General features: G+C 40.4%; 9 protein-coding genes across 15 annotated transcripts; 3 read left to right on the top strand and 6 right to left on the bottom strand.

Moving 5' to 3' along the window:
• Positions 1–1,550: 1,550 nt before the first annotated feature.
• On the top strand, positions 1,551–6,279 carry RB195_006004 (uncharacterized protein; the record flags this gene model as incomplete). Of its 2 annotated transcripts, XM_064178851.1 has the most annotated exons (8): positions 1,551–1,584; positions 1,680–1,821; positions 1,872–1,968; positions 2,090–2,254; positions 3,849–3,950; positions 4,122–4,189; positions 4,333–4,498; positions 6,136–6,279. In XM_064178851.1, 8 exons carry the CDS (start codon positions 1,551–1,553, stop codon positions 6,277–6,279), a joined length of 918 nt encoding a protein of 305 aa, XP_064035856.1. The 2 variants fall into 2 exon arrangements, with proteins under 2 accessions (XP_064035856.1, XP_064035857.1); XM_064178852.1 differs by lacking the exon at positions 1,551–1,584 and having other exon boundaries at positions 1,709–1,821.
• A 67-nt stretch (positions 6,280–6,346) lies between these two features.
• On the bottom strand, positions 6,347–10,206 carry RB195_006003 (uncharacterized protein; the record flags this gene model as incomplete). Of its 3 annotated transcripts, XM_064178850.1 has the most annotated exons (7): positions 6,347–6,448; positions 6,732–6,910; positions 8,131–8,215; positions 8,284–8,386; positions 8,761–8,864; positions 9,232–9,720; positions 9,862–10,206. In XM_064178850.1, the coding sequence occupies 7 exons, from the start codon at positions 10,204–10,206 to the stop codon at positions 6,347–6,349; spliced, it is 1,407 nt and encodes a 468-aa protein (XP_064035853.1). The 3 variants fall into 3 exon arrangements, with proteins under 3 accessions (XP_064035853.1, XP_064035854.1, XP_064035855.1); XM_064178849.1 differs by lacking the exon at positions 6,732–6,910 and having other exon boundaries at positions 6,402–6,448; XM_064178848.1 differs by lacking the exons at positions 6,347–6,448; positions 6,732–6,910 and having other exon boundaries at positions 8,105–8,215.
• Positions 10,207–10,562: 356 nt separating this feature from the next.
• On the bottom strand, positions 10,563–11,951 carry RB195_006002 (uncharacterized protein; the record flags this gene model as incomplete). Its single annotated transcript, XM_064178846.1, has 1 exon — positions 10,563–11,951. The coding sequence occupies one exon, from the start codon at positions 11,949–11,951 to the stop codon at positions 10,563–10,565; it is 1,389 nt and encodes a 462-aa protein (XP_064035852.1).
• A 67-nt stretch (positions 11,952–12,018) lies between these two features.
• On the bottom strand, positions 12,019–14,813 carry RB195_006001 (uncharacterized protein; the record flags this gene model as incomplete). Of its 3 annotated transcripts, none has more annotated exons than XM_064178844.1 (6): positions 12,019–12,157; positions 12,220–12,299; positions 12,371–12,466; positions 12,541–12,605; positions 12,657–12,747; positions 14,703–14,813. In XM_064178844.1, 6 exons carry the CDS (start codon positions 14,811–14,813, stop codon positions 12,019–12,021), a joined length of 582 nt encoding a protein of 193 aa, XP_064035850.1. The 3 variants fall into 3 exon arrangements, with proteins under 3 accessions (XP_064035850.1, XP_064035851.1, XP_013295854.2); XM_064178845.1 differs by lacking the exon at positions 12,019–12,157 and adding an exon at positions 14,097–14,171 and having other exon boundaries at positions 12,216–12,299; XM_013440400.2 differs by lacking the exon at positions 12,019–12,157 and having other exon boundaries at positions 12,216–12,299.
• Positions 14,814–33,540: 18,727 nt separating this feature from the next.
• On the top strand, positions 33,541–34,531 carry RB195_006000 (uncharacterized protein; the record flags this gene model as incomplete). Its single annotated transcript, XM_064178843.1, has 3 exons — positions 33,541–33,696; positions 34,138–34,236; positions 34,373–34,531. The coding sequence occupies 3 exons, from the start codon at positions 33,541–33,543 to the stop codon at positions 34,529–34,531; spliced, it is 414 nt and encodes a 137-aa protein (XP_064035849.1).
• A 1,114-nt stretch (positions 34,532–35,645) lies between these two features.
• Positions 35,646–41,391, bottom strand: RB195_005999 (uncharacterized protein; the record flags this gene model as incomplete). 2 transcript variants are annotated; one of them, XM_064178842.1, is made up of 10 exons in its annotated part: positions 35,646–35,910; positions 36,757–36,941; positions 37,815–37,964; positions 38,189–38,299; positions 38,368–38,399; positions 38,472–38,521; positions 38,580–38,762; positions 38,899–38,989; positions 39,079–39,200; positions 41,288–41,391. In XM_064178842.1, 10 exons carry the CDS (start codon positions 41,389–41,391, stop codon positions 35,646–35,648), a joined length of 1,293 nt encoding a protein of 430 aa, XP_064035848.1. The 2 variants fall into 2 exon arrangements, with proteins under 2 accessions (XP_064035848.1, XP_064035847.1); XM_064178841.1 differs by having other exon boundaries at positions 38,368–38,521.
• Positions 41,392–44,647: 3,256 nt separating this feature from the next.
• Positions 44,648–44,929, bottom strand: RB195_005998 (uncharacterized protein; the record flags this gene model as incomplete). The annotated part of the gene is made up of 1 exon (XM_064178840.1): positions 44,648–44,929. The coding sequence occupies one exon, from the start codon at positions 44,927–44,929 to the stop codon at positions 44,648–44,650; it is 282 nt and encodes a 93-aa protein (XP_064035846.1).
• Positions 44,930–47,915: 2,986 nt separating this feature from the next.
• RB195_005997 (uncharacterized protein) lies at positions 47,916–48,735 on the bottom strand (the record flags this gene model as incomplete). The annotated part of the gene is made up of 3 exons (XM_064178839.1): positions 47,916–48,089; positions 48,472–48,551; positions 48,630–48,735. The coding sequence occupies 3 exons, from the start codon at positions 48,733–48,735 to the stop codon at positions 47,916–47,918; spliced, it is 360 nt and encodes a 119-aa protein (XP_064035845.1).
• Positions 48,736–48,998: 263 nt separating this feature from the next.
• On the top strand, positions 48,999–50,290 carry RB195_005996 (uncharacterized protein; the record flags this gene model as incomplete). Its single annotated transcript, XM_064178838.1, has 3 exons — positions 48,999–49,129; positions 50,076–50,165; positions 50,218–50,290. The coding sequence occupies 3 exons, from the start codon at positions 48,999–49,001 to the stop codon at positions 50,288–50,290; spliced, it is 294 nt and encodes a 97-aa protein (XP_064035844.1).
• Positions 50,291–61,285: the final 10,995 nt, after the last annotated feature.

Genomic DNA, 61,285 nt, shown 5'->3' with positions numbered 1-61,285 from the left:
GCCCCTTTACAGAAACAATTTGTCACCTGGAGATTCCTGAAAATTGAGAGGAAAGGGACAGAGGGAAGACGAGCGTTGTACTCCGATCCCCTCCTCATTCACTGTTTTCAACCGGAAGTCCTGCTAGGCTCTTTATTTGAACTACTGACAAAACAGCAAGTTTTAACTATCCATTTTCTCAAATAGTAATCTACCAATGAAAAATTTACAATACTGTAAACTAGTTGTTATCTTTCACAATTTTTTGACTTTTATACCGTCATTTTTGAGTCTGACACAGCAGAAACAACAACGAAGAAGAACAAATAAATTTCACGAATTCTAATTGCTAACGTAACAAGCAAACTAATGACGAACTTTCACGAAAATAGGGACTCACCATTGGGAGAGATATCTGCATTTACCAATGATTATGTGTTTACAAATGGTAGTTTCATTTCATCGACCGATTTTTCCTGAATTCCCACTCACTAGTTTGCAGAAACTTGCATTTACAATTGCAGAAAGTAGACTACAAAAATATGTAAGTGCTAAAGATTGACACTTTGAACACTAACGAGATTGGTGTTAATTGCAATTTGTATTCATTGCAACTAGATTAAAAAAGTCATTTTATAATGAAAGTTGCCGCAAGAATATGGCGAAACCGCGTAGTTATACTTTTATAATTATACTCTTACCATATTTTTATTATATTTTTGCATTCTTCTGCATATTCAGTCTGGCATTACCTTACTCAGGCATTACCTCAGCATTACATGAAATCTCGTGAAATCTTCCTAATAAATTGCAACGTTGTTGTGTTACAGTCGCGTGATTGCGTATGAGTACTAGTAGCTTATGAGTATGTAGTTGGGTTCGCGAATGTTTCCATGTTCTTACGCTGCCGTTTCGTCATCAAGTAAACAACCCGCTGAGGTCGCCTCGATATTTATATCCACTCGTGTAAAGGATTAGGACTAATTCATCGTGTCATATAAGCGAGAGGAAAGCTGTGATCCTATTGTCTCGTAGTAATGTGGTCGTGATATATCTTTGGTAATACTTCCGAATTCGGAAGTCTCAAAATAAAGAATGATCAATCCATGGGGGTTTATCAATGCGAACCTTGGCTGATATGATAAGGAAATAGTTTTGACGTAAATGCTTGGTAAACGCCAATTCGTTTCATTTTCTTTGTGCAACAAACATAAAAAGCAAAGGATAAAGTCACTGGCGTATCAATCTGGGAACCGCCAACGGGTTTTACTGCAATTCGTAATTTGGGTTTTTTGGGATGCGTGCTGAAATATACAAGGACTTTCGGGGGCTAGCCGCGTCAAGTCAGTGTTTTTATGCTACCAGACAAGTTTGGTGTCAATTGTCGACACCGGGGGGATACTACTTATTTACTTACCGACTGCGTTACACCCGTCCTAACAAACACATTGATTACAAGATTTATCTCATAAAAAGGGAGCGTCCGGTGCACCAATCCGTTTGGATCTGCCCGCGCGTTCGAATTCAGTTCAGTACCGTTTGGGGTTTATAGAAGCATGTTAGGCTAACCAATGGGTTGTGGGAAACGCCACTGTATCAAGTTAAGTCAGTCTCTTCTTTCTGGTCTCTCCTCATCATTCCGCCTTATTTTGATCAGCACCACCGTCTCAGTTCGGTATTCTTACGTGAACGAATTTAAGATTTGACGAAAGCGAGAAGAATCCAGATAATGCTCAACTTCATAACTTATTTGAGATTAGCTTTATATTTAACGGGCAACTTGACTTCTATTCCAACTCTGGCAATTCTACTTCGTAGCCAACTACTTCATCGAAATTTCCGGTGAGTACTTGACACATAAGTGAGGCAAAAATTGTCGATGATTCTTGCAGGCTTGTTCTTATTATTATTATCTTGTCAGGTTATTTCATCTCGTTTGTGACGTATCTTAATTTTGCAGTAATTATTCTGGATATCTCTAATAAAGAGGTGAAACTTCCTTTATTTCGAGTAGAGTGACTGGCGATTCACTTCAAGAAATAGTTTGTGCTTTGGGACAATTATATCGTCCTTAAAAAATGAACGAAATGGACTTTTCTTTTATATGAAGGAGATCATGAACAAAGCTAGGATAATCTTTTACTGCGGAGCTGCGTTGTTTGTTTATGGGAATCTATGTCTAACTATAGAGAGATACCTGGCAGTATGTTTTGTCACCACATATGAAAAATACTCGTCGTCTAAAGCCTCTGCAGCGCTCACTATCATCTGTGTGGTGAGTTTTCAGCTTTGCTACATATCAGACCACGAATCATTCCCCTAGAAGTCAATGTAGATACATGAGTAAAGGGACTATCACGAATTGACGATGTCGGGGTCAATGTGGACAAACGTAGAGTTAGAGGTGTGGATTACGAGTATGAGCACGTTCACGCTCAATTTTCGTATGAATCCTGAAAGTAGGCGTGGGAAATGACTGCTCGCTACTTCTTTCCTACGAGGCGCCTTGCAACGCCGCACGCTCGCACACGTGCCGCACATGCCTGTGCTCCTACTCGGCACCACAAACGTTGAGAATCCACCATCGTAAATTCCGTGATACGCTGCCTCATTTATTCCTTATTGCCGTAAAAAAGGACCCGGAAGATGCGGAGCGTGCACATGGGTGGCACGCTCCAATGAAAATTCGAGCGTTCCGAGACGCTGTTTTCTACGATCTTCTATTCTGCCTTCTATTGCACGCGCCGCATCTTCCGGGCCGTTTTTACGGCGATTAGGAAGAGATGAGCGTTATCCCACAGTTTCTGCAATCTACGGCCCTGTATAGCCTCTAGCTCGGAAACCCATACCACATCAGATTCGTGGGCGATGCCTTTAACACATGTGTTGCCTTTAAAGCGTGCTTACCATGATTGTAGTCCCACAACCGCAAGTTCTCAACGCTTCGCCAATTTTCAAAAGTAGAAGAAGAGAAGATAAGACGCATCTCTGTTCCCGTGTACGGATTATTGTTGAAGGAGTGATTACCAAAAACAATGTCAAATAATAAAAACTGGATTCAGCAGATTTTGCAATAGCGAAGCAACCAAGTAATGTGCTAAAGAGACGAAAAAGCAAGGAAATGATTTTTTTCCTAACGTTTCCGAGCTTGAGCGATCATCTGCAAGCTATACGCAACTATTTTCAGGTCATTAACAAAAAAAACTTTGGTGTTAGTAATAATGCAGAAAGCACAAATGGAAAATTTTTGAAACTGAATTATTTGCTTACTACCTTAATCGACTTTTTTCGAGTATTTTTGAGACAAATACTTTGAAATAAATTAAGCTTAGTCATGTAAAAACAGTTTCCCTTAACTAGAGGACGGTTTCATGAGTTGAGAACCAACCTCGCGAATAAACAAAAATCACAAGAGTTCAAGTATTTCTATGCAACCAAACTTTCACCGTTCACCTTCGTAATGTTTCATTCCGTTAGTCATTCTACAGTTCAATCTTCATTGTTTTAATTCCAAAATGGCTAAGAAAAAAATCTGAGCTGAGAAAATCGGAAAGAACATGGGAGAAAATAGAAGAGAATGTGCTTGATCAACCCTTCTCTAGTGCATATCCCGAGTTTCACTGCGAGCGATGCAGCCCTTCAGTTCCACACTCAGTTAATTCTAAGGTTCACTCAAGGATGCTTCGCATTATCAACGACATCTACTATTGAAAAAAATGACAAAGAGATCCCTTCCTTCCCCTTACCTTTATACTTTTACAATGGCGCTTTCTGCGTGACTTTTCCCTGAGCCCACCTCTGATATTCAAAAATAAATGTTTGTATGCATGTAGAGTTTTAATTTAGTACTAATGTTTGTTGTCTTTTAGACGCTTCCTGCTTTTGTGTTTGGCGGTACCACCTCCAAATTACCTCCAGATCACGTCCTGTTCATTTTGAGTTTCTCTGCATGTTCAGTTGCGAGTGTTGCTGTAAGATTATTTCAAGTGTTTTGGTAGAGCTCAACACTATCTTTATATTTGACTATTTTTACTTATTAGTATATATTATTATATACATTATTTATCATATATTATTCATTATTATAAATTGCATTATGTTACATCTATTATTTTCCAGGAAGAATTCCGTGAATGTTTCAGGTATCTGCTTATCTGAGATTTCACAAACCAACTCGAATGGTCGGTAGAATCTCTTCACTTTGCTCCAGGTAACTAACCAAAAATAAAACACTCTTCAAAACTCTCAAAAAGACGGTCTTTTCGAGACTTAGACACCAGCGGAACATAGCCTTTTAAAATGGTGAACAGTTGACTAAAAATGAGAGTTCACGTCTGACGAGAAATTTTTTAGATATCAGATTAAGGAGAACAACAAAACCATGGTCATTTATCTTTCACTATCTCTTAATGAACTGATAACAGCTATTATCATGTTGGTTTTGGTATATTTCATATATAAGAATTATGAAAGCTTCGAACTGGAAGAAGGAGGTTATGCCGCCAGTGGACTTGATTTGGTTAGTATCAAGAATATGTTCAAAATATTGCTCTGAAATATAAGCTATCCGACCCATCAGTTCTCAAACACTTTCAATTTCTATTCGCCCTGCGTAAAGGCAGCAAACAACAAAACTGGCATATAGACTTAGGGACGTAGATTACGAGTATTAGCGTGACCGTGCTCAATTCGCCCTAGTCGTGCTAAAAATGGCGTGAGAAACGTCTTTTCTATACTTTTTCCGTAGAGGTTCCTTATAATCTGCAGTTCCTGTACAGGTACTGCGTCCGCAAGCGAACGATAATCAGTTTTTCTACGTGGGCTGTTCAGGTAAAACCAATGGATCTGCAGTTGAGGGAACTGGGGCACTTACAGGGATGGCGTGATATGGGATACCTCGTAGGAACAAAAAAGTCCGCTTCTCGCACAAAAAGTTCGTTTACCACGCCATTTGTTAGAGAAGATCATGGGATTTAGGCGCGGTCACGTTTATACTCGTAATTTATAGCCCTAACCCTATCTTTTCCTAGCTCTTTGACGACAGCGCGGCTCAACGGTGAGCCGCACTTTTTTGGTCGCGTGGGACAATGCGGCTCAACGTTGAACCGCACGGTTTCCAATTTCTTAAATGTCCAACTTCCCAACTTCTTAAATGTTTTTTTGTACTTAATTGGTTTATTACCTTCGAATAATATCACACACAACATGGGCACGAAAAAAGGTTTATTTCTTTTGAAAACAAGAAACAAATTCAAGCGTTAGTTGAAAATCACACTTTTGTGCATTCTTTAGAAACATCCAATGCAAAATTTGCTTTTTCACTCACTACAAACAAACCAATAAAGTTTTTGATCTCAGCGGTATATGTGTCATTAAATCTAGGCCTTGCTCTGTTTACTCGTTTTTCTTCGACAATTATTTACAACACTTCCTTGTCCAAATATAGCTCGTAAAAAATCGATTCGTTTGTGACAGCTACGTGACTGATCATGTGGACCAAATTGATGAGGAAATTTCCAGTCATCATAAGTTTCTGCGTCGCTTAACCATTTGTCTGTTCGCTCTCACTACCTGACACCGACAATCTCTCATTACTTCTCGAATCTTACTCCTTATCCGCAAGCAGCACTAACGCAACATTAAAGATGGAATCATTTTTTGCAGTTTCGTCATCAGATTCATCGAGTAGTCCTTTAAAACTGTTCTCTAAATCATCTAACTCAGATTCGTCAATTTTTGGCTGCTAAAACTCACTTAACTGTATGTAAGCAGAATGAATGAAGGTAAAAAAGTCCTATAGCAACGCGAATAGCAACAAATACAAGATAAATTATGTAAAAAGACAAAAATTTGTACACACGAAAAAAAGTGGTAACCGTGGGGAAACTCGGCCCAAAGTTGAGCCGCGGCTGCGGGGTGCCCTAAAACGTTCCTATCCCACGTCCCTGACACGCAGAAACGTGTACTATCGTCAATGGGCTAGAGAAATCCAAACATCGTCAATGTAGTGTTATCCTGCCTTTAATCTATGGTAACGCTGTCGTACAAAGATCTGTACCCAAAGAACTTCACAAAAGAAACCCAGTAGTGATAGCGGTTTTTTTGATTCTGATAAATGAACCTAATTGACATCGAGTCCTCTGTTCTTCGCTTCAGGTTACATCTTACCGCATTGTTGCGATTCATTTGGCTTTGATGTATTATTGGTACAAGGAGAAACGAACACGAAGAACGGTAACCATCTGCACGAGTCAGACCGCTGAGGAGTACTACAAAACGATCAAAGAAATATGGAAATAGAAATAGAAAATACGAGAATAACAAGCAAGAAGTGAATAAATAGAAAACGAGTTGCTGATTCAACGTACTATCGTTGGGTTGCGTGCGTTGGTGGGATGGCATGAGATGTCCTAGGTACATTGTTAGTCAAAACCGATCTTGTCCAAGTTGTTCTGAGATTGCTCCCAGGCTGAAACTGGAAAGGCCTTTCGATCGAAAAAGAAAGTTTTGAATGGAGATGACAGAAGAAAATCTGAGGCTATTTGGCGTTGAGAAGCAGTTCAACCGAGCAGTAGCGCTTCGCATCTTGAAATAGCGATGGATAAATAGATCATACGCGATCTAGCTAAAGGTCGAACAGGAACAGGATTTGTCTAAGGACGACACATCCCGGGAAAGATATGGATTTCGCCGTTAGGATGTAGCACCTGCCCGCCGTTTAAGTTAAGTAAGTTAGGGCAAGTTAATACGACCTGGGACACGGTGGAGTTGCGTAAGCGCAATTCAGCTACTTGTTGGGATCGAACTGGTACCATTGCTGTTTCCACTCGGCCTGTGGCTGCTAGCGAGGGTTTCGCCAGGACCATAACCGTTGCGCTCCACTGTTCAGCTTTGGGTGCAGCCATCCACGCAACTACACCGAGCTTCAGGTCTGTTCCACGCGATTACATGCCAGATAACATGTCCCGGCGCGGTAAACGTGGGTTGACGAAGCATACATCAATGGGCTCGGGTGATGGCTCCATTCTCCTACATTTGTTATCGTGTGTCGCAAACACACTTGAGAAATTTGGAACTTGTACCAAAGATTCTAGAAGACCAAAAAACAACGGAAACATCCATGGGAAAACTGTTCCAGCTCTGGATCTGAAGTCAGGAGATCTTCCGGATTTTGTTTAGGGACCCTTTGTATCCCAACGAACACCCCAGAGCTGTTGCGTCTGGGGTATCGTTCGAACTAGTTGAGCCCTGGCCTCATTTCGGCTCAGTTTTGTCCGCACTAATCAATGCATCGTACATCTGAGTGATTTTTCCTCAACAACATGGGAAATCACAAGTTCTGCGGAATTCATATCGAAGGAAACCCATGTTCCTTCAAGTATGTCGACATCCTGGATTTACAGCATAACATCATTCATTGTATTGAAGACCAATCCTTTAAAATTAATCTTTTCAACGTGTAAAAGCATTTCGACAAAATGTTCATGCAAAATAAAAACGTTCACTTTCCACAGCAGTCCTTCAAACAATCTTCGAAATAATTATTATAAAAACATACATGACTTCGAGTGCAAATAATGTAGATGCTCAACAATTGTGAGATTAGAGACGACAACAAGGCAAATATTGTGTTGAATTAAAAAATTGAGCGAATGGAATGTTTCAATCTTTGTTAAATACGCACTATCCGCACGAAAGACTCAGGCGCTTAGGCGATTAAAAAATGACGTAATTAATATAAAGTAAGGTAAAACACGGTCCAATCAATAAAAGTTACAATAAGCAAGGAAAATCACGGCCAGTCAAGAAGATCTGAACGTTGCTGCAGTTGCGTAGGTGGCAACGAAGCGGAGCGGTGGCGCTAGCGGTTGGTATGTGGGACCTTCGTTGGCTCCGATTCATCTCTGCGGCACGAGGCAACCTCGATCGCAGCCGCTAGCTCTACCGGTTCGCTTCGAGTGAAGCGGCTTATGGAACTGCACCACGCTTCATCTGGATTTGACTAAGCTAGAGAGTTGAGTATAAATGAGCAAATAACTATTACAGGCCCATACTCGATAACGTAACCAGTACATTCACTTAATGTGGGAAACACTTATCCTGCCGGAAGAAAACTACATTATTGCTAACAGAGCGAGAAATCTGACCCACACTCAAGGTTTACAATTATTTTCTCAGCTGGAGGTTCAATAGTACGTCGCTCTTCTACCCATCCTGAACCTTCTTCGCGAGAATTCTGAACCGAAGGAAAAATTATACAGCAGCACAAACTCTTCCATAACAAGTAGGGTAGACGAATTTCACCTCAGTTGACGTTTTCGTCTCTTCGTCGTGGATGTCGTTACTATCCGAGGAATAATCCTCGTCAGAGATTCCAGAATCGGTTACAAACGAAGATGGAGAGTCCCTAGATTAAGGAATCGTGAATGTCGACGTACAGACGAATACGGAGGTGAATCGCTATGCCCAATAAAGGTTAAAGCCAGGATACCCCAAAATTGGTGGGTCTTTTCAGGAAAAAATAAGGTTAGGGGTGTAAATTACTTTATAACACTTTACACTTTATAACGCGCCACATCTGTACACCCGTTTGCGAGCGAACGATAATCGATGGTTGTTCTACAACTGAAATCAATGGAGATATTGCTGAGAAATCCGGCGCGTATACAGCTATGACGCGTCATAAGGTGAATCGTATGAATAAACGTACAGCAAGTCCGTTTTCTACGCCGTTTTTCAGGACGATTAAGGGGATTCAGTGTGGTCCTGACTATGACTTACTTACTTGACTCAATCGGCGGGCTGATGTCATCGCCTGACGCGATTACCCGTACCTTCGCTGAGGTGTGCCGTCCTTGAACACAGCTCACCCCAACCTTCTCGATCTTATGCGAGAGTTTGCACAGAATCAATCCATTCGTCGCTATTCCATATTCTGCGAAACCTTACGTCTCGTCCGAACTGCCTATCCACGCCGAGTGTTCTCAGGTCCTCTTTCACCGCCTCAGTCCAGAACTTCCGTTTTCGGCCAAGTGGCTCCTTCCAGCCCGAACCCGGCGAACTAAAGTAAATCGTCTTCGCTTCTTTGGTCATATATTAAGGCGATCTGCCGGTCTCCTTAATATATGATCAAAGAAGCGAAGGCGATTTACTTTAGCCAATTTCGATGGCGATGCAGGATGTTGATGTTTTCCACGTGTCATCCGCCGGTATATCACATCAATTTCTGCGTATTTCTTCATTGTGACATACCCTAGGCCAAAAGTAGCCAAGTAGCCGTCCAAGCAGCTTTCGTTCCGTGCGGTCAAGCCTCTTCATAACCGTTGATAGTGCTGTCCAAGTCTCCGATCCGTGCATCATGATGGGGCGAAGTGCGGATAGGTAGACTCGCAGCTTGACTTCGTTGGTGATGGGGGTCGACCACAGGCATTTCGTTAAGGAGTTAGATGCAGAAGTGGCCTTAGCGCATCTTTGCTGAACATCTCTGTCGCAGCTGCCATTGTTCTTCAGCGTACAGCCTAGGTAACATAACTCATCGACGAGTTCTATCGGTTGTCCGTCCACCCTGATTCCCGTTCGTGGTCTCGAAGAGATCCACATCTGCTCGCATTTATCAGGGCGTAGGCGTAGTCCATAGGCTGCAGCCAACTTCGATACAAGGTTGACAACATGTTGAAGTTTCGTACTGCTTTCCGCGAATATAACAACATCGTCGGCGTAGTCGAGGTCAGTCAAGGGGTGCTAAGGCAATCTCGGCAGGACACTGGTCGACTGTTCTTCGCATAATGTCGTCGATGGCGAAAATGAACAGGAAAGGTCCTGCCACTGCCCCTTGTCTTACTCCAGTTACCACTTCAAACGGTGTGGTACATAGATCCACACCGTTTGAAGTGGTAACTGGGGTAAGACATCTGGTGTTCGAATTGCAACAGTTGTTCGTTGATTCATGTCATCAAGCAAGCGAACGAACTTTCCAGGTACTCCATCTGCGCGGAGAGCGTTTAGAAGACGGCCTTGGTGAGGAGAGTCGAACGCGGCTTCAAAGTCCAGAAACGCTAGTTGCATTGGCTTCGAATACCGCTGCCAGATTTCGATCACTCTCTTGCCGATGAACACCTGGTCAATCGTAGATCGGCCAGGACGAAAGCCAGCTTGCTCGTCGCGCGTTGTTTCCTCGCGATGTTTAATGAGTCGGTCCAGGATAATGCGCTCCACTACCTTGTACATAACGCGCAGCAAGGAGATTCCTCGATAATTCCTGGGGTCCGTGACGGATAACTTCTTGTGGAGGGGAATTATGATAGCGTGTCTCCACGAATCAGGTATCCTTTCGTCTATTCATATTGAACAGATGATCTTTGTCATCTCACGAATCCCAGACGGAGGAAGATGTCTTAGCATTTCTGCGCTAATCCCGTCGTCTCCACCAGATTTTCCATTCTTCATTTTTTGAATACAGACTAGAACCTCCGCCTCGGTTGGTGGTTCCTCGTTAACCGCATATGTCGGCCTATCGACGTGCTTGAGTTTAGGAGCTGACGGTGCTAGCCGGTTCAGCAAGGTCTTGAAGTGTTCCTTCCAAATTAGAAGGGTTGCTTCACCAACATATTAGCAGTGTTGAGGACATGGGAACATCTTTTCATTTTGCCGCTATACTGTTTTAGTAGAGCGTAGGCTTTCCGCGGGTTCCTGTCCTCCCACGCCTTCTCAAACTCCATCGCTCTAGACGCCCACTCGTTATCGCGGTCTTGTTGCAGCTGACGACGCAGTTTCCTTCTAAGACGCTTTTCCTGATTGATGTCACCAGTGCTGCGCGCAACACATGCAGAATTGTATGTGGATTTTGTTTCCGCAGATGCAGAGGCAAACTTCTTCCGCGGCAATAGAACCGGGAGCGTTTCCCTTGCAGCGTCCTGGATGCACTTTGTGAAGGAATCCGCATCGCTAAGCTTCTTCCTGGTCCGTACTCCAACATGAATAGACACACGTTGGCGGAATTTTCTTCTACTTTCATCGTCTTTCAAACCTGCCATGTCGATTTTCGGTTGAAGAGGAACTCCTCGGTTTCTCTTGTGGAACCGTATCTTGAAGCTGAGAAGAACTGGACGGTGGTCAGAGTCGAACGCGACGTCCCAAACAGCTCTAGATTTTCGGATATCTGACTGAGGAATGTTCCTCACCAGAACGTAGTCGAGCTGAAGCTTAAGAGTCCTCATCTTCCGCTTGCTCTGCTCTTCAGGCGTTAAAAGGGTTGACCCCTGCCACGTGAGCTGATGGCGTCGATGATTCCTCTTAAACGTGGAAGCGATGATGAGGCCCGTCTGTTCGCACAAGTCGACCAGATGGTCACCGTTGTCCGACGTGCGCTCCGCTGGATAGTACCATTTTCCTAGCACATCGGATTGCTGTTGGAGTCCCATCTTCGCATTTGCGTCGATTCCGACAATGACCACCTGCTGGCTTGGTATTTTAGACATCAACGCATTGAGTTCATCATAGAAGGAGTCCTTACTGTTGTCCTCAGCAGTTTCCGTAGGTGCGTGAGCATTTACGATCCAGAGTTTACGTCCTCTGCGATCCCGCAGTCGTAGGAAGGCACATCTAGACGACGTTGAGCCAAATTCCTCCACCAGCTTCTTGTAATCGTTCCTCACAGCTATCGCGCAGCCACCTACTTTGTTCACATCGGCATCGCCGCAATATATGGCGTAATTTTTGATGCTGATGACGGGCCGATCTCTCATGCGTGTTTCCTGCAGTGCAGCAAAAGGCACACAGAGATATCGCAGAAGTCTGGATAGAGCGGCTTGTTGGAGTTCACTCGATAATGTTCGGTAGTTCAGCGTGACGAAACGAATGGTCGTTGCCAAAGATTCCATGTTCCCTTCAGGCAGTTGACCTTTCAGGTTATAGGCTCTGACGGTGTGCTGGACAACAGCACCTTTTTGCAATGTATGGGAAGCTTTCGCCATATAACAGTGCAGGTTATATAGCTCGTACGTTCCCAATGCGTACACTCGAGCGCCTTATTGCGTTTAGTTAAAGCAGGGCCACCACGTGCAGGTAGCAATCAGACTCGTATTCGCGGCCCCGGTCTTGACCATACAACTCGTAATCTACATATCTTTCTCTACCTTTTCCTAGAGAAATCTCAACACTCAGTTCCGTGGTATGCTGCCTATAAATTCGAGATTTCCAGGAAGAGACGTCCTCGAAGAATGAGGAGAAGGAAATTCTCACGTAGTTTCATGTCCTTCAGATGCTGATCTCTGTGCGCGCAACACTGAGCTGACCTTGTTCGATGCGACTTCTGATTCAGCCTAAACAACCGAATATGTTTTACAGAGACAGTCTTCTTAGTAAATATTCGTAGCAAAAGGATGTACTTAACCTGAAGCGGCGAAAGTTCTTGTTCAACGCCCTCATTTCCACCCGTCGAGGACATCATGTGCATGCCGGATAAAGGCAGTGCTGGCATCTCTGTGATCTTTAAGAAACAAACATTCCCAGATCCTTCTTGTCTCAATAGATATGTTCACATCACTAAAAGAAAGCACTTACAAGATTATTTTTTGGTTTCTTCTGGAACATCAGAGTGTTGAGCTGGAGAAAGTGATCCGGTACAGCTGAAATCACAGGTAAAAAAAGAGATTTTAAAAAAGGGAAGTGAAACGAACTGCTTGGATTCTTAAAATCCACCACTACACTCTCGTGTCGCTTGATTTTGTCTCGCATGGTAGGTAGAGTTTCTTTCTGTAGATAGGTATCCTGCAAAAAAAGCACTTCTTATCTGCCAAACGAACGAAAGAGAGATTTTGGACTAGCACACTTCCGCTCCGCAGTGGCTGACAAACTCCTAGGTCTAGGTGAATATGTATGTTTTCAATCGGACAATTGTCATTCGTTTCCGATGAGGTACGGTAGAGAAGGGAGCGCGAGACAAGCAGAGGATAAATGTATGCGTTGCGCCAGAAGTTCATCGTTCTCCCGGATAAACATATTTGCCGCCGACTACATATTTAACCGACACGAAAATAATGGCAATCAAGGGCAATGCTTGAGATGGATCTCACTTTCCTGCACAAGATACGAATTTTCCAATTTTTGCGAATTTTCCTGTTTTTATTCGACGTTTTCGTACACAGATCGAAGAGCGTTGTATATGAGGTCGATGCATGCGTTTGACGGTAACGTTCAGGCAGCTTTTTCACTTATGTTCTCTCAGAAGGACGAGGGCGGGGCTTGAAGTACCCGTCGAATATGGAAACATGTGCTGGGAGACACATGCATCAACCTAATCGAGTAATGAAAGGAGGTGACGTCCTCTTCTCATTCAAGCATTCAAATCCAGAGATGAGGTTCTAGACGGTGTCTGTCGCAACGGAGTTTTTTTTTTTGTTCCCAGACAACGATATGTTACAAATGAGAAAACACGACCAGATTTCACAAAGATTAGTGAATTTTATATAGTATAATAGTACTAGTAATACTGCTGATAGCTACCTACAGATTTATTCGTTGAAAATACAGGGAGTTATTTGTGGGCTTTACTCGCAATTTCTAGTACAGTCGCGGTTTCTCACTATCTTGCGACCGATTCTTCTATTTCATTCGCGCAAATACGCTAGAATTCCCGTAAACGAGCAGTGAAAAAATGAAGGTCAGCGGATCCACATATCCTAATGCATCGTAATTAGGATTGCACACTACGAGCTTCTTTTTGAAATTTGAAAAATTTTGTAGCCTCAAAATTCCACTTGATCCATGGTAAATCACACGAAGCTATCCAGCTAGGATGTCTCGTCAATAGTCCGTTCGAACGATTCCTTACCCAAATGAATTTCACAGGTTTTTGGATTTATCTATTTTCGTTTGTGACTAAATTAAATAAAAATTATGCAAAAACCATTATCTATCGCCATTTATTGCCTATTGTTTACTTCTATTATCATCTATTTATTATTTGACTTTCATCTGCCAAAACGACTGATTTGTTGAATTTCTACTTAATAACAGCTTCGACGGGGTGCTACAAGTGAGCTCTAGAAAATAGGAGAATTTTTATTCAAAATCCATAGCTCGAGGTAACAATGATATTTCTAAGTCTGGAGCTTCACATGATTTCTGTCGCGTTTAGTATCGACGATTACACCCAGATCTCCTGTATAACTGTCTTTGAATGTCTCTTTCTGCTGAAACGGAACGAAATGACAGCGAATTTATTTCGGTGCTTATTTGTACCGGAAATCTTCAAATTCCAAAGCAGTCGAGTTGGTTTGGAAATTTTCACGGTTTTAGGTGAATAACCAGCAGATAAATACTTCCAGAATAATGATGTTAATAAAACTAAAGTGAAAATTTCTGCTACACAGAACTCACGTGATCAGAAGTTCTTGGTTTCTCTAGAGATATCGCAAAAATTAATTTTAATGAAACTGAAGAAAACCAAACATTTCCGTGCAGCATTCGAGCCTATCGAACGATTATTCGAATAAAGTTGCTATGAATAAGTACGAGTAACAAGATATTAAAATCCTCATATCTTTGTATAGGGGTTAAATATATAGAATGGTAACTCTTACGTTCCAGGCGAGCGGATGGGAGTTCGATTACTACTAACGTTGATCACGATTTTTCTACGAATTTTGTGTTTACATACGTAAAATTGCGATGAAATCATGATTAAAACACAAAGTGTAGAATAAAAGTACAGAACATCTCACCTTTGCTAGCACAAACGCTAGTAGCCCTAACGCCACAATAGCCATAAGCATGGAGAAAAGTGCTAGAACAACATTTAGCGTGACAGCGGACAAGAAATCGGGCAGCCGCATTTTCCTACAACACTCACCACACATTAAACAGTAAGAGAAATTGCGTGTTTAAAAATAAAGGCACGGTCGAAAACAACAAGAACATTCCTAGATGACAGTAGAAAATAATGAATATCGACTGAGATCATCCAAGTTGAAGGTAAAGAAGGTTTACAGAACAAAAGCGCACTATGATCAGTCCCGTTGGAAATGCTCCAGACTGCTCGACTTCGATTCAGAATCGAGGCTCATGAACGCGCTTACTTCGTATACACGGTTACTTGGAGTCAATCCTTGTTTTACGTCAGTCCCTCTACACACCAATCTGGAAAAGTTTTATGGATGCCGGGGGAAAGAAAATCTTGGTTGGCTTTGGACGTCGTCGAACCCTGGCTGTACAGACGATGTAAGAACTTCCTAGCACTCCACAATGCCCGTCTCTTCTGCAAATTATTTAGCAGAAGAACACCAAAAAAGGTATGGCAGAGGTGTTAGATTTGTGAGTAATTCTTCTTTGTGAGTTAACAACCTTAACTGGCGTTACTCTGGAACAATCAGTGCTTCATCTCGCTCAACATAAGTAAAGTGCGACTAGAACGGTTCTTCCGAAAAAAAATTGCACTATACCTTAATCAAAATTAGACGAAGCAAACGTGGCGTAGGGGAACAGCTGTGGGGATCTCGTGCAGACAAAGTGCACAAAGTGCATTACAGTGAAAAGGGAACTTCTTTGACGAGAATTTTGAACAGATGACCATAGCCAACAAAATTGTTAAGCATTGGAGACAGCACAAAGTTAAGAGTCATGGAAATTCGAAAGCAATATCTGTGGAAGAATATTAAAATTTAAGCAAGTTACTGATCCTACACATTTTTTTGTGATGGTTCTTTGTCTATATGATTTTTCCTCACCTCAATAATTAAATTCTACTAGAATAAATAATTAATATTAATACATAATAAATTCTATTATAGGGTTTTCATCAAATGGTGATAGCGATAGAAAATTGCAGGTGGTATGAAGATGATTTTCCCAACGCGCAAATGATGCCGAAAATCTTTTTTCTTGCAGAAAATACGTCTTAGTCCGAAACTAGGACTCTAAGTCTCAAAAAAAACAACCGCACGTCTTTACGGAAGTGCAGTTCTAAATAACGGCGAAACTTCTGATCAAAACTTTCTGATCGTAGGAATTTTTTTTACTGAAAACACGTTTTAGTTTAAAGATTCTTGCGATGATCAGATCGTCTAAAATTTCGAAGAAAAGTTTTCCAGAGTGGATTTTTGGAGTGTGGTGTACTCTAAAAAAATTCACTCATTCACTTGATTCTTTTTGTTTACTCCCACGTTAGAAGATTTTTTAGACGGCAGGATAAGTTAAATGGTGAGGAAACAAAATAACAGTACAAAAAAATGAAGATTCTCTTGTGTTTAGAAGCAGAACGTGATTTTTATGGTGAAATATCTCTTCTGTTTGATGTGACTGCAGGTACTTATTTACAGGCAGAAAAAAGCCCAAACCTTTTGGATTTGCGCCAATCTGCCTCTTCGAACGTATTAGGTGACCTTACGGGACTTCGCAGCGAACGCTGCCCTCTTCGGAGCTGATAGCCATCGGAGAAAAACTAGAGAATGAGAATTTCATCCAGTTTTCTTCTGCATTTCGTAACGATGACGGGGAAACAAAACACAGATCCTTTCCGCAATGAGAACTTGGGTCATGAGAAAGTAATGCGTGACGATTGACTACAAATATCACTAGTCCTTATAAGTACGAGTGTGACAACTAGGGACTAGTACGCAGTTCCATGATAAATATACTGCAGCTGCTGTCCAGTCAAAAAAAAATCCTGGCCAAGCAATTTCGTTCGAGTTTCCGTGACTATGCGTAACTCTTCGGTAACGGGATTTACCATCCTAGCGTATCCTTGCAACTGACTTTGAGTCGGTGCACGAAGTAGAGAACTGTAGCCGTATCTAACATAGACTCGCGACAGCCGGATCCAAGAGAGATATCGCGGGATTCTGACTGAATTTTATCACTTTCTTTCATTGTTTTTCTGTTCGCGCCGCGTCATCAGCCATTACAGTACAGTACGGGTCAAAACGGCGTTTCGTTGCGCGCAACTCGTTGTACTGGAAATTAGTGGGACAGGTCCCACTTCGACCCTACCGGTAGGTAGGTTTACCGTGCGGCTTCGAGCGCAGACGCTTATGCAACTGGACCGAGCTTAAGGTCGTTTTGACACGACTACAACGCAATGTGCACTGAGCAACAGCCGAGTCAAAACCTGAGTTTTGCTGTAATCGCATAGGCGCTTACGCTCGGAGTAGTGCACAGTGGACCCACTACTCAGATTCACATCGAAATTGGAGCTTTCGATGGTCCCATGGTTAGTGCGCTCGCAGTTGCCATCGTTCTGAGCCGATAGCAGAACACAGTGATTCGTAGAGGTTGCGCACGAGTCTAATCATCGCTTATGATCTGCGCCGCTAAAGCTGCTTGATAATACTTCTATTCTTTTTTATACTGGTAGGTTTTTTATTCTCATACTACAGCACCTTTATATTTCTGATCCAGATGGTTGTTTTCGTAGAAACACCATTGTTTTTCTTTTGTAAACGTATGTTTACTCTGTAATAAAATATACATATATATATATATATATATATATATATATATATATATATATATAATATTATATAAAAGCCCAGATCCCGACGTGCTCGTCTCGTCTTCAGGTGAGTTGGTCGTTCAAGCGCTAGTGAGCAGATAAATTGAAAATACGAAGCGTTGTGGATTAGGGAAACAGACGTCATGGCGGGACCCTTCACCTTCTCAGGAAGAAAACAACATCCTTGAATTTTTTATCCTGCACGAGAAGGGTTGTTTGCGAAGGTTCTATGGACAATAACTCTGTGCGGAATTTCCGTTCTGTTGTTTCTTTTGTTCTAACCAGACAAAATATGTTTTCCTTTTTTGAAGCACTATTGGGGTATTTGAATAAACAAACAAACATGCCTACACTGTAAAACGCTACCTAGACAAGATTATCTTATCTATTATTATTTTATTACCTTATTATTAATTATTATCCTGTCTCAGTAAAGCGCTCATATAGAAGTTGGGAGAGGATCTCAGAAATGTCCAAGAAAAAAAAAGACCAATGAAATGTCGGGACCAGAATCGCCTATAATCGGCAGACGCTCTGCCAAACACCTCGGTCAGGTTGCAAAAGAAGTAACACGAAAGTGCTCTTTCAGTATTTCTCTGCCAATGCTTCAGGTTCTCGAACGAAGCAGATGGTGATAATCCTTTGTGCAATGTAACCATATTAATTGGGAGATTCGGTAATAAAACGGCCTTCAGTTGATCTTACAGACTACGATCAGGAAGTGACTCGCGAGAGATCTTTCTCGAAATGATGCATGATTGCTGTTCGAATGGGAACCACATGAAACAAGATAAACATCACATGTCATTGTGGATCAGAGTTGTACACGAAAACTCTCCACTCACACAAAGAGTACTAAGTTACCAAAATTTCCGAATTTCAAAGAATTTCATCGCCAAAAAATTGGGTACTGAGTCTCGGGACACTTACATATTTCGCAAATGATAACTTTTGGAAACCAAAGATAAGCCCAAACTGGGTTAAAGCTAAATGGCAATCAACGACACATACTAACGCTAAGTATAAAGTTAAGTAAGGTAAGATAGCAGTAAGGCGTGTTGGTATCTGTGCACGGAATCCAAATATGTTCAGCTTGGTGAGCGCATCTGCTGCAACACACGCTTTTTCTCCTCATGACACACACACTAACTCTTCTCGGCGTACTCCGCCGCAGAAGACGTATGACAACCGCCCACGATACGTGCTGGCGCAGAGAAGTGGGATTTAAAGTTATTCGGAAATTATTAGAATTTTTATATGGAAATTACCCACTATACATACAGTACCTAGAGAGAGTAAGACGAAACATCTTGTAGGTATTTGCATCATTTTTTTTGTAGGTACATCTACGAATCGTGCGCTGTCACACCATAATCATAGTTCATATACGTGTTATGAAGATCAAAAACACTAATTCATTTAAAATTTGGCATGTGAGTTGAATCCTACTCCTGTATACGTTAAGAAATAGAAGATTTAGTACTGAAATATGACAGACAATATCCAGACCGATCAGCAGTAGAAGTTGTGCATAAATATGTCAATGAGACCATCAAGCGTTTCTAACAGTTGCAAGGATTCTCATAAATACCTTAAGCAGAGAAAAGATTGCAATCGGATTTATTCACGAAGTGAATTTTATCCTACGAACCCTTGTTACTGTATTGTAAACATCGAGAAGAGTATCGTTTTCCGCTTATGGCGGACACGACTGTGTGCTTTGAATTTTTGAATTGTTCTAGGAACTAGATATATAAGGCTATCCAGACTGCAAAAAAGGGAAAACAAAGAACGGATGACCACGATATCACAGAAAATTTTCAGAGAATGAAGAACCTAACTCCAATCGCAGAACCGCAATCACTCTTTGTTTGCACAATATTAAAACTAAATTTATATACGAACGAATTAATGCAGTCTAACGGAGGTCGAGAGACAAAACAACAAAATCATCAAACAACAAAAAAAAAGCGAACTGGAACACAGAGTAAAACTGCGAGAACTGAACTAGTTTTAATTCACTCTTTCAAATGAAAGAGGAGAAAAGCATCTCCTTAACAATATTTGAATAATTTGTTTGGAACTGTGACCGAAAATTACGCGAAGAGATCGTTGTATTTTGCTAACATTCGAAGATTTCAAATAGGACAATGAGAGCGTATTTAGAAATGCGTAAAGATCGCATAAGTCCGGTACACAGCAAAGAAGGAGATGCAGATCAGCTCATTGTCGATTTAAGAAAAAACCTTTCGGCAGAGGAAAGCGCTAAAAAATAACCAGGTATGGTGTGTGGGACCGAATATACTTATACACGAACCAGCGGTGCCGAAAAAGAGAAACTATACATAGCTCCCTTTTCGATTCATAAACTAACAATCAAAGTAGAGAAAGTTTTCTAAAAAGACGGATTATTTGGAACCAGTACAGTTGTATGGATTGACAAGGTACATAGGTACCTGACTTAAAGTCTTGGTACCGTGATCCAACCGGAGCAATCGAACAAACAAACATAGAAATCATCGTAAACAAATTCACAATACGATCGAGTTTGATAAATGTGTTTTCTAAAATGAAAAGGAAGTAGGAGGAACTTCACGAAAGGAATGAATCGGATAGGATGTGAAGGGAAGAAATCAATGGCGGTGACGTTATTGAAAAGCATTCAAACATATTTCGATGTGTTTCGGTGCGCGGCAGTGCGGTGCGTTTCACATAAGCCGTGCAAGTTTTCTTCTCAGCTCGACTTTTTACCTATCCATTTCAAGTTTCATCGTTTCGTTTTGCATGGAAGGATATGAAGGCGTCCGGACAAATGTCGTATGCATGTTCATATGTGCTGCCAACAAAGGGGGATAGTCATAAAACACCAACAAGGTGCAACATAAGCATTCGTCTTGCTATTAGTTATTAAAGGACCCGCGTTTATTCCTGAAAGGATAAAACTGGTTTGCAAGAAAGTGGTATAGTTCTTTGCAGCTGGTGATTACAAGTAGCTATAAGAAGAATTTGAACGTATTGTTCCGAACAAATGCAAATACAAACAAATATGTTAAACATAATAAAGATAGATATAATATAGTAGATCATAAATATCTGTGGAAATGTGAATATAAATAAATGATGATAACATGATAATAATAGTAAATAATAGTAATAATAAGTAATAGCAATAATAAAGTAATAATATGGCTAATAATAATAATAAATAATAATAAATATGAGCTGTTTTTTGTTCCACTACATCTTATGGATCCTGCTGAATCGATGCGACTACTACATCTTAGGATGTAGTAATCGCATCGACCTCATTGTACGTTCAGCAGGATCCACAAATCATATGCTGAATTTTCTGGATTGTAATTGAAATACCTCAGACTTGCTTTCAATACTTTTTCCCCTCTAGTAAGATTCATTTATTCCATACAGGGATACCGTGTCATTGACCATAAAATAGCAAAAAAATCCCAACCGTGAAAATAAGAGACATTCTGGCCAGTTCTGTGCATATGAATCTAGTCAGCAGTCCAATTTGCGCTGTATTTATTCAAAATCAGAGAGATCGAACGCGGCTGGAAGGGTACGGGTCCACTCCAGCGGTCATAGAGTGGATCTCAACAAAAAGTGAGCAAATAAAGACGGGATCTAGCGAAATAGTGTGAGAAAAAAATGAGCCAGAATATCGTCCCGTAGCTGTTACATAAATGGATGGATGAGTGAATGAATAAATAAATAAAGAAATAAGAAAATGAATAAATAAATGATGAATGAATGAAAGGCATTTTCATCACGGATATTCGAAAAAAAATTTAAAAAAGAGTAGACACTGCTTGTTGATATGCAAAAAAAAATCCTATTATAGGGAAGGGATCGAAACTAATGTTCAAAGAGAGCCACATCGAAAATCCAGCGCACAAAGAGGCGTGGTCTTCCGCCATTGGAAAATGATGAAGCGAGAAAATGAAAAAGTGTGATGCTGCGTAAGATGAGGAATGGTACATACGAAAGATGTAAAAGTACAGTTGAGGAAAGAAGGCAGTGAATTAAAAAATGCAGCAAACGAGAAGAACCTCCTTCGAGAGTAATTTCTTCCTTAGATAAATCTACTATTAAAACCCACTAACGATGGTACGGTATATCAGAAGGGCACAAAGAAAAGAGGTTTGCTTAAATAACGAAAAGAGCGGCAATAGTCCTGCATATAAACGCAAATATTTAGATCATCAGAGCGAGCGAGTGAAAGTCTCAAATGCATGTCCGCTGCATAACCCGTCCATCCGAACGCGAGGGATAATGCTTCTGCTGCACTGATTACAGCTCGGCTTTCCGGACGTCGTGCGGATGAAAAAAACCTCTAATCTCGAAGACACCATCAAACAACAACTGTTTAACTAACTGGCAACTGTTCCAGAGGTTAGTGCAAGTATTTTTACAGAGGGATAGGGTTTTTCTGCTGCCTGAAGTTCGGGACGGCTCGATGGAAACGGATCCGAGTAACTTCTCACTGTTTCGTCGGGATTCCTCTACGATAGGGACAAAATGAAAGTCTCGCTTACAGCTTTGTTGTTTGATTTATTTCCTGACAATTGCAGTCGGAAAGTCATCTTCCTTCAATTCTGGGACGGCGAACAAACGCGTTTTTTCGTTGTTTTTTCTTTCGTGACCACTCTGATCCTCGTCATTTTGATGGGTGTAATGTTATCTTTACACGAATACAGACACATGAAAATAGAAATAAACAAAAAACATAACCTTACATTTCACTTCATGACCCTACCTAGTACGTTAATTAAGAAGTTGATTTATAATAATTTTTTTCAGCAAGTTGGAGAGAGAGAGCTTAATCGCCATGAAACGAGTGGAACGTTTATGAAACGTAAGATTTCCTCAATCCTATATTCAGAAAGTATTTACCAAAACTGTGCAAGCACACTATATTGGTTACTTATTATCAAGACAAGGACAAGATTAGATCATATCCAAGAGGGATACGATGAAACTGACTTCAGGATTCTGCGGCCTATTTAAACTTTTGCGAGAAAAGACAGGAAAATGAGAAATACAGAAGAAAAAATAGTGAACAATAATGGTACACAAGTAAAAACAGCGATTTTAAAAAAGATGAGTCACCTCTAGTCTTCAATATCCTCTGCTAATGCCAATATTTTGGAGGATGGAGAAAAATAAGGATTGTGACACGATCAAAATTAGGTGAGAAAGCAGAAAAACCGAGTTTCTCACTTATTTTGAATTGACTAGTGGAACTTCAAGGGATTATGAGGATCTCAAAGAAGTATGCACATTCACTGCATGACTTAGCTAGGAATCCTCATACGCGCTGCAAATTTTCAGAAACAACCTTTATCTAAGTTTAGTCAAGTAAAAGCCCACATTATAAATAAATATATATATATATATATGTTTGTAAATAATAATTAATAATAAGAATATAAAATAATAATAAATAAAGGTATGAATAGTTCTCGCTCATGTGGGATAAATGCTGGTGGAGATAAAAGCATAAGTTGAAGAAAAATCTCTGAATTCTCGAAAACAAAGTTTCAAAAAAGGGCAGTAAATTATGAGTACAGTAAGAAGAATCTATAGCTGTGCCTCACATATTGAGGTGCTGCACCTTCTGCAAGTTCCAGAACTCTGTGGACAAAACAGACAGGAGAGACAGTCAACTGAACGGAAGTATTTTTGCTCTCAAATGAAAAGTCGATGCTAACGAAGAAGAAATGGTTAAGGAACATTTCAGGAGACCTGATAGAACGATATAGGTAACAACTGAAGTTTTCCGGCAACGTTTCAGCCAAAAGTAGCACAAGTCGCAGTGCATTAACTTCACAACATGAATAAACAAACCCTTAATCCGTGGGAGTTGAACGATTTTCTATTGTATCGTGGGTACTACGAGAATCGGGGCAACGGGATACATTGTGTCGGAGACATTCCTGTCACGGGAAAGACGCAAGCCTATTGCGCACTGTGCCGCGCAAGCGTGAACTAAACCAGATTATCCAACATTTTTTCCGGCGCCCCTTCAAATGTTTGTGCAATGTTTTTCAAGGGTTGTCTCGACCCTTGCGCCTGAGCTGATAGCCAACGCAACAATGCAAAGCACCGATCATCATCGTATGTACATGTCGGGTGAGAGTGACGTGAACACATCAGCCTATTTTAGCCCTGAATGCTGGGATTATATTTGCTACCGGAATTAACTGAACAAATATAGAGTCACAATGATATTCCCTTCTGAGTTCAAACTATGCATTTTAAACAGAAGAGTAATGACTATTCTGAAAGACTCAAAAATACATACTGTGACGTTTTGTGTGCACATATTCTGAAATAGTGCCATGCAAAACTCTAAAGAATGAAAGAATAAGTGAAAGTACCTCTTATCGCTAACGTCATGTATGAAAAAGAAGAATATTCGAGTGTAGCGAAAAAAAACAGAAAGGTGAAAAATTAAAGGCATCACCCCTCACGAAAAAACAAACGGGCCGGAAGATGCGGCGTGTGCACGCGCTCCAACCGAACTCGTTGTAGAAAGTAGTGCGCCGGAACGCTCGAAGCCGTATCTTCCGGGCCGTTTCCTACGGAAATTAGAAAGAAACGGACGGAACCACCCCCTCTCCTTAATCTACGTTCTCGTATACGAATACTCCACCTGAAATCCGTGCCGCCTCAGATTCGTGGGGTGATGCCTTTAAAGGGCGAAAAATAGGAAGTACAGACAGAACACAACAGAACCGGAAACGCTATGAAAACAGCATGAACATAAAAAAACGGAAACGCGCACTCACAAATAGACGCTTTTCGGGAAGACACCATGTTCTCAAGGAGTACGCTTTCTAAGGCAATCATACCGACTTCAAACGTCATATAACGAAGATTTGGGCTGTCGGATGAATGATATTGTACGCCTTCAATCAAGAACCTCCAAAACGTGCGCTGTACTGCACAGAAGTCCCAATTTCCATTGCGTGATGGTATCCGACAGTACTTCTTGCCGGAAAACTCAAAATCCAGCACATGGTGGACGGTTGCGTGATAAGAGGGGATGTCGATACGATGAGTTCGTTCACTACAGCTTTACTACTGACCTGTTACACACCAATTCTGATCTCATCGCTGTCGAAGATGTTCAAAAATTTCTCCTTCATTTCATTTCTGGATATGTATTGATTTATGCAGGCCAACAGTCCAATTCCTGATCAGTGTGGTAAGATTAATGGTACTCTCATAGGAAAAATGATCTGTGGTTGTTTTCCTTGCAGTGGGTGGAAGGAGGCCGTGGAGGCTATGGACCTTCTTACGGAAGATACGCGTTGAGCTTGCTGATAAAAGAGGAAGAAATGATTAAGCAACCTATTTCATCACGTCAGTAACAACAGTAACTCATCCACCTCTATGGTTTGTTGGTTTTTGCTATAAGGTTCCTCAATCGCACAACTCTTCACTCAAGGTGACATGGAGCCTACTAGCCATACGTATCGGCTGCTTTTGCGCCGTCTTACAGGTAACATACCACGAATTTGACGATGATTGGTGGACTTTCCACGAAAAGATAGGGTTAGAGGTGTAGATTGCGAGCATGATCACGAGCACGATCAATTCCTACTACTGTCCTAGAAAACGGAGTGAGAATCGGCCTTGTCGATCAAATTCTCTTACGATGCACCTTACAAAACGACAGCTCTGCATACGCGACGCTTGTGCAATTAAAGGCATCATTCCCCGAATCTGAGGTGGTACGGATTTCAGGTGGAGTATTCGTATACAGCATAGTAGATTTTGGAGAGGGGGGTGATTCCGTCCATTTCTTCCTAATTGCCGTAGAAAACGGCCCGGAAGATACGGCTTCGAGCTTTCCAGCGCGCTACTTTCTACATCGAGTTCGGCTGGAGCGCGCCAGCCTTGTGCGGCCCCGAATCTTCCGGACCGTTTTTCACGGCAACTAGGAAGAAATGGACGGAATCACCCTCCTCTCCATAATCTACTATCCCTTGTAAGAATACTCCACCTAAAATCTGCACCACCTCAGATTCGTGGGGTGATGCCTCTAAGCGAAAAAATAGTGATAAGGTTCATTTGGCGGCCTATTCAAGCAAAACCAATGAATGGGCTGATGAGGTAACCGGTACGTATACAAAGTGGCGCGTCAGAAAGTGTTTCGCAGGAAATCGTCAACTCCGTTTCCCACAGCATTTTCTTAAACAATTGGACTTTCCTAGGACTTATACTCGTGTGTCTGCGATCACGCTACCTAAGCTTATCTCTTCGCAGAGAGATCCAAAAATTGTAAATTTTGTGGTGTGGTGCCTTTAAGTTCATGGTTCTCAATCATTTTCGCAAAATTATGGAAGAAGAGTACTTCCTCCAGCCCGCTACTCATTATAATCCTTGAAATCTTTTAGACTACCCTCTTTTCAGGAAGAGTGCACTCTTGCCACATACGACAAGAGCCGAAAAAAGATGAGCGAAGAAAATTTTTCAAGTGTAAAGGAGAAAGGACAGGTGATTGTAAGGGAACAAAAAATGAAAGAAGAATACAAAAATTGATTACGCGAGTATGTGTGTACCTGAAAATAATTCCGAACAGTGCTTTTTATGTTTCCAGTCGTCGAGTTGGAGTAAGAAGCCAGTTTATAACAACTACCAAGAACGGCATTAGCTTTCATTCACAATGAGGAAGAACAATTACTTTAAAAAATTGTAAAAGTACTTTATATAGTTTCCATGCTTTGTTCTCCAAATTTATCCTTACTGTAAAGGTTATTTTCGAGATTTTGATTAAAAATCTTAGTTTGTTGTTGTTGAACCACAGAGTAAACACTGGTAAAAACTACATCCAGAAGAACATTTGTTAGGCAAAAGATCTAAGTACGAGTAATCGGTGCTTTTTTTAGTTGACAGCAAATTCTAGTATTTCTTGAGTCTTCGAATAATACTAGAAGAAAAATGAACTAATAACATAACAGGAACAACAATAACTTACTATGAATGGATGTTCTTCTTCTACTTTTAACTTTATACCCGTGACTTTCGCAGTGGCCGAGGAATAGCCGGGTAGGCCAAGGAAATTAGCACTTGGATTTAATGTTTAGTATGTGAAGAGTGTTTTTAAACAGAAATTTTTTCGTAATATTCACAAAATACCAGCTAGAAGGAAAATTCTGGTGCTTCTAGAGAGAATAAAATTGTTCTCTTTCATAAAACTACTTAAATAAACTAAATAATTTATTTTTTAAAATATTTCAAAAAGATAAAAATTGAAATTATGGAGTCATTCTTTTTCTCAAGAGAATGAAAGACTTTTACATAAATGAACACACAACCAACCAGTTCTATCCTACTTTAGCGAAATCTGCCGAGCTCTGATCTCGATAGACATTTGAGACCTTATAGAGCTATAAGTAAAACATTGTTGACGTCATCTGAACCCAAAAAAGGCTGTGAGGGTGCGGCGAGACGGAATGCATGACAAAAGGCGGCAAGGACGACTGGTGCTTATCTTGTTTCTGGTTCATACTCCGATTTTCGCGCAGGTAATCCTGCAACGATGACCTGTGCGTAGACGCCATGGATGTATGACCTATTGACAGTCATTTCATCCCTTTATTACTATTTCTCATCTCTTTCTCTGCACAATCTCATCCATCTATAAAGGTCGGCCCTAAATTAAAAGTTCGTGGTCGGAAAAGATGTTAACATTCAGTTAATGTGAGGTCAACGACCCTACCAGGTCAACGCGGCCGTCAAATCACGGTCACATTGATTGCACTGACGATATTCACCTAGATTTTTTTTTCCAGATGCAGTTTTCACTGTGAATTATCCAGTTGATGTGCCTACCGTACTCGATGGAGGAACTGTTTGATGTGGAACTAAGAGGTTCGCGTAGCTAATGCGATGAATGACGTAGACATGCTAAAAGCCGATACAGCTCGTGAGAAATTCCGAAGCAAGAGATAATGGATGCTAGGACCAGATTTGATAGAACGTTGCGATATGGTGCGTTTACTAATTAGGACGAGCAACGAGAGAAGAGTCCGCAAAAAAAAAACTCACTGAAAATGAGGGACGCATGCATTAAAAAAAAAGAGAAATGGAAGAATAACAATAGAAAGACAATTTAATTGGTTTTACTATGGAGGCTTATTCATGCTACATTTAAAAAAAAGCCCGAAATGTCTGATATTCCTTCTCTCTACATATAATACAAAAATTAAAGGAAGAAGGTTTAAAAAAATGAAAATCAGTTAAATCATCAGTTGAAGTTACAGAGACAAGTTTTTGTCGACAAAAATAAATATTCCCTTGGCTACCGTATTTGTTGTTGTGGAAAAATTGCCCAGATTGACTGCAGTCTGGTTTCTTCTTTTTTGCAGTCGAACTGTTCCTTCCAAACTACGTTCATGAACTTTCGTTTCACAGTTAAACAAACTATCGTTTTCAGTTGAAGAAAATAAGAACGAATGAGATCAGTGGGTGAATGCACGGAAAATGTAGATAATAACATGTTCTTGCAGTGCTTGTGCCTGAGTAATTCGTAGGAAATCTCTTCAATATACTATGCTGAGAAATTGTATTCTCTTTTTAGCGAACGAACTGTCGCAGGTTCAGGAAATTTTGAAAACGAGTATCAGTTTCTGCCACAAATACTTGTCGTCTGGGCATTCTCGTTTTGAAAAGAACTTTTCAAGGAATTCCACTGAAATTCAATGAGACTGAATGAGGGACGGAATGAGACAACCACCGCGCGTTTAAATTGATATGCGGACCTTTCCTTGTAAATTTTTCCTTTGATGTGCAAAAGATAGCAGAAGAACGAACATAAGATACTGAAACTACTTGAAGCGTGCACTAAACATCACTTTCTAATTATATTTCACTCTCGTTGTTAAGAAAATTTGCACGAAGCCATACCCACAAAAAGATTTTAAAATTGAACATGTATGAATCTCATTCACAACCACCTCAGTCCTCAGCTGAAGCGTTGCCAACAATTTGAAATTAATCAAGGATCACGTCAAATTCAATTGCTTTAGAAAACAACACTTCCGTCGTCTTTCCGTCTTAGACTGCCAGAATTATGAGAAAAGAAAAAGAAAAGTTGCTTAGCATACGGGATACACTGAACGCAGTCGCAATTATTGTGGTCTAAGATGATTTTTTGTACAAACAAATATCGAATGTTGCCCTTCTAACCTATCATTCTAACGAAAGTAGAAAGAGGTAATACAAGCACACATTGTAGAGTTGTGAATGTGAATAACAACCAATAAAACTCGTAAAAACCTTTCAAAAATACGAAAAATAAAGTGAAGTGACCAGAACAGTTGATGATATCTGTGATCGCACATGCTGCGTACACCACGAATTAATCCACAGGCCACAAGTTTGTCGGTAAGTCAAACTTAAAGGCATCACCCCACGAATCTGAGGTGGTGCGGATGTCAGGTGGAGTATTCTTATACAGGGCCGTAGATTATGGAGAGGAGGGTGATTCCGTCCACTTCTTCCTAATTACCGTAAAAAACGGTCCCGAAGATGCGGCGCGTGCACGAGGCTGGAGCGCTCCAATCGAACTCGTTGTAGAAAATAGCGTCCTGGAACCCTCGAATCCGTATCTTCCGGGCCGTTTTTACGGCAATTAGAAAGAAATATATGGAATCACCCTTCTCTCCATAATCTACGATCCCGTATACGAGTACTCCACCTTAAATTCGTACCACGTTAGATTTGTGGGGTGGTGCCTTTAAGTAGTTTAACTGTGCTATTCACTATAAATAAACCAATAAATCAATAAATAAATCTTTCTAGAGGAAAACAAAATGTCCGTTTCCTTCCTATGTTCACGAAATACGTTATTATTTGCATAAGCCCGTATAACTCTACGTGGATTTTTCAAGATTCTGGATATTGGTCTTAAACGATGGCTGGAACCTTGCATAGCTATACTAAGAACAGCAGCGTGAGAAAGTGAAGATAACTCTCAAATAAACTTTCCACGTGTTTCACTGGATAACTCACAAAGAACATTGTATGCTAGCTAATATGTACTTCAAAAGATCTACCGATTTTTAATTCAACACAATCTTCCCGGAAAAGAAATTCGTACATAAACTTTTGGTTATCGAAATCAAAAATAACTTTCTGGTGGAATTAAACTAAGTATAAAAAGAAGTACAAGAAAGCAGGTGTATTTTGTGACCTTCTAAAGTTTAGCCTCCTTGTGTATATTCAACAAATCCCTCTTTGTGGGCATGTCAAGGTTAATAGCCATCTTCAACTCATAACTGGAACGGTGTTTGTTGACTCCGCACCATTGTATCCACAAAAAAGGAGAACTCCATCTCGGCATACCTAAAATGGACGTAGCTCAATATCCAAAAACGCTTGATCCCTTTGCGAAGGTCCAGAAAGAGAGGTTCCCAAGTTCTTCCAGTGATGATGGACCCAATACATAATTCGTCCCTTCAAGCAATTGACCTATTTTCCTGCCCTTCCCTATACGATTTCTTTTGCTCTAAATGATGTCTCATCCCAGAAAACTTGAAAAGTTTGTAACTGAGCTGCTCTTGCCATAGATATTTAAGTTCATCCGGTTAACCGCAACAAATATCCGGGCGAAGCGACAGCTTGCCATGGTTGCCAGGAAAAGTTTTAATGTGGTCACATGCTTCAAGGTATAGGGGTCGGTGGAACTTTGCTAAAAAAAAAGATTAACTTAAATTGGCAAATTTTCCCACCAATAAACTTATTTTCCACGTCGCCGATGAGTCCAAAGTGCTCATTTTTCAAGTGTAAATAAAATTGAAACGAATGAATGCATCAATGATGAATATGTTAGTGAAACATCAGGAGCAGAACCTAGTACATAGCGCTGATATATTCTTATTCGTGACGCTTTTTTAAAATGAGCGGCAGTTCAACAGGTCAATCCTCAACAAATCAACACAGAAGAAAAATTGTGGATTTGTAGTACGAATCAGTGAGCCATCAATCAACAAATCGTAGAAAAGCTGAATTGCAATATTTAAGCTCTAAACTTTTGTTTCTTGGAAAAGCTATGTACTGTCTCAACTAAAGGTTTAGAAAAGAAAAAAAAGAGAGGATCATTAATTCATTCACTATCACCCTGCTTGTGAGAATAGTTGGGAAGAATTTCCCTGTGAGAGAAGCAGAGGAGATCGCATTATTCGCAGATATTTGGATTTTAGGAGAAAAGGCATAAGCAATCCTCTCAAATCTATCTTAGATATGGATGTAGTCAAGTCCTTTCTAAGCAACGTTTTGTAGTTGATATTTGACGGTTTTTGGTGCAAAAATATCTTAATGAACAAAAACAGTAAATTAGTCGCTTCTTTGAAATGGTCCGGAATTGCTTGTGGTGACGCAGCTGATTTACGGCGATCGCAAACACAATGATCTGCTGGTTCTCATTACATTTAGGTCACACGGATACACATACAAATAAAAACTCCGCCTTGTTTTTTTTCTCTAGAAGACATCCACGTGAATTTATTGAGCATATCCTTTTAAGAAACCGCCCTGCAATATAATATGCTTTGAAAATGTCGTCTTGATTACTGAAGAAATATTTCAAGCTGACCCAGAACAGTACCCACCATAGTTCTATAAAGTTTCTCGAAAAAAATGTCTTTCTGCTTAGATTTGGTGCCGCTCTCTTTTTTTCCTGGGAAAAGGTATGAATAAGCACCTTTAAACGTATTTCCATAGCATTACACAAGTCTACTGTCCTTGACAAATTCGCGGATTTTTCTTTTTCACAGTTCTTAGTTCCCAGTTCAGTTAATTAAAATTCAGTTGAAGCGTTTCATCTCATTTTTGGAAAAAATTGCACTACAGAAAACAAGCTGCAGATGCGATCTTCGCACGAAAGTTCTATAAAATTACTGCTTTTGAACTCGTATTCAACAATGGAAGATGTGTCTGGCAGAATTTCAACGATAATCTTTAGTCACAACGGCTGACCGAGATCTATCTTTTCACAGAGAACTCGCAGCTGCTACGGTTGCTCCTCATCGCACTCTGAGGACCTCGTTCGGCTGCAATGCTAGATATCTAATTTTGTTTTCTTCCTGAAAGTTTCAGGGACAACTTAAAGGACTGAGAATCCCTCTCTTTACTCCGACATTTTGCTCTGTCTATATATTATTACTCATGGTATTTTCGATTCGTGCTTCTGTCTCAACGTGCTGCTTTGATCCTGCACTTTTGGAATACCAATAATGAAGGATGTGAAAAAAATTCAGCTGCTTATAAATGATGTTACTTCTTCTGCGCAAGACTTATTAACTCTCCCCAAGAATGACAGAGTTTAGAGCTCAATAATAAAAATTCGGAAATTTTCTGTCTCGCTGAGTGCTCCAGAACCACTCATTAATTATCTTGTCTATAGAACATTTCAAGTGGCCGAACCGCTGGACGTTCAGACCCGCTCCGCAACTCTATATCATCTTCATCCGTATTTTTCGCCATCATTTCCTTCTCGGTCTCGGGCTAGTAGTGACCACTTTCGAGTTTCTCCAAATTCGATCCGCTTTATTATGATGCAGATAGCCTCTTTGCAAAAAATAACAATCCACTTTGAAAATGGGTATTTAAATGTGACTTTGGGAAGAACAGAACAGTGTTAATATCTCGACTCGGCCGAAATTGTCTCTGTTCTCAATACTACGATTTTCTTCGAGCTGTCCCCTCCTCTCTTGACTAGTTCTAAAAAATTCAAAATGATTTTGAAATATCTATCAACTTTAGACGCAAAAACCTTCAGGAAATATTGTTTACATTTTTCATACAACTGCGAAAATCGCTCGATGGAAGCAAATCGCTATGGCTTAGAATTTTTAAAGGTTTTATCTCTCGGTAGATTTTCTAATATTTTATAGCAATGAGAACTGAACAATAAGACATTCACGGCTACTCTGCAGTTGTCAATTTAGGATAACAAGGTCCCAATCAGTAGAGAAGACATCCATAGTACTAAAATAAAAATGCATTAAAACTCCACTCAAAATAAAGTGCAGAATTCTATTTGAAAAATACAAATCGTTTGACAAGTCTGCAGCTTCTACCTAGTCCAATCAACGAGGCTGCCAATTACGCTTCATTTACAAGTAAATTTGCTAACTTGTAAACCTTTTTTTTCTATGAATTGTGCAGCAAAACGCAGACAAAATACAACAAAACTGCAGCAGTTGGTAAGAAAAACACTAATTAAAAGCACAAACAATTAAAAATAGTATTCATGATAACTGAATTATTGGCAGGTCAGTGCTAAGTCTAAAAAATGCGGAACAAAAGTGACAAATCAAGGTCGTGAAGGGGTTCACGTAGAACCCTTCTCACACCTTCTAAAGATCAAACCGATGCCTTAAAAAACAGTTAAATATAACAAAGCCTAGGAAAACTCAATCCCTGATGAATCAATCACCTGAGCACTGAACCATCACAAAAGTTCGATTCTATGCTTCAAAATTAATCGAACAGCTATCTAGTTGCGACAGAATTTTACGGATCGTAAGTCGCTTCTTAGCGTCCGTTCTTTTCCATAACGCAATCACTAGTAACTCGAATTATTTAACATTACCATGGCGCTGATTTATTTATGGAGTATGGATAAAATTTGAATAATGGGTAGGATAAGCTTGAAAAAGGCTATTCGATCCGTTGATCATCATTTCGGAGGGCAACCAACTGCCTCATTCAAATAGAATAACCGCTAATCACCCTACTTATGTGTGTTTATACAGCTTTCAAATATTTGTGTGGCACCGATTTAGTCTACCTATCAATGAAAGACTTCAGTGATAGATGCATAGCCTTGAAAAGTGCTGTTCGACCCATTGACCATCTTTTCGCAGGCAGCAATCCATTATTCAACGATGATATGACCCAGATAGACGTAGATAAGCGCATCCAATCCTTTCATCGCCTCCTATCCCAACTCTGTACTTTTAATCGCATAAAGTCCCCTTCGAATCCTCTCCTGCTCTTCAATCAAGAATCTGTTTTCTCAATGAATTTTTTTCATGATAATGCTGCGGGTGGCCGTAGCCTTGAGTGTGGCATTTGCCGTTTCGCTCAGTAAGACACCCAACGAGAAGTTGAAGGAATGTTGTGCGACTCTTAAACAAGCGGACAAGGAATGCGTGAACAAATTCTGTGATTTTAACGCTATTTCACAAACTAACGTAAGTTCTTTCCTTGCTATTTCGTCTATTTTTAATTTCTTCTCTACTAATACACGTTGTACGATCAAAGCGTGACATTAGTATCGTCAAATATTACGTAGCAAAAAGAAAATTCAAAATTCTTGGCACCATTCTAGTTGTGTCTTTCTAACGTTGTTGTGAATGCTAATGTAATGTAATAATGTATAGATCCATTTCAATTCGAACAGCCAAACGAAACAAATAATAATAAAAATGCTGCCAATAAATAGAGTAGAGGCACTGTAACAAAATGATCAGGGAATTCGTTATAACAGCAAGTCCAACACTAAATGAAACAATCGAATCCCCATGTTTCAATCGTTATATGATCAATGACTATTTCAGATGTATTCAACGTATTTCCTTCATGGACTATAAATTAAAAACAAATAAATCCATCTAAGGCATCAATATATTCAGATTCTCAACTATCTCTCCACTTGCTCGGAACGTGGGCCTACTGTCGGAAATATGTGGGATTGCGCTTCTTTACGTCATGATCACACCGAATGTTGTAAGGTAATTAACATAATTTTATGATCAAGTCAATTGAGAAATCATATGAGAATTACCTTCATGAGTATTTCTTTAAAAAGTATCTGTGAGAAATCCCTAGTAACTGAACCCTGAATCATCTTTAATTCTGATATTTTAGTCGAAGGGCGTTGAAGGAAAATGTCTTGAATACTGCTCAGCGCACGATGGTGTCCCCACCAATTACCTCGACTACCTATTCTGCGTCGAGTCCTTCAACGAGATCCGAGACTGCTTCATGGATCACCTCTCGAAGAATCCCGCATTCAAGAAGGGATAATTTATTTAATCAGGTGTATAATGAACTAAACTCATACAGGTACTTAAGGTGATTCCCACAAAAAAAGAAAAGCGAAGTGTTTCCCTTCATGCACACAGTTTAGCTGGTTTATTAGTCGTCGCACACTCTCACCGTGTAGAAGACCCCCAGGAAAAAAAATTGAAAGAATATATTTATCAAAATATATATAAAAAACTATCAGTCGAGCGAAAGCATTTGAGAAGCCATAGGATCAGTGTCTCAATAGCATAATTTCACAGACGACAATCCTTAATGTAACAACGCAATAATCGATTAAAATGCATCTATGTACAGAAAACATGACTATTCTAATTAATAGAACTCAAACAAAATTCGCATGAATAAAACTCGATTATTACAATTACGTAGAATCTTGAAATGACCAGTTCTAAAGTTGTTACTCACCCAACAGAATGACAACATGCCAGGACGAGACACACATAGAAATAGTAGAAAATGGAACAAACACACTCAAGAAGTACAATACACTGTCCACAATGTCATGGCATATGAAGGATACGAGAACTAGTAAACAGATAATTGAAGCCATGTCATAAAATAAATGCGTAACCCTTCCCCAAAAGGGACTAGGCCAACTAACACTCTAACAGACACGATATTCTGCGAAAGAGCACGCATTTTCGCAAGAGGCACTAAATGCACATGACGCGTACGCGAAATAGGAAGAAAAACCCGTGCGGAATATACACCGAATTCCACGCCAGGACGAAGCAATATACACATACAGGGTTGCACGTTCGCCAGTATCACCAAAACTTACTTCAAAAGATGGAGGAGTCGAGCTATCACAACTAAGAAATTAGGAGGAAACTGTACACAAATCGTCCCCAAAGAGTGAATAATGACTGAGTACCGGTGAACCTTGTAACAAAGAGTGCCGTCATATCGACAAACACCGTAACAACTGTACATCGACAAAAGTAGAGGTCGATGTCTACCTGATTGTCGCAGAGAAAAACGCATACAATTCTCGAAATTAAAAATGAAAGAGAACAGAACGTGGCATCGTCAAAAGAAATGTGACTTTTCGTTGGCAACTGTTGCTTACGATTGACCTTATATCGAAGAAGGTTCATGCAAGCTCGATTCTTTTGAATCGACTTGGAGTCACTGCAGGGTCAAACGGACGAGCTCCCGGTACAGTCGGTGCGGGAGAAAGGGCCGAATCGTCAGTAGGTGTTGCCCCTCCAGGCGGAGAAGAAGAAGGGCTTGAAGTGGACGATGAAGGAGAATGCGAGAGTGAAACTCGCCGAACTCGCCTTGTGAGAGACTGTAGGTCCTCAACGACCGAGCCAACGAGTACTTCTTCTGTTGGTGTTGATGGGTCGGCAGGAAGACTGAAGGTAATTGAGTGGATGAATGAAACAACAAAGAAAATAGTAAAACTTATATATATATATATATATATATATATATATATATATATATATATATATATATATATATATGTATATATATATATATATATATATATATATACATGAAGCATTACATTAGATATTAATTCACTATTCAAAAATAAAACCCAAGTTCGTCTCTCTTTGAATCTTGGCATTGTGTGGTTGAATTTTGTTGTTGAAACGTGTAACACTTTTCCCAAGCACAGAAATCAGTGATTGTTTGCACAATTACAGTTCCATGTTTTTATTTTAACAGAATGAGAAACAGTATTTATGTTAGCCTTGCTTTCATACATAGCTAACATTTATGTAGAAAAAAACCAGAAAGGTTTAAACTAGTTGAATTTGTCAAGAAATATGCAGCAGCTAGAAAAGTGTGGAACGCAAAAATTCCTAGTTATGAGTCATTTCGAAGTGTAGTAAAGAATCTAGCACGGAAAATCTAATGGTGTAGCATAATCATCTTTTTTTTCAATTACTAAACTATGGAAACTCGAGAATAATAATACGACCAAATATGAGCAATATGAGCACTCCGTGCTTCAATAACTTCTATGATGGAGCTTCAAGGTTCGAAAAAACAGTAGCAAAAAGGAGTCATTCAATCTTCTGAAAAAGATGTAAATGACCATATTCGCTCGCACTTCCAAAAAAAATCATGCCGTTTCAGATGGGATATAGCATACGAAAAACGCAAGCAATTGTTTTGAAGAATGTTAATTTATACACTAAATAGTAAAATTAGCTTCCAAATCCAATAACGGATTACAAGCTTGTACTCACCTGTCATTTATTTCGCTAGCCATTCGTTTCAGCTCATATGAAATATTGACTAGCTCTCCAGGAGGATTCGAGTGCGCAATTATTTGATCCACTAAAACACCACTAGCCACCATCTTCAAGACGTCCAGGGAGTAACGTTCAGCCAGAAGCAGCATTTTCTTGGTAAAGTCCAATTCAGAGGATTCCTGAAAATACTTCAATCTGAAAAACAAAAGTAAACACAAGTTGTGGCAGCTACAATTCTGGTTATAATTGTTTGTCATGATGCTATTTCTTGCTTTCAATAGGCTGGACCCCAATTCGGAGCAGCAGGGAAATGGAAACTGAAACCGACATGTATGGCTTCATTGCAGCGGACAAACTTTACAAATTATTGATCGATTGAACTTTTCGTTGATATTTAGAGGAGGAGTACCGATTATCTGCTATTTTTGAATGCATTTCTCCGTTCGATAACCCAGAAGTGGAAATTTTAAGTTAATTCAGTAGCGTATAATGACATCATTAAAGAAAGAATTATTATCAAAAGAAATGGATTTTCCAACATTTCTTCTTATTTTATATTGCACACGAGCACTAACTTCATTGATTTGCAAGTTTTTAGAACTTCTTCGTGATGCGTCTGCTACAAATGAGGTCGTCAACTTTCAAAAAATATGGTTCTGGTAGACGCCATCTAAACTAGAGAAGAAACATATTGTTTATATTTTACTAGTTCTTGTTAGCGAGTTGAAAGCAAATGTAGACAAAAAATCTAATGATTAGGTATCGCTGCTGTTTTGTCAACACCACTTCAGATTGAACCTCAACATCTGTATTTTAGTTCCAAAGACTTTCATGCTCAACCATTCAGAGTTAATAGTATATGGTATCGTCAAAATACTAGTAGGTTTCCTGGTGTAGTACCAGAAAATCAGTTGTACTGTATAGTGATCAGTGCTGTAAGAAATAGTACCTTACAACAAGTTCCTGATGAACTTTCCCAAAATTTTCGAGCATCTTCTTATTTGTTTAGACTCAAAATCGAGACTCTTTAAAACAATAGCAAATGATCTTACCGACATCACTTCTCTGCATATGAAACGTTCAATTTCCTTGCGCAGTGGAGGGATATGTGCCTGTCCGATACCTTCCAGCAAAGATATGAAGTCCTCAAAATACTGCACTTCTCTCATCAGTACCCGTTCGAAGTAAACGTGAGCAAAAGTCTAAAACGATGTGGGAGATTACCAGGAAATTCCCTTCACTACAATATGAGATTTATCAATGCAAAGACAAATTTTTGTCCCAGCTGATATGGTACGGTTTTCTGAGATGGCTCGCCATGACACTGCAGATAAGGAGCCGTAAATACTCTTCTTGAGCAAAGACTGCTTTATTCAACCAACCCGAACAACAAGTTTGCTTCCAAAACACAAAATAACAAACGTACGCTTCTAACGAGGTTCAAGTTGTGCTCATCTGCTTGATCTTCGAAACACTCCTTTTCTACACGATCACACCCGAAAAGAAAAACTAGCCGATGCATGGAAAACTTGTCGTCCTAAAAATCTTAAGAATGAAAATAAATCGGAACTAAATCTAGAAATCAAGAAGCTGAACAGAACCCACCTGTGCTCGGAGAAGGTCTAGGTTTGGTATATCTAAAGAGTTCTTGTAATAATCATTTACAAATTTTATACAATTGTTTTCAATTCTTTGACTCCGACACGCACGTTCAACATCTGGCAGATAACTAAGTGGGTCGAAAAGTGAGTTTTTAAACCTAAATATAAAAGGTTCAATCAAGATTAAGAGATGTGAGGGTGTCGAGTGCAACTTACTTGATGTCAACTACGATGTTCAAAGGTTTGTCAATATTGCTATGCACGAAATTAGTGAAGGCGGATTGTTTTGATTTCTCAAGCGGTAATGGCCACCCACTTCCTTTCGTAAATTCACGTGAATTCTCGGAGGAGAACCCAGAGAACACCTCTGCACCCGTTTGTGGGCAAATGATTGCAGCTCTAAAATTTAATTCGTTATATACAAAAACCGGACAACTAGGAAATAATGGAAGAATAAGAACAAACGGAAACCGTAGCTGAAGCCAGCTGGTAGATAAAAGTCCCTAAATAATTACAATAATTGCTAACAACTCACTTAGCTTCCTCAACTGTCACATCGCTACATGGTCCATCCTTATAATAGAGGAGGACAAGGACCTGACGAACAGATGGCACTGATGCAGATTCTACAATACTTGGATATAAAGCGAATGAAACAAAAAAAAAGAACTAAGTAAACAACGCATTTGAAAATAATGAATGAGCTTTAGCTCACCACATGTGGAAACAACACATTCATCGGACAAACGAAGTGCCCAGGTGAACTGAACACCATTATAAGCTGTCGAAAATGCGGGCGAAACATTCAAAACGATAGCTTCCGAGTTCTCCAACAATCTAAAAGCAGAAATCGGGAACAAGAAATAACATTAGTTACACATGCATTACTCAGCGGGAATATATTGATTTTAAAGAATGCATGAATTTTTTCACACTACTAATTTGCCCGTAAACTTTAAGATGTAATTTTGAAAAGATAGTAAGGATTTGGGAGATTTTGGCACATGGTGCAGTCGTTATCTCGTTCCGATCTACAAATCCTAGGTAGTTTTGCTACGGACAAAGGACATATTCTCCTTTATTCAACAATAATTTTTGATACGTAACATGGTAACCTCTTTTGAACCCACATTTCAATTGCATATGCGACGAAGTCAGCGGTTGCGATCAGGGAGGGACTATCGCTAGCTGTACTCATCTCTGCAAACTGGGTGAATCTAGTGATGGTGAGAGGATTTGACCTTGTTAAGAGCTATACCGATTTCTTATAGCATAATGTTCATCACGTAAATTATCCTTTGTCGGCTTCAATTTGTCAGCCACATCAAAAAGACAATTCTTTGGAGCTTAGCACTATGTAATCCGCCAAATACATGTCCGAAAAACACCCCAAAACACCTTCTAACCTTTTTATAAGTTCTTTTTCGAAGAAAATCGAAGGCGCTTAAGCAATGTATTCCTAAACAGTGCTCTCCTTTATCTCTAATTTCATGAGTCATAAATAATTCTGGAAAATTCACACAATTTCGTGCCTTTTCTTCATCCGTGAAAACACAAAACAAGTTAACAGTACAAGTTCAACAGAAAAAAAACTGTCAGGAATAAAGCCTTATTTCCTCTTCCTTCTAAGTCTTGATTTTTGAATGAAGGGAAAGAAGACCTGTCCTACACTCACTCCTTACACTTCCAAAAAGCAAGTATTTATGATGAAATAACAAGCCAACTTGAACTTCAAAGTCATGAAACAACCTCGCAGATGTTAAATTGGGCACATGCCTTTGTTCATTCAAAGACCAATTACGTAACGTTCAATGTTTTCTGTAAAACCACGTGCGGCAACCCATAACGTCGTGTTTTACACTGCCAATGCGAACTCGCTGTTGTCAACACAAAGACGGATATCCGAGCAATCAATGAACTTAGGGAAGAATTAGTTATTAATTAACTAATTAATCTTTTAAAATTTTCTATTTATCAGCTAACAGCGCGCAGGAAATAAGTAACAATGCTGTAGACGACTGTTATAGCAGATGTATAGTATCATCAAAACGACGCTCTGTGCAGTGCTTGCTAGCACAACTTATTGCTGCAGTTCGCGATATTCCCACCTCGATCCCAACCAATAACTTCATCGCGCCGGTTACGTAACCGAGCTTCATGTTGTTTTGACCCGACCACGTATTTACCTGTTTATATTTGTACACCTATATATTTCCAGGTGAGCGTACAAAATTAACAGAGAGTGACATTTATTTGCACTCGCAACAATCGCAGAAGTTGACAGACAAAATTTGAGAGATTAAAAGTTAAAAGTTTAAAAGCAACTAAAGGAATAGAGGGTAGAGAATATGTCAAGAATAGTTAACAGCTCACATTAACTAATAACTACTAAATTTTCCACCATTCTTAGCCACCTTCAAAGCAGAGGAAAGATAGTGTGCCAAGCACAGAAATATGCATGTACATAGCGGTAGAAGCTTTGCGCTCATCCTTATAGACGAACTTGGCGCCGATTTCGTCCAGGAATACGAGTCTGTTCTGCATGCCTTCCGGCTGTTGGAAACGGTTTTAAACGCTCTTAATCGCCAGAATATCATAGAGCGGCGTATTGTCGAGACATCGGTCGAAGATAAAGCCGCGCTTCACCATGTGAGCATCTTGGGTAGGTTCGTTTGCTGCATTCACGCAAAATCAAAAGGGGTACCAATGTATAAATCTTCTGACAGGACTATGTCTCATGCGGTCATTCCACGGCGTTACTGGATGTGAAGGAGAGGAAGTGGAAGTGACACCTTTAATTTTTGTTAGATAAATAATAGTCCCAAAAGATGGCTGTGGTTGGCGACAAGCAGCAATTACTCACTGTGTTAGTGACAATAAAATAAATGAAAAGAAGACCGTGAAATGTGACTAGGAATACTCACCGCTTGCATATTTTAAGCGGCCAAGTGTACTGAAATGAGATGAAGTCATCACGATGGGACGAAGTACTGGCGAGAACTTGTAAAGGTTGATCAATCTTCGACATGATTAAGCATTAACCTCTGAAAAAATGACTGAGTAGAAATCACATACGACGGAAACGCAAGACGGTGTCGGCGGAGGTGTTTGCCATAAAAACTCAAAAAGAAAACATCGATGCAGGAAATTCCATGGAAATACCAAGCAAATAAACGAATAATGATTAGGGTAAAATGAAGCTGGGGAGGAGGTGGTAACTCAATGGCGCCCTTATTTCTCGAAGTAAATAATCAAATCATCAATCAAGGCCCTAAAGCCTAAGCATTAGTCTTAGAGGACCTATGATATGTAAACTGAAGTTACTAAGAGAAAAAGTAAGTCAGTGTGTCGGGAAATAAGGGCACAACTGATTGCCCTCCTCCCCCAACTACATTTTTCTCTGACGATTGTGAAAGGAGCTTGCCATTATTCTGAGAGATGTTGGGTTAAGTACATTCAAAGTCGAACGCGTCCAGCCGGAATGACGCAACGCGCTTGCGTTGAAGTCGGACGCTGGCGCTATGAACCCAGCGAAGGTGTGTCACTGGTTGGCGGGCGCATCACATTTGAAGGACATCAGATACAACTTTCGCAGTAGGCGCGCTGCGTCAGCTCGGCTGAACATGTTTGGAGGCGACATTATATCGCCACATGTAATAAGTCTCCAATAAGAAGTTGACGGAAAATAAACAACTAAACTTCGATTATAATCACCCTCTTAGAAGAAAAATAAGTAGGAACGCATCAATGGAAATACAACTTATGAGAATCTTACGAGAAATAACTTATAACTGATATGGTTGGAAAGTCTGGAATCAATATCTACCGTGAGAGTCACTAATTTCACGCCTATCCAAATTTCAAGCTGCTAACCGGTCTTATTGTTTCCTTTGCGGAATGTGGACGTCAACAATGAGTCATTCGACTAGAACGGGATCGCCTTGATAGAATAAATTATTAGGAATTCGCTATATTTCCCGGCGGAAAACAATGAAGTCGCTGGTGAAGCATTGCTCCTCCTTTTTACAATGAAAGAAAAAGTTAAATTAATTTATTATATTTATTATTATTAACAAAGACGCACTTATGAAACAACGACACAATCACGGTTTAGGGAAAGAAAAAAGACAACGGAGCACTTATAACCAATCAGCTGGGCAGATGTTCCTTTCCAGCAAACTTAGAGCAACGACTCCATGAGCAGACGTGGGTTCCCGACGAATTGGAGATAACTCCTCGTTTTCAACTCACAGTACACAAGCGACTTAGTCCCAAACACCATCTCAGTATCGATCATGAGAGCAGTATTCGCAAGATAAGGTGGAACAGAGAAACCGTTCTTCTACGTACGAAGTAAGCGGCAGATAATTATACAGCTCATTTTATACATCAATTACGAAAGTAGCTGCAGCCTCACCAAAAAAATTTCAATGTGAAAATACTCTAAAAGCGAAACAACTTCTTATTTTTAGAACAAGACTTCCACAAAACAATAGTGTTACTTCTAGCGTCGAACCTAGGTGCAGACATTCGACGAAAACTGAACTCCAAAGATGAAGATTCAGAATGATGAAGTGGATGAATTCGGATGTAATCCGCTTGAGAGCGCTTAAAGGTCGCGCCTTTTCGTGATAACGCACGGCATTTTGCACAACAAATCGAAAGATTCTCATTCGAGTGTAAATACGTTTGTAACGAGACGAAATGTCAGGAAAAACAGGCTTGAATCGAGTGAATATTGAATCAGACCTTGACGATGTCGGCTAAACCAAGTCTAATTCCCCCCCCCCCCATGCATAAAGATCGAGTAGTTATAGTTAGTGGCACTAATGTTCATCCGTGTGACCGCCACTCTGCTGCAACACACACACCTTCCCTGCCTTATACACAATACATTTGCTCTGACGCTTGTGTTACATAAGTACTGACGCGTAGGCAACCGAAGCACTTAACAGTAGCTGAGTCACATTCTACACAGTATTTTCAGAAGAAAAAAGGAAGTTATGCAGAAGTAAACGGCCAATCAAATGCTAGTCAAATATTAAGAATAATTCCTTGCTGTAAGAAAAAAATATGTTTTCCATATGCATATTGTCTGAGGTCTTCGATCTGCAATCACATTTGCTTCTCGATAATAACGAGACAATGAATTACGTAGGGCTACTGAGGCGTGGTGGGGCTGCCCGAACATAAATATGATACCTCTACAAATATTGGAACGGTTCCACAGAAGACAACGGATCAGTGATAATCTGAATCTGAGGAGGAGAAACCACCACCTGTTTCTTTTTTGCAATTGATACAAAAAACAACTTCTTACATTAAGGTCAAAGTCATTGTGGACTCAAAAAATTCACTAAGCATGCACGAATCGAGTCGGTCGAATCTATGCACATGAAGGCGTTAAATAAACAAGTCCGAAATTTGAAACCGAGTCGCCCCGATCAGAGCAAACAGAAATCATGGAAACCACCAGACGGAGGTGAGTGAACGCTGTTATATCAAATGACGAAGTTCTCTCTAAGAAAATATGGATGGAAGGAGGTAACCATTAAAAAAATCGGAATGTTTGAGGTATGGCGGTAAAAAGGACCACTTACACTGGTCGCAAAGACCCCGGTACAGACAACAAGCGGCGCATAAATATGTTGCAACAAAAAAAGAAGCGTGAAGCGCTCCGCGAGAAGAGAGAGAAGAAAAGGAGCGCGTTATTTCTGGAACAACTGATAATTCTCGAATAATACATTACATTTTAGGACAGGAGAGTACAAGATAAGCGCTATCGGTAAAAGCTCCGCTTTGTCTGTTCAGATGTTTGCACTCCACTCTGTGAATACGGCGGACGATGACGCTTACAAACACTCAAAAATTACACGTAAATTTCTCAGAAAAAAATGTAGTGGAGACGTAAACGGATGGAATGCTAGTCACAAACATTAGAAATAAGTTTACCGTTAAAAACGTGTTTTCCATCATATCTGCCACCACTTCCGTGATTGGAGGCATCGATTACAAAACCCGATACGTAGAAAAAATAGTGAAAACAAGCGGAACATTGAGAATGGCGTTGGCCGCGCGTAAATAACAAAGGCAGGCGAGGGAGTCGCAACGCACACTATCAAGGCATGTACACCACCGAGAAGACAGAGGCAGAGAGAGCAGACCGGGAGGACTGAGACGATGCTACACGCGAAGAATGGTGTGATCTTTGGTGAACAAAGTTCCCCTTTTCCCTATCCGCACTAAGTCAACTGAACAACAATCGACCTATGATCTATCGATTCTCATTCGACTTTCGGAGGCCAAATCGTGCCATAAACGCACTGATAATCGTCCGGGACAACTTTAGCGGGCATCGCCGAGAGTCTCAAACAACAATCCAAAGAACGGCCGTCGCAATTTCCTCCTGGATCGTGCATGCGCTGTTTGACGAAGTCCAATAGACTGAGTTCGCCGATGGACGACGAGAACAGGCCTTGTGATCCTCCTCCTTGCATGAGGAGGAGGTCGACGACGAGTCGTGCCCGGTGAGCGCCAGCCGAAATGTGCTGGAACTGGAACTGCATGACCCTCGACGTTTGGCCTCTTCTCTTTAAACAAATCCGAGCAAAGGTTAGTTTTACAAATTACCAGCTGGCCGTCATGGACAACAGACAATCCTTCTTCCAGCAAAATCTTGTTTTTTTCCCCGTGCAGGAATAGATATCATTGGGACTGAAGCTGTAATTAATCTGACGTGGGAAAAAGTTGTTGGCTTTGGTGAATTGACATTTCTCGGTCTTCGAAAGACGAAAAGTTTGATACCGCGGTTAATTCGTTGCTACAGCGCATACGAATTTTTGTTTGATCTCACCCGAATTTCACTTCTTCACATGAGTTTCCTTTGTCGTTTTCAAAGGAATAGCGAAATAACTAGGCGATATGGCCCACTTGTAGTGAAGTAAAGGTTACTACAGAGTACGAAGCAAAAGTAAAAAAAAAGTAAAAAGTAAAATACTGATTGTCCTTATCAAAATCCAATTTACACCAGAAAAGAGGTGGAGGATTAATCACAGCGTCTGGCATTTCTTCGCCAAAGTGCGTGCGCAGTGACGATCCCTAGATCAGCTGCTTGTTCTCGAAGGAAGATGGAGCCTTTCTAGGCATCACGAAGATTTATGCGATTATCCACTCTTAGCCTGGGAAGAAACCTTTTTATGATAATTCTTAGAACTAGGGCTAATGAATCAACATTCTGAATATCAGTACTTAAGAAACGGAGGAGGAGACTCTCGAGCCCTACTCTCTTTTCTGGCGTTACACAGATCAGTCGCTGTGAGCATTCACGTGTCCTGTTTTCAAGTTTGTTTTTTTCCTGGAACGATAATTGACCTATGGGCGAAATAATGAATAGCTGCTCATTCAATTATAGTTATTCATTACTGCATTGGAATAGTCATGGAGCGGTCAGTAGTCACAGTCACTGTTCTTTCCATAAAGAAACAATAAGTCGGAGGATTTTCTGCTAACCTTCCATCCTAGAAAAGAATGACGATGAGGGTAGGGTCTGGCAAAGAAAACCACGACATACTGAGCCATCTAAAATGTAGCAGCAAAATGACACTACATGTTTTTTCCAAAGTGATTGCACGTGACTTTCCCGTGGTCGCAAGCGATTGGAAGCGGGTCTAGCTGCTTTGATAGTATTTGTATTGAGCCCAGATATGAGCCAAAGAGGTAAGGCGCGGTGTGCTGCTGCGCGGAAGCCTACGGTAGCCTCATCTAGCACAGACGCGCGACAGCGGAGCGAAGGACGGGGACTTCTTCTCGTGGGGCCCTGCACACGCCGTCAAACGTATTTTGATGGAGAGCAAAAGTAACACGTGATTATACGCTAATGACGGCAACAATGAATAGCCTACACTTGGTAGTTCGATAAATTTTAGCAAAGACGACTTTTCCCTAGCGTTCCTACATTTGATCCCGGTATTTAAGCGAAAATTTGCCTAGTGAAAAACAAAACATCTACAGGATTCTGATAAAAATCGGAAAAATTAGTATTGGATTCCGCTGTAATAGAATGATAAAGACAGAAATCCTCTTCTTTTCTCCATTTTTTTAATTGATAATTTAGGGTGCTTCATGCTGGCCTATGGCATCGAGACGCAACCTTTTTCGACTGGGGCATATTCTCCGTGTCATAGGCCCTTCAATGAAATGTAACATAAGCAGTTGTTCAGGCAAGCGCTAGAATTCTATTCCGAATAATTGCGAACCGCCAGCCGTAATGCACATTTTTCTTCTTGGCACACAGTATATTCCTTCCTTCCACTACTCTGCCTCAATCGAACACGCATCGGTACTGAAATTCTATCACTTCATTTCTCCATGACTTCCGAAACATATTCCAGAAAATAAGCGAAATTTGCATCCGAGCAAGAAGCGAAGACATTCACGCACGACTCATACACAATGAACGGTCACGACACGTTTTTCTATGGCCGTCATTCGAAGCTTAATCCGGTTTTACACAGCCCTGCAAAGAGTGGTCTGTGGACGCCCTTGGTAGAGGAGTAGCAACTATTCCACGCTTCAGAAAGGCTTACAACCTTTACACGATCAGGCAGCAACGTCTCTCTGGACATCGTCCTTTGTTATGTGAAACATGATAAGACCTATCAAAAAGTGCATGATTTTAAAGAAAACAAGATACCACGAAATTGATTATGTTTGCACCTCTCCACTCTTCAAGGTTATGGATGTTAATCACGATCATGAACGTCACCACGCTCTGCTCTGTGAAAGGGCCTCCCCGACCATATTTTCCCACGAAGCACCTAACAACGTCCCGCGCGTGCAAGTGCACGCATACACGCTACGTGTGCTTCAGAATTCATTGTCCGCTCGTGATTGTGGCAGAGTAATCTGTTTTTACTTTCTTCGAGGCAATCAACTACGCCGCAGCAGATCTCGCTAACTTTAATTATTTGATTTTTCTGGAACAGTTCCCCGCACTGCGATCGCGCCGCAGAGGGAACCTGCGTCACGGTAGCTGAGTGCAGCACAACAACGTCTTCAATAGAATTCTTAGTTCATCACAAAACAACAACAAGGGATTGCAGAACAGCTGCGTTCCAGGTCGTAATCCATCTCGTTTCTCAAAATTTAAACAACACAAATCTTCCCATAAAGAAAGTGATGACCGCAGCTGCTGCTAGGCAGACAAATGGAATTTGGAATGGCGCGGCCTTCTCCAAGAAATTCCTCGTTTCTGATAGAAACACTGGCAGCGAAGCGTAATTCTATGTCAGTTGCTCGCTTCAACACATAGTCGTATCTGCTGTTGAGATCTTCCTTGAGTATGTTCAAGTGAAAAAACATGGGATCAAGGAGTTGGTGAAGTTGTGGTCTGGCTGTACCAAGTACGACTACAAAGAAGAGCAGAGAAATGGGAAATTGATGATCCAATAAACACCTCAGTTCGTTCAGCAACGTATATTGATTGTAACTTGCTGGGTATTATAAAAAAAAAACAGCCGTAACATTCTATGTACATTCATATTCGAGAGAACGTCACGCCGCTCGGATTGAGGTAGGCCTCAGGACGTACAGGGAACAGAGAGCGCGTACGTCAAGCATAGGAAAGGTGTGAGCAACGAAAAGCGCGCCGCGGTCATCCGGCTGAGCACGTCGAGCGTCGGCTGCTGTGCAGTAGATATTCTCGCTAGAACTGAGCGACGTCCATTTCTTAAAAAGTGCTACAGTACGCGGACTGTCCAGTTCCACAAAGGACCTAATGCAGTACGATCACGTTCTTTTCTTCCATGACGTGACAACCGTGTTTTATTGCCGTTCTCTTAGTACATGTGGAACATTGTGCAATGCTAATGTGTACGTTTGGAGGCGGAAGGAGTTAGTCAGCAGTAAATTCTACTCAACTATAAATCCGCTTAGTTCCCCATAGGCGTAGCAAAAAAGAAAAAGAAAAGATTTCAAAAAGTAAAAGTGCAAATAAACGTACTAACAACATTTCGACGACCTCGCGAGTGTATGTGACTGGGGAAATGTGACATCGATCATAGTAGATAATGAATTCAGTGATCGCAGTACAATGAGAGGACACCCCCACCATCGAAGGCCCACCACGGGTATACTGAGACCATTCCGGAACCAACCAGGTAGCGGAGGAATGGTCCACCCGCTCGAAAACTAAACATGTGATTAGATGAAGGCACAGTGGTTGGGTGTGTATGTGTGCTGGAAGTAAAAACGTTGGGAGGGGCGCACATTTCGCATCGCACGTGATTTGCACACCTTGTAACGGCTGGGTGGTTTTCCTAAGTAAATAGATCGAATGAAATCGAATATTCGTGGAATTCACGTGGATTTTCATGCGCGAAATGGACGTTTTGCTGACGTTGCAGAACTTATGTGGTGACGAAGAAAAAAGAGGGAATTCCATGGTGCAACTTAACAGATTGTGCAAAATGTAATAGAAATGAGGGGAAGTCGACGGCATTCGGGACAAAAACATTCCTTCTAATCATCCATATGAATCCATGAATCCATAATCAACACCGCTCGTGACTACAGTTGAGCGGATGACTGCTGCTACCGCTGCTGTCACGTCAGCCACAGCTGTGATATGACCATACAATGCAACAGAAAACCTACATCAGCGTCACGACGCAGTACAGCTCGAAAATAGCGCTATTCGACAAGAAATCCAACAAAATGCGGAGAAAATCTGGTTGTGAACGAAGTCATGGTTATGAGCAGCCAATCCGGTCACGTGTTGCTAACGGAGGAACTTTTGAAAACATACGCATACGTTTATTTGTTTACAGTTCAACTGCTGCCCCCGAAACTGGTTTACCGCGTGAGCGGCGCAGCAGACTCCCTGTACACATATTGAAGTCTAATTTTCTGTTCCTATTGTACAGGAAGAGAATAATTTCGTTCGCGGATGAGCCACAAGTGCAGAAACAGGAAAAAGAAAAAGAAAAAGAAAAAGAAAAAGGACAGAAAGAAAGGCTAATATGGTTACTGCAAGCTGAAAATAGCAAAACGGGGTACCTACAGAAACTAGGTTAACTTGATGTAAGAAGTTCGAGGTAATAAAATGACGTGGGTGCTTGTGCACCAGCCCCGCAGTGGAAATTAGACCCTAGTGGGTCCTAAGACGAAACTAGACTCAAATTGATGTCTTCCTTACCATAAGCGTATATTTTTCTTCTGCCACAAAAAACGACTGCATAAATTTAAATCTACAGTATTCTATTCTATTACAGTATTCAGTATTTTTATTGTATTTAAAACACGTGATTTTCGACTACAAGATGGATAGCAGCGAGAAGTGGTCTGGATATTGGCACTTGTGTTCACGCAGCGGCCCGCTACGCGTGCGGTCATCGAGGCAAACACAGCAGCCTATGGATGTTTAGCATACAGCTTCCCCGTATATATTCCCATTATTTGACAGGGGCGGGACTTATGTGTGGTCACGTACAGCAGTTCCGTAGACCCCTTCCATTTATGCTTGATCGGATGGTGCATGTGAGGTTATTGCGATGAGCGTTATCTTGCAGAGTTGTAACACACTCGAACTGTTGAAGAACTGTCTGAGAAGCCTACTTGTCCGTACACGGAAAAAAATTGGTATGGACTGAGAAAAAAAGCAAATAAATTCTCTATCGCCGTTGACTAGAAATTCGTTATCGTCACGAAATTAAGAAAAAAAAGTACGAGTACTGATACGGTTGTAAGACTGATTAGAGGCAGCATAGGGTCAATTTCTCGACGACGACTTCTCCGTAGCAGAGGGTGCGCCCCCGCACATGCTTTGCAATCAACTTTTCATAAATCCAGAATTTAGATGGATAGAGTGGTGTCCTCGACGAAGCGGCTCCAACTACCTGCTACTGAATGGAATCAAACACCGACGATGACCTCGAATGCTGCGCAATCTCGAGACACGATGTTGTATGTTCAGCAGAATCCTTTCCACAGCTTCTCATAAATCTTCCTGTATAACGACGTAAGCCCTTTTACATCATAAAATAGAAGTGGTAGGGTATTGAAATTTCATTTCCGCTCGTTCTCGTCCTGCTCCCCTCCGATAATGACCGTATATGGAATTGACACCCGAAAACACACACTCAAAGGACCTGTCGTCGAAATCGAATAAACAAAAAGCGACCATTTATAATTCCCCGATAACGTTATTCCCAGGGCTTCGAAGATTAGATTTGACTATTTGTTTTCCACGCTACCTTCTTCCTTTGTGGGTAAGGGAAACTGCGAGAAAATCTTGCGATTTAATTTTTTGATCGGCATGTACATAGATATGAGGAGATACCAGATCTGTGTCACAAACAAGACGAAAATTAGTTGCTAGTCAATCCCTCTGCAATTACTAAACTTGAAAAGAAATACGTGAAAAGCCACTTTATATTCGGCAGAGAGAAGACGACCACTCCCGATGATAACGGTAGAATGAAAATAATGAATTGAGGGAAAAGAGTTAAGCGAAAGAGATGTAAGAGCGGTAGAAGTACGCTGAAAGGTAGAGGGATGAAATTTGGTACCAAAAACTGCTGGTTCCCCTGTTTTCATCCACCAGTACCATGAATAAAATCGCATATTCCATTCCGTGTCGGAGTTGTAAAAGCCTCTTGCGAAATTTCGCATTGTTGTTGATGCATGCATAAATTGACAATTGTGCATTGTTCATAAAGTTGTTAATGAAGTCCCATGAAAACGACTACTTGCATCTGATGGTCTTTTCGTGGCATGCACATTACATCAACAAGTGCTTACGCACTTTTTAACTACATACAGCCGCTAGTAAAGATATCGTGAAGCAGCATGACGGCGAAGCAGTTCACGCTGCTTCACGATATCTTTACTAGCGACTGTATGTCATGACTGTCTCAATCGGACTCTTCTGCAACTCGTTCACTCGTTTCAACATCGTCTTTTCATCGAGATCGCTAGATCATATGAACTGAACTCGTGTCTTGTCATGGCAAAAGTTTGTCAGCGAATGGGTCTATCACTGAATTGAATGTGACATTTCCAACCAATCAACGCCTGAAAATAACAGGACTCGCCCGCATGTGCCGAAAAAAGAGAAATTTGGGAGAAAAGAGACTCTACTGTCCCTATTTTCCCGTATTAACTCCCATCTTTAGCAAGAGCACTTGCTAAGAAGCTGCTCTGCCATCGCTGGCTGACATAGAGGCCGAAGACGAAAGAATCTCCCACAGTTACTCGAATCTGTCGCGCGATCTCGGCACACGGTCCACAAGAGGTTCTACAGCATAAAGCGGTTTTGCCGCCGGTACTAAACAGAACCGCTGTGGTAGCTGGGCAGCGAGGCCGTCGCTCCCGCTCTCCGATGGGCAGTCAGCGTTGAAATTCCAAAACACGATGACCGCGACGCGAACACTCCGTTCGACGCACACCTCTTCAACAACTCTGGATAGACTCACGCAGGAAGTTCAAACTGAAGAATTTTGACGCGGACTGCACACCAAGCCAGGCAATCAGGATTTGTGGAAGGTGCGTGAATGAGGCGCAACCAAATCTTCTAAAATACCATCAATGAAGGCATGTGATCAGGATAATCTGGGAATATATTTAAGCAGAATCCTCGTACATTGCTAGTACTTTGTGAAAAGAAACTTGACCGAAAAGGTCGTTCTTTAGGGGATGAGGTTACTTCGATCTATCTGCCATGTTAGCCGATAAGCTTCTTTGGATTATATTGAACTGCATATCGTTTACAGCGCACTGCTGAGCTACAAAACTCAGGAGTCCTTAAGTGAATGAAGATTCCATAGTAAATCCCTTGGTTGAATGGTAGCAACGCCTGAAACATTTTTTTTAGTAGGAATGCCGCCATCCGCTAGGGATAGACCCGTTCGATGACGAATTGCTGCCATGACAAGACACCATAGTTCAGTATGATCTAGCGGTCGAGATCAAAAGACGATTTTGATTGAAGGTTGTGGACATTAATAGAAGTGATGATGTATAATAAGTCGAAACAATAACGAAAAAAAACTGATAATCGACGGGAGATTGAAAACGTCAAAAATACGATGCGAATTTCAGCTCTTGCATTGCTCTCAAATTTCTGGAAAGATTTCTGGATTCAAGATATCAAAAATGTGTGGAGAAGCTCTGACCCTTTTCTTTTTCTCCTCAGGATCTGGAGGCAAAGAACCAAAGGGAAAATTCTGGAAAAAAGTCGGAAGATCAATGCTGCAGTCATTAAATTCATTGATCAAATTTATTCTTATCGAACGATTTTTTCGAGCGTTCATTGTCGAAGGGAAGTTCGGACAGGAGAAAATTCTCGGATTAGACGACGACGACGTCGATAGGTTTTTTCAGACAAACGTTGTAAATATTTGCAAAATCCACGAGATGGATTGTTTACTTTTTCAGCAACTAATCTTCGCAAGTTTCAGCTCGAGCTCACAGATCTATATATGTAGTTTATCTAGAACCAAAAAATAATCCTAATTCGTCGCTAACTCGTCATGTGACGATGATAAACATTCTGCCAGTGCCAGTTGGTGTGCACTTTTTCGAATTGTACATGTAAGCATCGAAGCAGCTGCCCCAACGTGAATTGAAAAAAACATCCATGAATCAGGGTCCTTGTTCGAAATTCTGAAACCACAAAGGAACCACCGAGCAGATGCTTAATGCGGATAAAAACAGAAGAAAACTTGTTATCGGCTTCTTCAATCTAAACATTGTCACTTGTCCCGGTTCCTGCTTTCTTTGGCAGTTCGAAGGAAAAGAATTCTGCACATTGCCTGCAAGTATGAACGTCATAAGCTTTGTTTGTTTGCTTACTCGTAGCCGGAAGTACGTTGTTGTTTTTGTGCGGGTGAAAAAATAAGCAAATAAAAAACGTGTAAACTATGTGCTCAGAAGCAGATGCCACAGTTTGAACAGTAAGGCCACATGATGTGATGGCAAACACACAGGATGATCGGGACAAAACAGAAGCCGTGATGTGGAGCCGCGGTGTGCGACGGCGCAAGGTCGCCGTCGTTCGTTGGAGTGTCGTCAGGGCTTCCGTCGTCAATCAATCTCCCTGGGCAACGCCGCTCCCGAATAGGAAACAGAGTGTCACATGAATAGGTCGAGATCCTATTTCCTTTGTGACATCTGATTACACGGCTGCTGATTGCAGACTGTTTTTGAGATATTTACCACCTTCTTGTTGAAAAGCCTATCAATGTGACTTATGGAGATGTGATCTATGATGCATTTTCTTCAATTAGCGTCACACAACAGAAAAACAAGTCTTCTGCTGAAATATCACTAAGGGGAAATTGGGGCGGGTAGCCCCGTTTCTGAGGTCGATTCATCTGTTTTCCTACCAACTAAAGATTATCGGTAAGCGTGCTGGTGACATCCAACAATACAATTTATTTGTACTTTTTGGTCCTTATTTACATTATTTCTCACATCTAATTCATTCACATTTTATTATACCTGTCAAAATTAAATTAAAAGTAAAATCATTTATCATATCTGGTTCATTTGTACTTCATTATATCTACTAAAATTAAATAGGAAAATAAATAGAAATTGTTCTTTACATCTAATTAGCTAATTTGTGGTTTTCGAAGTGATTCATACATAATTAGATCTGTATAATTAGATCTTTCAGATTTTGATAATTGATTGAAGCATACGTGTTGAAAACCCCATGTAAAAGAAGACATGTGAAACCGCTACACGCTCGGAATTCAGAAGAGAATCCAGGAATAGAAACGGGAAATCAACGACTACGTGTGTGAGCAGTCGTATAAACAGAGTGAGAATAGTTAATTCACCAACGACCAGCGACTACGCCAAGATCAAGCAGCGTACATGGAAACATACATAACTCCTCCAAATGAAAACGCATCAAAGGTTCTTCGTAAGAATTCAACATGAATTTTCAATGAATATGGGTTTCAGGTCAGAAATAGCGTTATTAACTGGTAATTCTACTTTGAGAACATAATACGGGTTTTCTTATATGATGACTACAAATGCGAATGTGAGAAAATCTTACACAAGTTTAATTTTAGCGAAAAGACAAAGTCGAGCATGTTAGGGATACATAACCTAACACTCGATGTTCCTAAAAAGGAGAAAAGAGATAGAGATAGGGCGATAAAGAAAATTACGTTCACCTATTTTACTGCTCATTTATCTCGCTCCATTGTCTCGCTCGCAGAATTTCTCTACTCTTGAAACTAGGGGACTTTAATCCCATACGTTTTGAATTTTTCTTTTTTTGGATCTTTTAAAATAAGTTCTCTTTCTAGAAGCTAGAGTTAGTAAGAAATCTCCCAAGCAAGCTGCTTTGGAAATAGGAAAAGTTATGCGAAAAATAAAAAATAAAATAGCGGCAACAATTCCTAAAAGGCTTTTCCTAAAAGAATCCACGAATAAATGGGATAAATGATGAATAGGGTTAAAATGTTCTAGTTTTAGCTAGAAAAACTGTTCACAAAGGATTTCTGTCAAAAATGAGCAGAGAAGTGTTCACTACTGCTGAAAAGCGTATACTTCAAACTGAATAAATAATAACTTTCTTATCTTATTCTTTCTTTGGCGACGTCTGCGTAAATTTCACTTTCTAAATACAATGTATGTCTATAATGATGTCCCGATGTACAAATCATTAAAGATCATCGATCATACAAAATGTGGAAAACAAGTCCTTATGACGCAGACGAATCCGATCCCGATGACTCTCAACATTTTATGAGCTCGATGTTATGTGTTTTCTGTGGACGCAAACAGATTGACGATGGCGCGCCATAACATAAACAAAAGTTCTAGATGAAACATAGGAGTGTGGACTTTTATAATCCCATAACTAAAGTAGGCTTCTCTGAGCGCTCACAAGCAGCTTTTGACAAGAGTTTGGGACTTCTCGGATATTCCAGGATTTTGTAATGGAAATTATACCTAATCATAACTATGCTTCGCATCCGTTTCGTGAAAATTATCGGGCAAAAATAATGGAGTCGTTCAATTCTTTACACACGTGAAGAAAGGCTGTCGGTTCTGAGTTTCCTTTCTTTCTTCCACTTATCATATTTCTTGATCTATTCAAGAATAGGTAAGCAAGAAAGGCAATACGGACATTTTGTGACTTCAAAGGTTCTCCCATACATCCATTTGTAAAAACAGACACTAACAAAGATAGAACTCCAAAAATAGTAGGATATATACAGAATCCATGAGTCACCATCCTGCAGCCATTCGCAAACACCTAGAAAATCCGCAGTTCACAGGAAAATCGCCTCTCCTGAGATATGTAGATTACGGAGAAGATTCATAAATGGCACGGAAGAGTGTGAAGGGAGAACTCTCGCAGCAGCTTCATATAATTGCAGTGCAGTTCGAAAATGTAAAAAAATACAACGCTGAGAAGATGAGGGAGATTCGGGGTGAACACAAAAGAATAGCGCTCCACGTGCAGGACCTCCTAGTGAGTGAGAGGAGACGAACTGCTCGAATCAAGCAGCTAGTCTTCCAGTCTTCTAACATAGACGAAATAAATTGTTGCATCCTGCACCTGTCCTTGTTTTTGATGTGACAAACCAGACAGGATTGCTTAGGAATGGAGTTGAACCAGATACCTGGCGAGAAGCGCTAATTCTGTTCGGCACAAGAAAATGAGCAGCAGGAGCAGAAAATAAACAAACTTTCACCGTATGATGCTCATTCGAATAGGCAACGTAGGAAAACACCCGACCCACGTTTCATTAATAAAAGTGAGAAGTAATAGAAAACGCTGCATTTCCAACACATGATATCCAAGTTGTCACGATAAACTGATAAAACTTTTCATCCTCGAGAGTCTGAGGTCTCAGCAAACTCCGAATCGAAACTGAACCGCTCTAATCAGCAAAAAAGGGGTCGGGATCCAAGAGTGAACAGGACTACTGAGAGCTAGATTTGGGTTATTCTTCCAAAATTGATAGTCGAGGTAGGAGCCGATACTCCATTCGGTTCTTGAATATTGTCTAACGGAATTTTTTTTCAAACAAAAACTGTTACTTTTGCGGAAATGGCTTCTGCAATTGTTGTTGATTGATCTGCTGGTTATAGAATGCTCCTGTCAAATTGTGTGGATCCTAGCGTTATAAACAACCGATTATTTCATCCTTTGCAAACAACTCGCTGATTTTTTCTCTCAAAACAGTGCTATGAATCCCACTGAAGCAATAAATGAAGACTGCGGTTTCCAAGGAAATCAAAAATAGAAACAACTGGAATGGAAACATTTTGTGGAAAAAAAATCTTGTCGGTGAACCCAAAGCTGTTGGTTTGGAACTCTTGTGAAGCCTCCGGATTGAGTCAGATTTGTTTTCAGCGTGACATTCAAGATTCAGAAGTGCTAGCCAATTCCATTTCGGACTCTTCGAAGACGCGCAAATTGAATCTAAGAGAGTTTTTGCAAATCCATAGGCAGCTCGTCAATTTTTTGCTGGAAACTACGCAACTGGAGGTTCGTTTGCGCCTTAGTGCCACCTCTTTATAGGCAATCGATAAAAAAGACAGTATCCTTGTTCTTGCTAACTTGCGAAAATCCGACGTACTTCTATGACAGAACCAAGGAACGCAAAATGTCTGAAAGACCTCTCCCAATAAAACATCGATGAGGAGAGACAAGGATGTTTTCAGTTTGAATGAACTCATGAAGGCAGGATGCAAGAGCCAGCTTCTCCAAATTTACGACGAAAGGATTTGAAACAAAGAAGCAAGCAAAAATACTTTTATGTGGAGGATGATTATCGAAAAGAATAAAAAATGGTGGATTAAGGAAAATATAAATATACCAATAGTGTATCATAAATTCGAATATAAACAGTGCAGAATGAAATTTTAATAACTACAATTTCGTCGAAAAGAAACAGAATTAGTTATTTTGGAGTGGAAATAGGAAACAGTCTAGTTACACATTTACTTTCATACCCACGATTTGCAACGCGCGAATGAAATGTTTTCATTTCTGATCAATGAGTTCCAGATCGACGATCCTTTAGAGAAAAAAAAAACAATTAGAAGTAAGATTTTGAGTATTAGTTACGGATTCCGAGTGTCAACTGCAAACAACGACCCAACACTAGGATTATTTTCTGCATATCTTTTCTTGCTAAATTTCTGTCCAAAATATCCGCATATTTTCTTTCTGTTTTGATCTGTTCGATGATCTCTTTGGCTCGTTTTATTCAATGATGTGGAGTACCTTGCGTGCACAAATGCATAAATAAATCCTGTTACCTCTTAAATAAATCCTAACTCTTACCCGTCCTCAAATAGAAACACGTAGGCAATTCTTACACACATACGTACTTTAACGATGCAGAATTTATTGGAACTCGCAGTGGAATGCAATGGATACAATTTCACACTCAATTATACGCTGCTGCTGTTGATCAAAGAGCGATGGATTGGTTTGAAGCCGCTGCCGCCGGCCTGGCACGGGACAAAAACACCTCGAATGCTTGCTTTCAATATGAGAAATCACACTTGCAGCGCACTTCTGGGAAGCAAATACAAGATTGGAAAAAGCATGATTTATGAATGACATCGTCTTTGCAACGTTGCTGTGTTGTTGTTCATTTTACGGTGAAAAAGTTTTGTACTGTTGCAGTTTTTAGCAGAGAAGGTCAAGGGTAACTTCGGGCCTGCACAGGTCATACGTAGTTCAAAATTACAACTTAGCAAGAGTACATGGTTCTTATTTTCCACCAGAGTCTCCAAGGACTTTGGCTCTGTGTTTCTCATGAATGATGCAAAATAGCAGCTATGTAGATACTTCTGCGGAGAGTAAGATTTCCGTACTAAATCAATCCTGAAGAAAAATCGAGAACGGAGAATATGTGAACTTTTCTCTCTGAAAGTTTGTGAAACTGATTTGGACTACTATCAGCTTTAATAATTTCGCCGCAGAAATGGCTATCTACACGATGTGTAACTTTTGTTGAAATGGTATCTACATAAGCAGCGTTGCTCGTTTTAGGCTATCTTTATTTATTTATTTATTCACATATGCACACCAATGGTGCACAAAAGAATTGTGCACCTAATTTTTTGGCAAAAAAATCTCGCGCAATATTTCTCGTAGAAGGTAAACGGGTGGCTTGTACGCCGAATTTATCACGGAACCGTTTAAGGTGCCTTTTAAGCTGAACTGAAAATATGGCCTCAAAAATTAACTCGAACTAGAAGTATCACAATAAGTTCACACTTTCAATAGAGTAGTCTTCGTGGTTCTCTAAAAGACCTCCAATTCAGCGCGCTTTAAAGAACAGAGTATTATTAAGAACCGTCTGCAAAAGACGACAAGAAAGTTGAAAGCTTCACAAGAACGTCATGGCACGAAATGTCATGATAACGGTCGAAGTAGACGACTAGTCATATGATACATCACCACGCACATCATCAACGCCAGCTGTTGATTCCAGAACTTTACCCTCCTCTCAGCACCTCATTAGCCAACAGCTGGAGTGGTTGAGTGATGGGTAAGCGCGTGGAAGTCAGCGGATGACCGTGTGTTGGATTCAAGTCGAACCCTCTAGGGAGAAACCGAGGAAATGTTTCATCTGAAGTGAGAAACCTGCACTTCTTCAACCTTTGGCCTCTGAATTTGCGTCGCGCTTTGCACGAGCTATTTTCAGGATTTTTATCAGTTGTTATGTGTGCGTTGTAGATTATGTGTCACACGTTTTCGCCCTACTTATGAAGATCACGAGGAAATAAACCGCAACACTTATCAGAACGTTGTTTACGGATAACAGTGTTGCATACAAATTAATATTTGCCTTTGATGAATGAAATATGTGCATAAATGATTCGATAATTTGCTGTGGCCGCCAATACCGATAAAGTGTGGTAAATAGTAAAAGATTTGTAGAGGGAGGGAAAAAAACTGCTGAAGGCATATCACCAACCTCATATCTTTGCTCCATTACTCACTAAAAATAGCAATTTTTAAATTCACTTGAAGGATAGTGCCCAAAAATTAAAAGGGAAACTAATTTTAGTGCAGCAAGGTGTCAAAAATTGAAGGTCATACGATCCCAGGCACGGATTGATTCTTCAGTATTTCACGTTGAATGTCGAACGCTTCGCAAATGTAGAGGTGTTACCTTGAAGAACATCGATCATCATCGTCAGTGAACCTGTAAAACAAATTCAGGTCCATAAAATAGGCTTCGGTCTTAGAAGTGATCTCCTTATTTCATAACCTCTCCAAGAAATCTACGATTTAATAGCATGAGCTGAACCAACATTCTGCACATGTCTTGGAAGAGGTGGAAATCATCGCCAAGTAAAGTTTCTAGTATATACATGTAACCCATATCCGTTTCTTACTATCTAAGCTAACATCGAAGAGTCCAAGATCGAAACTTTTACTAAAAGTTGTTAATAATGGTTGCTCCTTTAATTTCATTAAGGGTTGCTCATAGAAAATGAGCAGAGAACCTACAATTCGGAGCCACAAAATGAAAAAGTACCAGATATTTCCACTATAAGTGGAAATTTTTGGTACTTTTTCATTCTGCCAAGAAACTGAGATGTCTTCCTTTAGCATTACACAGGAGCTATTGGTTTCAAGACTTACATTACTGGCACAACAGTATGCCAGTGCAGACTGAAAATAATCAACGAAAAATTCATGTAAATATGTGGGACTGGGATAGCTTAAGCGACGAGCGCTTATGGATTTGGCGAGATAATATGACGAAGGCAGTCAACAGCAGTGAAATCACATGTGGACGTCCCCTGGAATGCCCTGGGAGAGCTCGTGAATGTATGGAGCAGTTAAGGATCATGGGACTGGCACGTTTTAGCTGGAAGCTTTCACAACGATTAGGATTATGCAAATTCTAAATGAGGCTTAGGAGTAATGGAACCTCCGTGGATCCTTTAGGATTCGAGAAAAAAACCACTCAGTCACTTAAAATAACATCAACAGACAAACATGGCTATCCTTCAGAGAAACTTTTGCCCTAATCTCTTTCGGATAATCGGGATTCTTGGAAGCTTTGTAAACATCCATAAACCCGACCCAAGATACAACAATAATGCATGTAATACATATATACAAAAAGAAATATGTATGTAAAAATATAATACATGGCTGATGTGAATATAAATAATACATGTATGAAAAATAAAAACAACTCATGAAAAAATCGCCACCACGTAGAAATCTAAAAATGATTCGTGGCTGCTTGTAGGTTTGTTTTTGAGGAAGACGCAGATTGTGAGAAGCTTGAACGTAAATCGGAAAACAAAAAATAATATCTGCGTTATAGATGAGATGGCGACACCAAGCATATTAGAAAATCCTCACATTGTCACTCTCTCACGTTACTTTTCCTGGACGACGAGCGGATGCCGTGGAATACTCTTTGGAATGGTGAAAAGAAAACGAAAGAGATTCAACAAAAAGCACATTGGCACATTTTACGAGGATCGTTTTCGAAGCAGCGAATGAGACATCACTGTTTGCAAGAAGAAGGAGAACGAAAATTTAAGAAAACAAGCAGCGAAACATGACATTTCATCCACATGCCTCAGCAAGAAGTAGTCTTTCCCAGGAGGTGAATATTTTGACAGAATATTTCAAGAAAATTCACCCGGGCCGCTTAGGAGCTCTTCGTAGTTTCGACCGGAGAACCTCGAGAGGAGAATAAAACAGCGAATAAGTAGCTAGAAGAGAATCAGATAAAAATCTACACGAATCTTGTAGGGATGCCGAAAAGCAGAATGCGAACGTTGAAGATGCACGATATGCTTAAATCCATGACGTCAATATTTAAACCATCGTCAAGGAAACACCGCGTTATATTAAATACACTAAAGAATGTCCAAAATGTGACATGGCGTAGCAGAGA

The sequence above is a fragment of the Necator americanus genome, chromosome I, assembly GCF_031761385.1.
Source record: "Necator americanus strain Aroian chromosome I, whole genome shotgun sequence".
NCBI lineage: Eukaryota > Metazoa > Nematoda > Chromadorea > Rhabditida > Ancylostomatidae > Necator > Necator americanus.
Note: the sequence above shows the minus strand (reverse complement) of the source record. Positions and strands in the feature narration are given on the sequence as shown.